At 40.5% G+C, this 60,948-nt stretch overlaps 1 long non-coding RNA gene across 1 annotated transcript; it reads left to right on the plus strand.

The window, feature by feature from the left end:
- The first annotated feature begins 43,338 nt into the window (after positions 1-43,338).
- On the plus strand, positions 43,339-43,747 carry LOC136004698 (uncharacterized). The gene is made up of 2 exons (XR_010608574.1): positions 43,339-43,391; positions 43,490-43,747. It is a non-coding gene; the product is annotated as an uncharacterized LOC136004698 (long non-coding RNA).
- The last annotated feature ends 17,201 nt before the right edge of the window (positions 43,748-60,948 follow it).

Genomic DNA, 60,948 nt, shown 5'->3' on the forward strand with positions numbered 1-60,948 from the left:
AAGCAAGATCTGAGCCAGCAACCAGCAATGAGACAGTTTTGACATCTAACCCTATGTAATTCTTTCTTCTAAGAATCTCACTCTGGGAATGGGGGAGGCAGAAGAAATTCCTTATCTTTCCCCCTCCTTTCTAGCCTACTGAACACAGTGGGTACCCAGGCTCCACTGAGACACCATTTCACTATGGCCCAGGAGGAGAGGCAGTTTAGAGAGCCTGGAAACCTCCTTGCATCTAGAAGACAATCAAAATTTTGCTATTTTTGAATAATCCTGGTTTGGTCTGCTTTTATGCAATTCAAGCTATTGCCAAGGATGTTGCCTATAGAGACCTGGGGTAAGCACAATAAAGCACAGTGTTTCTACCTTTGCAGCAGGGTTGTGTGACCCACAGCTAGTTCTTTGCCATTGGCAATGCCATCACCTGCTCAAACTCCAAAACCAGGACTGATCATAGCACTTGGAATAAACAGAGCGAAACACATGACCCCTACCCCACTAAGTTATTGTACCACTCCAACAGCTCCTGGAATGTGGTTTGCTGACCTCTGGTGGTTATCACAGCAAGAGATGGTTTGCCATTCAGACCTGGAAAGTTAAAAAGGAAAATTTATGAACTCTGAAAGCATGTGTAGCCATGGTGCTAGACAGTGGGAAAAGCTGGAGATTCAAATCCCGAAGTTCAAGAGCTACTGTTGTATGCTGCAGGCAGATTGAAGTGCAACACTTATTCATCTTTCACTTTAGCTTGGTATCATTTTACCCAGCAAAAAGATCTGAAGTGAAAGTGTAAAGCAGCAGATTCTGTATCACGTGCTATCACCTAAGATGTTTTCTTTACTCTTCCTGCCTGCATGGCTCATCACACCTACATGTTACATGGCCCCATGGTCCCAGAGAAATGTTTTGAGGTTCTCAGGTGCTGGCTTCAGAAGGGAAGTCTGCAGGGGCAGTTGCTCAAATCCATTGAGGCAAGGAGAACAGAGACAAGCCATGTCCTTTGCAGGCTTACAGAGAGTAACCTCTGGATAAGGATTAGAGTTCTCTCTTCTGGTTTGGTTCTAAGCCTCTGATTTGAGCTCTTATTTGAAATCAGTTCTAAGGTGAAACAGTCAGTGACAGTGTGTGCATGGTCTGGGGACTATCAAGCCCCCAGACCTGCATTCAGCGGGTGGAGATGCACTGCTTTCCCCACTGTCCATAATTGTCTTTCCCACCAAATGCTGTCCTGAAAGTCAGAAAGCAGCCCAGGACTGCACTAAATTCATCCTCTGAGAACAAAAAAAAAAAAAAAAAAAGGCAAGCCCTCCATCTCAGACATTATTAAAGTCTGCTATGAGTCATGTTTGTCCTTGGTTATATTCCTTCCAAGGAAGTTTTCCTCTGCCCATGGAGATGTACGCTAAATATAAACACAGCTTTCTCAGTGACATTTGACCAGTTTAATGACTATACCATCTTCAAGGACACTTTCTGATGTGATGTACTGAATTCAGATTGCTCCTATCTGCTTTTTCTGATAGAATAGTAGCTGAAACAAACTATTTGAGTCTGAAATAATTTCTGGTTACATAACTGCCTGAAGTTTTCCACTTAATAAGTGGCAAACATTCTCTCCTTTTTCTTGTTACCAGTCAACATATATTACTCTGTTCAAAGCTGTACTGTCTTACCTATTTCTCTTATTTTGTCACTGATCCACTGACTTCCATTCCTGCTAGCACTTGCCCTCACAGTTTGTGAAATTATATTGGATTTAATTGGTAAAGACTATAGAAAAAAAGATTCAAATGAATATCCTTTTAAGATCAAGTTTCTGTGAAAAACTTGCTCCAAGTGGCTTTTGCTAGTCCTGACTTAGTTAGGAGGGATGGACTTCCATGATAGAAAATAAGGTAACAGATGGTCAAGAGCACGTCTGGCTGGCATACTTATGGAAAAGGAAAAACCACATCCACACTAACCAAGCTACAAATGAGATTAAACTCAGGTTATGTTAAAGCAATGTAAAAACATTTTGTGAATATGGCTTTAGGGTGAGTGCCCTGACTTGCCTTAGACTATAGGGTCAGACAGAGTTTGTAAAGAATCAATAGAATACCACCCTTAGAGATGACTCTTGGGACAAAGGATCATCACAGTTAGCTCTCAATTTTCTTGTGTAAGCAGGTGTAGGCTGGCATTTCCAGTATCTGCTTGGTGAGACAATAGTTCATTTCTTTATTAAGGGCTAAAATTTGCCCTCTGATATGTGTGAATGGCTCCCGTTGGGGTAAATGAAAATATCAATTAATTATTCAGTTTAGTTACAGGGGTATAACTAGAGCAGTATTGAGAATAAACTAAAAGAAGAAAAATCTAGATTGGCTATCAGAAGAAAATCCTAGACAGTGAGACTATTTGTAACACTGGAACATACGTGTGATTTTAAACATGTGATTGATACTACTGTTTTTCTTAAGTTTTCCTACATGTTTGTTTCAGTTCTTGAACTAGATCTAGACTACACTTTGCCCATCATCATAACATTAGACAGTGGAGTAATTTCTCAAGGGAAAAGAACACTCGGGAACATTTAAATTAGATTGGAGAAACATCAGGAAATATAGCACAAAAATCAATTCCACATTAACAGGAAGATATAGTGGTTGATCTTTATCATCTCTACATTCCACATAGTGTTTATAATTTGGATCTTACAGCTTATTTCCAGCTCCAGGATATGGAGGTCTAAGGACGTGAAAGGAGGCATTTGTAATTAACTTCATTAGCCATGTGGGCCAGATATATGCCAGCAGGTAGATAAATACTCCTAGTCCTTACCACAATCAATAATTTCCTATACCAAAAGTGCCCAGAGCATACAGAACATAGTTTACCACATCTTTCTCAGCAATAAAAACAAGCAGGTTGACCAAGCTGGAGCAGTCTTATTGTACAACCTGGACTATTCCTCACATGCAGGATACACAGTGCTTACATCCACTGTTGGCAAAGTCCAATCCCGAATGAAGGTGGCTCTGTGTGTTTCCTTCCTGCGCTCATGGACGAAGGTAAGCATTGCCGTTGCAAAGTGAGTCTGCTGATCACTTGGATCATCACGAGATATTTAAATCAACAGCAAGACACACAGATAAATAGTACAGCAGTCCCACTGCTATGTAATCTAACTCTATAAATTTTGCAGTCTGCTTCCCTAAGATAGGAAAAGTGTGTACTCTGCTTCTGTAGCCTGGGAAACCAGAATACCATTCTAAATAGTGCTTCTGCTAACCTTATCTTCAGCAGATAATCTGTACATAATTTTTAGCATAGAATAAAACATGAAATCATATGTCCTTAGTAGAAGGAATGTGAAAATCACAGATGCAGACAGTAATATGTGAACTCTACAGTGTTCAGAACTGTTCTACAAATGCACTGGCACATGCATATTCTAAACCATGGCAGCAGAAATGATGCAAAGTCTTTATGTTTTCTGATAATACAGCTCTTTGAAAGACAGGATTGTCTCTCTCTACAGCATGTCACACAGAACAAGGAATGGAACAGGGCCTCTGTGCTTCTCAGTTCATAGACATGCCATAAAATATAGCAAACCAGCTTTATAAAGGTGTGCTGAATGAAGCTCTGTGCCTGCAAGGGAAATTTAATTGGATTTCTTTATAGGTTGCAACAATCCAATGAAAAATTATGTAAGAATGGCATGATTCAATTTCAGCATGCACTTGAATAATTTTTTTAAAAAAGAGAATTCTTCATGCACATGCAGAAAAAAAAAGTGAAGATGAAAACAACCTAAACCAGCAGTTTTCAACCCAAATAAGGCCCAACTTTATTCACAACAGCACAGACATTGTGTGTGTCATTGTCCCAAGTTAGGATATGAAAGCATAAATTATAAGCTATTTGATGTGAATATATTGGTTTTCACGGCTTCTGGCTTTGACTTCCTGGAAGAATAATGGTGTCTTTCATTCTGTCCCCATACTCGGAATCAAAGTGGCTGAGAAAAGAAAAGAAAATATTGCTTCATCCAGCTATCACATCCACCTCAATGAATAATGATGAGTTGCAGCATTACAAGTTTGAGAGGCTTGGGTGTGACTTAAATATTTCTGTGCTTTTCTTCATATTATACATATATTTTCACATTAAGTAGTAGCCAAATAAAACCAGACAGTCTTTGGGTTTCTTAAGGATACAGGCAAGGTGTTTGCAAAAGTGCATATGCATGTGTTTGCCTAGATATACGCCATACATGCCCAACAGTTGTACCTAAATACCAGGTATGAAGTGGCACCTAACTTCATGACTACCTGTTAATTTTTGTTAGCCTGTTGTTTTCTGTTACGTTCATATACAACAAATTATTATCCCTATGGTATCTTCAAACAAAGTTGTAAGGATAATTGTTGTTCTATTTAATGTGAAGATAAAGAATATGGCTCAAACTATAACCCTAGTGTTACATAATATTGTGTTAAGTTTTAACCTCTTTGTCTTAAGTTCTTGGCTTTCAGTGCACCACAGTGTTTTGGACTGGGACTGGAGAAATGCTCTGCATGATTTTCAGTGACTTTAGCATACAAGGAGTGGACAGAATAGACTTATGGTTCCAGAAAAGACCAGAAGAAAGTTTGAAACTGTAGAACAAGCATGTTAGGTTTATGCTTCGCATAAAATTATTAGCAATCAAAATGATATCTATGTTGATATTAAAGAATTATCATTATTTTGGGGTTTTTTTTTCAAGAAGGCTGACTTTCCTACATGACTTAGCTTTTGTTTCAGAAATTTCAGTTCAAAAGCTAATGACTTTGAAATAAAATGTTACATAGCAAGTGCACAATTTTGCAGCAAAAGGTAAATTTTGTGATCAAGTACATTAGATTGATTTGTGAAATACGCAGACCAGTCAGTATTAGAGCAGACATCCATATATGCTTCATCCATCTCTTATTAATAATCTTTATTTTTCAATTTCATTTAGTAAGATTATTTTTAATGCAAAGCTCTTATTATGAGAGTCTTAGTATTTGACCTGCTTCAGATTTGTGTCTGGTATGTTTGACTGCAGATCTGAGGGTTCAAGCCCAATGGGTGACTAAAACTGGCCTCATACAGTCGAGATTTTACCCACCTAATATGCAGTTTTGTGCCCCTTCTGAGCCCCTATGTTTTTGAGAAATTATGAGAAAATTAGTATTCTCAAAAAAAAAAATGAGGTTTCAGGAAAAAAAGCAAGATGGAGTTACAAACCAAATGGGTTACACTATCACATTCGCCATCCAAGCAGCTGAAAGGCTTCAAGTCTGGTGACTCAGCTGGTGAACCCAAAATGGACCTTCTACAGGTCATTTTGCATCTGGCAGTAAGCAGGTCTTTGAAGATGCAGAAAAAAAAAAACCTGTTGTTACAAATTCCTGCTGTCAAAAGGGGAATTTCTTAATTATTGTGGGGAAAAGTCTAACCTGAATGCAATTTAGACTTATGAAGGGGCTCAGATTGTTTCCTTGAAGAAAATAAATTACATGTACTCACTCTCTGTTAGGGGAGAGGAAAGGGGGTGAAGAAAAGACTTTGAAGATTTCACAAGAGAAAGAATGGCTATGCATGGATGAAAAGGGAGGAGGGGAGAGGGAGGAGCAGAGGTTGGAGGAAACTGTTGATTAATGGGAGTAGGAGTAACAGGATCACTGTGAGGAATGACAAAAGGAAGGGTGGCAAAAGATGAGTGCTAAGGTTTGGGGAATAGAGCAACTGCTGATGCAGAGGTATGTGCAGGATGGAAAGAAAGTGAGACATTGATTTGTGCAGGTAGCAGGTAGCAGAACTTCTTCTCCTGTCCCCTGCCTCCTCTGAATCAGGGAACCTTTTTCCACACAGGCAACTCTTGGAAAGCCCTCTAAGACCACAGTTTCATAGTACTGTTTTGACTGAAATGCCCATTTAACACATTCCTGCTGTGATTCCCATCACTGGTCACTTTTCCTGCAATTTTTACCACTCCTGGTGTTTTGTGGATCATATTCTATAGCGTGTCACTGAGCTGACCCAGGATTAGAAAGAGTCCTGGAAAGCAAAGATTTACTCTTAGTCTAGATCCATTCACCAGTGTTTCCTTAATGTAAGATGATGGCATTTGTCCCTGTGTGAAGTAATACCTGAGGATACCTTGTCACTTGTTCATGAAAAGAGCTACACAGGAGGCACATACTATGTGCACAAGGCCAGTGTGAGACCAGCATCAGAGAGCAGCTGCACTCCATGCATGTCACAGGCTCTCAGCCTTGCTATAGGGCAGGAGAATATGCTCCAACATGGATAAAGCAGTTTTTGCTTCTCTGACATGCTCCTTGATGGTGTTCCCATTCATCCAAGAAATTCAGACCAGGAAGGACAAGTTTCTTCAAATAAAACACATTTCTTCCAACTGCTTTAAAATCCACTGGCATTCTTGAATTCCTTTTACATTTGACAGGCTGGATGGTTCATGGTTGATGTTTTCGTTGGGGAATCAGTATTTCAGGGCATGAGTAGTTCCTGATAAGCCCATACACAGAGACCATCTTTTGTTGATAGAAGAAGGTGGGATATGCTCAGGGAATAGAATCCTTGCTGGATCAGAAAACAGAAGTTCTCAGTTACCCAGGTGCTGTGTAGTGCCTGGCAACCACTGCTGGAGTTAAGAGATACTGAAGTGTGATATTTAGCAAATATGGAGGGCAAATTTGAGGATTTTCTGTTGTTGCTCTTCTTCTGTTGATAGAATTTAAATCCTATTCTAAAAAATATTTATATGTTTAACATTTACGCATATTCCCCCAATGCAATTTGAATACCCTAGTTTCCTATTACAGGTCATAAGAAGACTTGGGTTTGGGTTAGAAGGGTCCCTAAAGCTCATCTGGTTCCATCTCTCTGCCATGGGCAGGGATACCTTTCACTAGACCAGGTTGCTCAAAGCCCCATCCCACCTGGCCTTGAACACTGCAAGGGATGGGACAGCCGCAGCTTCTCTGGGCAACCTGTACCAGTGGATCACTACTCTGTAATGTCATAAACATGGTCACATTTTTGAGAAAAAGTGTTTTGTATTTTGGTCTGCAAAGCCTGTAAAGCTCAACTAAGTGGGCTTGGGTTTTTTTTGTTTGGTTGGTTTTTGTTTTGGTTGATTAGTCGGTTTGGTTTTGGATTTGGTTTTGTGTTGTGGTTTTGAGTTGATTTTTTTTCTTTCTTCTAGGTGCAGAATAATTCACTGAAATACAAGGAGGTAAAGGACAGAGCCTTTAAAGGACAGAGCCTTTAAAGGCTCACTAGTGTCCCACAGATGTGGGTGAAACTGGGTCTTATGAAGTTCAGAGCTTTCTAGCCTGAAAGTCTAAGGGCTTTTAGTTTTGACTTCTTCTAACTTTGTGTTCAGCAAATGATGGACAAAGTCAAGTTCTTTCCTGATCTTATTCTGTCTTCAGGAACATTTATCTGCAAGCAGGGATCTCTGATGATATTAAAATCCATCTCCCCTAGCCTTCCATCCACAGTATCACTCTCAAAGTTGCTGTTTGTTACAAAGCACACGTTATCTTATTAATGTCAAAGAATAATTCACTTAAGCCCTTTCCCTCTGCTAGAAATGTAGAATATGGGTTTCCATTTGTCTTTGTTTGGCATTGCAGCCACAATCTGATTGGAGGGTAGATGTGTAGATTGATAATATAATTGTTTACTGTATAAATATTGTCATGAAAACAAAGTGTACAAGAGCAATAGTCTGTGTCTGATGACTGGACAGATCAAGTTTGTACAAATCAAGCATTTACAAATTAATTATACTTGTGAAAGATTTCTTCAACATCCTGACTTAAAAGCAGACTCATGCTATTGAAACTGTATTCCGTTTTGTGTTATTTTCATAGCATAGCCTTTGTTTTGCTAGTTAACATTGTATCAGTATTTCCAGTGTAACTAATCCTCATTCTTCAGATGTTTAAGACCACAATATATTAATTCAGAGGGAACTTGAACTGAATGGACAAATGAAAAAAACCCAAATAAAAACTCCCATGAAGTTCTTTGACATTTCTTGCAATCTATATAACAGAAGAAACAAGTAACAAATTGCTTTATAGATATCTTTTTGTCTACTTAAACAACTTACTTTTCTGTTATACGATTTTGAAGATAATTCTTTCTGTGAATTTAGAAATTCAGACCACAGAACCTTTACCAGCAGCCACTTCTTTATCTTTGTCAAAATATTGGTGTAACTGACTTTGTGTTAGGCAGATACACTTCACCTGACACGTACTTCAACCAGAACTAGCAATTGAAGACTAAAAAGCTTTTTTTTCTTTGTTGTCAACACAGATATCTTCCTAGGGTAATTGCTTTCTCTTCCTTAACACTTCTCCTTTTTCTTCCAGTAACAGAGGAAAACAAGTAGAATACGAGTAGGTTGAATGTGAGTAGGTTGGAGGTAAAGGGCTGAAAATTTCCAGCTCTTCCATTTTGACAGCTCCACTGGATGAAAAAAGCAGAAGTGGGAGTGGGAAGGCTATGTGGACCATCAGCTCCTGCAGGAGATAGAAGTGCACACCCAAGAAGTCAGACCATGCTCCCAGATCAGGCTGTTTTCAGTAAACTGCTCAGTGTTCAAGTCAAGGAATGATGGACCAAGGCAAACAGACAAATCTGTGACTTCGAAGAGAAAGCTGATAGAGACATGTGTGTTAAGCATCACTGTAAAGATGTCCAGTAACAGCAGCATCAAAAGCAACAGCAAGAAATCCTGAGAAAGAGCATCTGGTGAAATTTATTCAGATTAAGAGTATAGCCTATAATATATGAATAATTTTAGCAATGTTAAATTGTCTCTGAGGGCAACCAACATACATCCTGCTATGATCTCCTGACCTCTAAAAAAGAGCAGGTCAGCTTGTGCTAGCTCCTGAGTTCTCCCTGGGAACCACCTGAGAGAGCAATAATGGTTGCCATGAGCCACTGACCACACTGAAATAGTGAAACACTATTTCACCACCTTTAAGTGTTTCTAGGTGCTGTTAACTGGATTATGAAGATTTGCTAATAAAATTCACACCTCAAGGTAAGATAATTCCATGTCCCTAGAGGTGTCTGTTCAAATGACAATAATTCTGATATTTTCTCCCATATCATGTATGTGACAGTAGGTTTCACCTTCTCTAAAGGTAAGGGAAGCAGGCACCCTTGGCTTAACTATGAGTTTCTGAGTTTGCTCAAAACCAAAAGAGAAGTGTGTCAGAGACGGAAAAAAAATGATGAATACTCATTGAGAACTACAAGGGCATTGCCAAGGTATGCAGAGATGCAGCTGGGAAATGAAAACCTCAGCTCAAATTGAAATTGGCTAGAGATACCAAGAACTATAAGAAAAGGTTCTTCAGGTACATAACTAACAAGTATAGACGGAAGGAATGTGTTGGATCACTGTTAAGCAGTGTTGGAAAAGGCAAAGGTTCTCAATATTTCCTTCATCTCTGCCTTTACCTGCACTGTTTTGTCCCAGGCCTTGGGATCAAAAATTCAGGTTGATGCCAACACAGAGCCCCCATCAATGAAGGAGGAGTTCATATGTGAACTATTGCAGTAGATTGACCCCTACAAATTAATGGGCCTAACAATATTCCACCCAAGGCTGTTAAGAGAGCTGGCTGATGTGGTTGGAAAGCTGCTCTCCATAATCAGACAAACTTGATAGCCTTCTATTGACAAAGTAATCCACTTGGTTGATGTGAGACAAGTGGTGGATACTGTCTACCTAGATTTCTCCAAGCCTCTTTATAGTCTCCTACAGAGAATTCTCATAGAAAAATTGATGTGTTACAGTCTAGGCAAGTGGCCTGTGTGGTGGGGAACTGGCTCACACACTGCACCCAGAGGAAGGTGGTGAATAGCTCCTTTTCAAACTGGCAACCTGTTGTCTGTGGGATCCCCCAGGGATCGATATTGGGCCCAACACTATTTAATATCTTCATAAGTGATCTGGATGATGGGATCAAGCATACCCTGATGAAGTTTGCCAATGATACCAAACAGTGGGTAGGTGGACACTTTGCAAGGGAGAACTACCCCGCAGGATGACCTGGATAAGCTGGAAGAGTGGGCTAACATGAACCTTCTAAAGGTCAACAATGACAAATATCAGGTCTTGCACCTGGGAAAACATAATCCAAGAGTGCGCCACAGCCTGGGGAGCAGTTCTGTGAAAAGGGACCTAGGATGGAGAGAAAGCTGTACATGAGTGATCCCTGTGCTGCTGTTGCAAAGCAAGCCAACAGGATGCTGGGTTATATCAGCAAGGGCATCACCATCAGAGATGAAGATGTCATTATCCCACTCTATTCAGCACTTGTCAGGCCACACCTGGAATACCATGCTCAGTTTTGGTCCCCATTGTACAAAAAGATGTGGACAGGCTGGAGAGGGTCCAGAGAAGAGCCACAAAGATGATCACAGGACTGGGAAGTCTGCCACATGAGGAAAGGCTGAGAGACCTGGGTTTGTTCAGCCTTGAGAAAAGAAGGCTCAGGGCAGAGCTTATCACCATGTTCCAGTGTCTAAAGGCTGACTACAAAGAAGACAGAGATTCCTTTTTTACAAGGACTCACATGGAAAAGATGAGGAGTAACGGGTACAAGTTATTCCTGGGGAGATTCCAGTTGGACACAAGAAGAAAAGTTTTCACAATGAGAACAATCAGCCATTGGAGTAATATCCCCAGGGAGTGGTGGAATCCCCAGCATTGGACACTTTTAAGATTTGGCTGGACAGGGTGGTGGGCCATCTTGTCTAGACCATGTGTTTGCCAAAAAATGTTGGAGCAGATGATCCTTGAGGTCCCTTCCAACCTGGTATTCTATGATTCATATCCATGTGGGTACAGAGCTAGTTTGGGGAAACTTCTCCCATCTGGTTCATGATACTGCTCCAAGTAAAGCAATGGGGGAGAAATAATGGAACTTAGAGGGCACAGATTCAGATGGGATAAGCCAATCTATCATTTTGCTGTTGAGGAAAGGTAGGGCAGTTTTATCATTCCCTTCTACCTTTTTTCCTGTCAGCATCACACTTGAGCTGTGTACCATATGTCAGCTCAGTCACCCTCCCCTCCCTAGTGGGAGCTGGTACCCGCTGTGAGCTTGGAAGATGTGCAGAAGAGGTAGCGAATTAAGAAGACCTCATTTGAGCTATGTTACATGAGAAGTTTGGTGATGAAGCCGGACCTTAAGGATTCCCTCAGTCATAACATTAATAAATAAATCTTTTGGAAAAAAATGTGAAATAAATGCTGACCCAAGAAAATATTTCATCCATCACGTATCAGCCAGACAACACAGCAGTGATGATTTCAGCCAGTTATCCCTTTATTAACCACAGTGATTCAGTACTATTTCCATTGCTGCTTGCCCACCACAAGAGATGAAACTCAGCTGTATTGTATGTGGCACTTTGGAAAAAAAAAAGGGGAAAGACCAGTTATCTAAATTGCTGGGAACCATCACAAGCTTCGGTTGGGTTTTTTTGTTTTGTTTTGTTTTGTTTTATTTTGTTTTTTTCTGGTGGGTGCAACTGAGAAAGAGAGACATATAACTGTGGATTTCAGAACACCGGCAACTTGAGCTGCATCAGCTGAAGTCAGCTAATTGTGCTGGAATAAACAGATAAAACACAGCCAGAACCAGACCTCTTGGTAACAGAAGACTAGATTCATAGATAGTTTTGGTGAGTGTAAATCCAAGTGAACCAGTGCAACATTCCAACTTACACTAACTAAAAACCATCTAGAGCTAGCAGTCTCTAAATGTCTATTGGTCTGTTAAGACCAACTTTTCTGCTGTTTAGTTTAATCCTTGTGCCATTTTGCCGTCTCTCACAAGGCAAAATTCATTACACATTTTCTGCCTTTAGTTGCTCTGATTTTTCATACTTTCACAGCATGGATCTGGAAATTATTAGTAGAGAAATGCTGATCAGCTCAAAAGTGATTTACATGGAATAGATCCTGAAAGCTGTAAAATTAGTAGGATTTAGGGAAGGGAATCAGAATAGTTTGCAGGAACTGAGTGACCAGAAGCTAGACTTTTCTGAAGCAAAATGTGAGACCCAGGTGCCGACTTCCCATTAAACTTTTGCAAGATTTGGTCTCTGAAGGCCAGTTTCCTTAAGAAGACTCCATTCCCTTTCAGACTCTGAAGTTCTCTGTGGGATCTAGTAGTTACTAACTTCTAGAAATCTTTCTGCCACTTTAACATCTCTTTAAGAGAAATCCAAGTTGATTTTTCGGAAGTTACGGTTAGTAACCTTAGAATGCTATGACAAATGAGGTAACTGTTTCATAAACAATTATATAGGGTTTTGCCCGCCTAATCTGTTATGTTTTGGTTTTTTCTGGAAAGTAAAGGTGTTGGCATACTCTGTCCTCTCCAGCTCTCAAAATGACTGTTCTAAGCTTCCACCAAAAGAGTAAAGCCAATGGTCAGGAAGGGATTCACGTCCCCTGGCTTTCCAAGGGCTATACATGTTACTTTGAGCGAAGGAGTGAAGCTCTGTGCTCAGTACTCCTTTGTTTGACTCCAGGAGTTAACATCAGCAGCAAAGTGTCTTTCCAGACTGAAATGAAGATGGAGATCTTGTGCATGGTCACATGAATAGTTATTTCCTTAAATCAATCCATGAAACCCAGATTCCCATTCAAGATTGTAATGGAGAAATTTTTAATGTTTAATATTTAATACTAAACCCTCTTATAAGTCCTGTTGTTATAAAGCTAATTCATCCTCTGGTTTATCTCAAAGCTACATGGAGCCACTCTCTAAGTGATTCTTTTACAAGCAAATCCATCACCTTCTGAAAACAACTTTTAAAGGCACAGATCTTTCCAGCTGCTGACATGCTTTAAAACATGTACCTTTTCTTTAATGAGAAACACCCCAAGTATCATATGGTCTCCAGTGGAGAACAAAACCCTTTGCTATTTTCTTAGCTTTTGTGATGGCAAGGTATTTGCAAGGGACAGCACCCTTGATGCAGCAGTTGTGATTATTGGAAGTGTATAGGAAGCAAATAAGCATATGGGGGGGGGGGGCTGGGGAGGGGGAAGGTTTAGTGTACTGGAATAATGGAACAAAATGTGTAATCCAATGAGTCAAGTCCTTATATATTGTTGCACACTAATGCATAAGGGTCAGATAGCACTCAGTGGCTTGCTATGGTAACAGTGTGGCTGATAGCCAGAGAGTGCTCCAAGAGGCGTCACATCTGCAGCGAATAACCCATTCCTGGGCACTGTACGGCAGTGGGATTTTTGTGCAAGCATGGATCCTGGGGAGAAGCAGTGGTCTCCTTTCTCTATGATTGTCTGCTTCAACTGTCTAGTGAAACTGTAGAGCATGGTTTCTCATTCTCAGCTTCTGGCTTAGGTGTTCCCTCCCTGTGAAGGGAACATCAGTTACTGCAACATTCCCAGTTGTAAGCGTTCTCAGAGAAGCAACTTCATACTAATACCTGAATTCCTCAGAGGAATATACACAAAACCCATTTGTTTTCTCACAAAACCAAATAGAATTAACATGCATTGTGGAGCCACAATCCCTGGAAATCATCAACACTCTGACAGTTTCTTCCAGTCAACCACTCTGAACATAACAGTTTCTTCCAGTCATCTAATAAGAAATTAAGTGTCTACAAGCCAGAGCACAGAATCTCTTAATCTCATTTTGCAGAGCAATTGTGCATCAGAACATCAGCATTTAGACCAATATTGTCCTGAGATTTTTTCTAATCTATCCATTTCAAAATTATGACCTCGGGTAGGATAATAATAGTGTCTTTGGCAGTCACCATCAGCTGAAGGTCATTTCTAGTTTGTATTTCATTTTGTAGTTTGTATTTCATTTTCTTATACTACCAAAGGAGAAATATCATGCCTGTGTCTATCTATACAAAAATGTTATCAGCACGTGCTTGTCCGTTAAGTTAGGGGGGTTTCTTCATTATAATGCAATACTGTATTTTAACAAAAGAGTAAATATCCTTAACCATGTGTATGTGTACATGCACAATTAATATACAGGGGAATATGTCTTGAAGACAAAAAAGTAAAATAAATATAGTGTTTGCATTCTCTCAAAACAGCTTGATGCACTTTGGCACATCAGTGTCACTTCTACAGGTACAAAACAAAATGGGTGCATAAGAAGAAAGCACTTATGAAGAGTGTGGAAAAATTTAGTGGTACAGTTTGAGGTGGGAGCTCTTGTCTAAGAAAGTATGTGTCCCAGGAAAAAGCAAGAATTGAATTCTCTACAAAGTGGTTGTAAGGAATTGAGTAGTGCAGAAGAGAAGGAACAGATAACTGCTGTTTTCTTTAACTGCCTACAGAAAACATCCATAACTTAAAAAAACAAAAAAAAAAAAAAAAGAAAAAAGCTAAATTGTTTTCACCACCGTCAGCAGAAAAAAGTTTTCTGTTACAATTTCCCCTCAATAGGCATTTGAGGGATGAAAAAGATATACAACTGGGTCCCATGCTTTCAGAGCCACTGTTGTGAGGTCTATATATCCTTCTTCACAAAAAATGAAGATAATCTCAGAACTTGCAGGGTACTATAAATGTTCAAGTTGTAGATAGGTGTTCTTTTAAAATCTTACAGATCAATAATTAACTCTTAGTAGTATCCTATGGGTGCATTTTTCTGAACCATCCTGTGTATTTCTGCAGCTAGAGTATAACTTATTGCAGGATAGACACATGTGACTGGCTTTCTCTTAAGTTAGGAGGACACCTGGCAGATGGCAGAGTTACTTAGCCTAGCAGCAGTCATAGTCTGTAACAGCTGAGGCAGGAGTGGTTTCTTAATAAAAGAAAAAGAAAAAAAATTAAAAAGGGGGGGAAGAGAAAAAGATAATATGTTTTTTTAATTTTATTTTAAAGAATATGACTTGTGGTAGGACAAGGCAGGTAGTAGAGCAGTTTAATATTCTACGGTAAAACCTCTCTATTTTACGAGTGTTATCTCTCAAACATGTTTGTTCCAATTTTTTGGAATCCTGATGCTATCATAACAAAGTGTGTGTTTTCTCCATTTTGGGTTATTGTTGCAGCAGCAAATTCATGGTGTTACATTGCTACAGCTAATTTTTCTTCGTTGTACTAATGGGTGGTGACTGTTTTCTTAAGGAGTGGTTGTCACTGATAAAATTTCTGTTCAATAGCTATAGTTTGCTCTTTTGTTTGGTGCCTGTTGTCACTGCTTTCCTAAAAGAAACTGACTCTCTTAGTAGAATAAAATCAGAGGAAGGTTTTTACTTTCAATTAAAAAAAATTAAGGAGATGCAGATGATTAGTCCAAAAGAGCTTGGCGTGCGCTGAATGAGCTAGGGGCATCTATGGAGCTGTTTAACATCTTGGCTTACCCATGACTGAATAATTCTGTCTTGTCTTGACTCTTGAAATATTCTAAGTTTCAATAGGGGACTGTGAATGGAAGCAGGATAGATCTGTGAATATATCTGCATCTCCATGGGGAAGTTAGTGTGTGTGTGTGTGTATAAAACTTGGTTTGCTACATTTCAGACTCATTGTCTTACCAATAGAAAGAAACTAATAGTGAAATGACACGTATTATATACACTACAGTCAATGTTATAACTGTTAAGAACTACTAAAACTGTTCAAAGAAACAGAGGGTTTCCTTTCCCAAAGATTTTTAAGAACGAGAGAAACATCCACAGATAGGCTGCAGAGTGGATGTAGGGGTTAGAAAGTGGACATAGGCTTTTCGAGGAGGGACAGGAGGATTGGAGGAAAGTTAGGAATGTGAATTTGCTTTTCTACAGAAAATCCAAAATGTCTTTGTTGTGAGAAACAACACTAAACGTCACACTGTCATTTACTGATGAGCCATGCTGTAGAGGAGTCTGTCTTATTAAAATACTCCCTATGGATTCAGTGAACAGAAACATTTCCTTAAAGAAATATCTGTGGAAACATAGCCAGAACATCTTTCTATCGGTCCTCATTGGGAAAATTTAACAGCTCTGTAGAGACAGTTTGGAGCGTGAAAATTAGGAGCCTTTCAGTGTGCTTTACATACCTTTCTAACAGTTACTAAGTACTTAAAGAAACTTCTGCGAAATGCCTACAGAAACCTGGCTTATTATTTCTCAGCAGTTTCTGTCAGGTTGAAATGCTACTGATTACAAAATGATTCCAATGTAAGATCTAGTAGTTGGATGAAATATCCATCAAAACATCCCTTAATACAGATATATGAAGTGAAACCAAAAACCACATATCAAAAAAGAAAATATTGTTATCAGATCTGTCAAAGGAATTATCCCGTTTCAGTGAAAGACTTTTGCACTAGTTACTGTAATAAAGGATCTAAAGGATGACTCCAGGAAGAGATCAGCTTGTTAACAGAACACTGTGTATTGACTGTGTTCAAAAAGTCTGTATATTCAGCAAATCTCCATTGTAACATGCCCTCTGCTATTGTAAGAATAGTAGTTCCTGTGGTGAGTATTTGACTCCAGTCTGAACTGTATCTTTTGCACTACAAAACTTCAAAGTCATCCACTTCAGAGAAAAGAGATGGAAACGGTTTCCCTTTAACTCTGTGCTTAACTGTTTAATGAAGAGTTCTGTCTTTTAAAAGGTCAGTGAAGCTACAGCAGCAGAAAGTGAGTGTAACAGGATAGAGTCAGTACTTTAAATATTTAAGAGTACTTTATAAGTAAGCTTATTCTGGTGATATTACAAATATAATCCAATCTGTCCATAAATAAGACAGGCTCAAGCTTTTCATTGCTTGTGTCATTGTGAAATTTGAGCAACTTCACTGAAGACCATAATTATGTGGGACTGCTTGACACTAGATTTAAACCTGAGCTTCCAGCATCTGAAGAATTTTCCTAATAATAGAGAAGAATAATAGGTGCTTGGTGACAGCCAGCATGGCTTCTCTAAGGGGAAATCCTGCCTGACCAATTTGGTGGCCTTCTATGATGGGGCTACAGAATTGATGGGTAAGGGTAAGGCAGTTGATGTCATCTACCTGGACTTGTGCAAAGCATTTGACACTGTCCCACACAACATCCTTCTCTCTATATTGGAGAGACATCAATTTGATGGATGGACCACTCGGTGGATAAAGAAGTGGCTGGATGGCCGCACACAAAGTGTTGTGGTCAATGGCTCGATGTCCAGCTGGAGACCGGTAACGAGTGGTGTCCCTCAGGGATCGGTGTTGGGACCAGTCTTGTTTAACATCTTCGTCGCTGACATGGACAGTGGGATTGAGTGTGCCCTCAGCAAGTTTGCCGATGACACCAAGCTGTGTGTTCCGGTTGATGCGCTGGAGGGAAGGGATGCCATCCAGAGGGACCTTGACACGCTTGTGAGGTGGGCTGATGCCAACCTTATGAAGTTCAACCATGACAAGTGCAAGGTCCTACACCTGGGTCGGAGCAATCCCAGGCACAGCTACAGGTTGGGCAAAGAAGAGATTCAGAGCGGCCCTGCAGAGAAGGAATGGGGGGGCTGGTCAATGAGAAAATGAACATGAGCCGGCTTCAGTGTGCGCTCACAGCCCAGAAAGCCAACCGTATCCTGGGCTGCATCAAAAGGAGTGTGACCAGCAGGTCAAAGGAGGTGATCCTGCCCCTCTACTCTGCTCTTGTGAGACCTCACCTGGAGTATTGTGTGCAGTTCTGGTGTCCTCAACATAAAAAGGACATGGAACTGCTGGAACAAGTGCAGAGGAGGGCCACGAGGATGATCAGGGGACTGGAGCACCTCCCATATGAAGACAGGCTGAGGAAGTTGGGGCTGTTCAGCCTGGAGAAGAGAAGGCTGCGTGGGGACCTCATAGCAGCCTTCCAGTATCTGAAGGGGGCCTATAGGGATGCTGGGGAGGGACTCTTCATCAGGGACTGTAGTGACAGGACAAGGGGTAATGGGTTAAAACTTAAAGAGGGGAAGTTTAGATTGGATATAAGGAGGAAATTCTTTCCTGTTAGGGTGGTGAGACACTGGAATCGGTTGCCCAAGGGAGGTTGTGAGTGCTCCATCCCTGGCGGTGTTCAAGGCCAGGTTGGATGAAGCCTTGTGTGGGATGGTTTAGTGTGAGGTGTCCCTGCCCATGGCAGGGGGGTTGGAACTAGATGATCTAGAGGTCCTTTCCAACCCTAACTATTCTATGATTCTATGATTTGTTCCTTCATACCCTTGCCCCTCTCTACAATAGAAAGGATTGAGAATTAGATAAAGTTAGTTAGCTTTGGTTCAATAGTCAGCAATGGCGGGCATTTGCTGGGTACTTGACCTTTGCCTCATCACTTTCTAATAAATAATAAAGGAAACATAAGGAGGACATTTATATAGGAGCTGTAAACAGTAAGCTTGTGCTTTTTATGCATGCACTTAATGTTCTTGTTTTACAACCTTAACTCTCCCAGAAGAATTTATAACAGTTGCTAGGAACAAGCAGTTGATCTGTGCTGTTTGTGATGGTAACATGAAATCGGCTACAGTGAAATGTTCTGGGTAATAATGGGTGAAACACTAAGCTCTTTGTCAACAAACATGTCTGGAGGAAACTTGACAATTCTTTATACAAACCCAAAGATCTAAAATTAGAGGTATGGTAGACGAATCTGTCCTTACTTACGTTGCTTTTATGCTCCACTTAGGTAAGTGAAAAACTTTAGAGAAGGAGGATCAGTCTGAGAGCTGGTATTTATGTATGTTTATATATGTATGTGTACATATGTATAGATGTACATGTTCTGATTAGTATAAGATTCCTTGTTGTTCTTGGTCCCGATTGAACAAAGTTTTACAGTAACGGACAAAGTCACATCTTTATCAAGAACTGCATGCAAAAGAACCAGCACCTTTGGGGTTCGGGTGGTAATTCTTCAGGTTTACTTTCTTTCCAGCAAACAGGAACTAGTTACCACAAGTACACCAGTGTAACCAAATAGTGAGTACTACACCACTTACATAGAGCACAGGATGTAGGACATAGGACCTTGAAGTCGTAACCTCCCAGGTTGCCATACCTCTAATTTTAAATTTTTGGTTTTGTAAAAAAAAATTGTCAAGTTTGATCCAGACATGTTTGTTGGCAGAGAGCTTAGAGTTTCACCCATTATTAGCCAGAACATTTCACTGTCGCAGATTTCCCTGGAGCCAGTGCAAAGCCTTAGAAAAATCTCTTTGCCATGTAAATATGTATTTTTCTATAGATTTTAGAATGTCAAATAGTGAAACAATATCTACTGGGGATGGGGCGGGGGAAGGAACTGTTGAAATGCTCAGCTGCTATAAATCAGAATGGTTTAATTTCATTTAGCAGAGCTATGCTAATTGCCCCCCACTGGCAACCAAGAACCAATTCTTTTGCTTTTGAAGATCCAACTCAGTATGCACTTATCACTGAGAGCAAAAGGATTGGGCCAAATATATGAGTGCTGTAAAAGAAGATACCTGGGCTGATTTCAGTGGAGCTCTGCCAGTGTATGTCACCTAAGGGTTTGGTACAACAGTTTCAGGCAAGGTTACATTCCTTTCAGAAGATTAATTATGTTTTATATGCAGTTACTAGGTACTTTGGGGGTATGTTGGCTACATAATATAAAGCAAGTAATAAAAAGAAAAAAGCAACCTGAATTTGCAGGTGGTCCATTTTATTGGACTAAAAATAAAAGGCAAGCATTTGAGAATCACAGTGTCTTCCTTAAAAGCTAGAGAGGAGGGCAAGTTGGGGCAGCAGAAATGAGAGCCTAGTTCTGATTCAGGCTTCATAATTACGTTCAGAGACAGAGATCAAAGCAGGAGCTGAGCAGGAAATGGCAGAGAAAAAGTCAGGTGCAGATATCACACCCTACTCTGTCGCCGTCATCAGCCAAAATCTGGAAGCCAGTCCAGTGTGGTGAATGACTTTGTTTGTTTAAAATAATTGCCTTGACTGAAGCTCATTATTGGGGTTTTTTTCTGACTGCTTTAGGTGGGAACTACTGCCAGCCTCTTTCTGGTGGTACAGGTAGCCAGGGTAATTACATCTGCCATTACGAACACGTGAAAAATTCTGGGGTCTTTATTTGGCTTCTACTCAGTCTTTTCTAGGAAAAGTGCTGCTAAAACAGGGGAAAGTGGACCTGAAGTCAATGAAACTTTCCTCTTCCAGAATACTCTAGTGGAAAGAGAAAACACCATCCAGAGATTTCATCAGATTGACTCACAGTGAAGCAACAGCCTGTAGTACTCCAATGACTTTTTTTTTTCCTTCTTCTTTCTTTTTTTGCCTTAAAACAAGGCCCTGGGTTTTTTTAACCTCACTACTCCAACTTTGCACAGAATGTGAGATGAAGAGACATTTCTGGCAAGACAACTGTGAAATGGATAAGTCTGCATACTGTCCTGAGTTCTGCTCTAACAGTTGTTTTTTTCTTTTCTAGTAGCTGGTGCAGTGCTGTGTTTTGGCTTCAGTCTGAGAACAATGCTGGTAACACACAAATGTTTTAGTTGTTGCTCACTAGCACTTACTCTTGTCAAGCCAGGGGAAGAAGAGAGGAAGTGAGTGAGTGGCTGCTTGGTTCCGAGTTACTAGTGGGGCTTAAACCAAAACAATACCTGCAATTTTCTAATGCCTACAAAAGCTATCAAAAGCACATTCTGGTTGCAGGTACACACTCCAGACTCAACAAGTATCAGTGCAAAGTTTGCTAATTACTCTGGTCTTTATTTTATCCTATACTGTTTGTTCCATGGGGTATTTGCCCTACTAACTGCATCAGGTGAACATAGAATCATAGAATGGTTTGGGTTGGAAGGACCCTTAGAGATCATCTGGTTCCAACCCCCTGCCATTGCCAGGGACACCTTCCAGTAGACCAAGTTGCTCAAAATCCCATCCAACCTGGCCTTGAACATTGCCAAGAATGCAGCAGCCACAGCTTCCGTGGGCAACCTGTGCCAGAGCCTCAGTACTCTTGTAGTGAAGAATTCTTTCCTCCTGATTCTAATCCAAATCTCCCTTGTGTCCACTCAAGCAGTTCCATGTCTCTCTTGTGTTGTGGCCCCAGAGCTGAACACAGTACTGCAAGTGGGGTCTCATGAGAGCAGAGTAGAGGGGCAGGATCACCTCCTTCGACCTGCTGGTCACACTCCTTTTGATGCAGCCCAGGATACAGTTGGCTTTCTGGGCTGTGAGCACACACTGAAGCCAGCTCATGTTCATTTTCTTGTCAACCAGCACCCCGAAGTCCTTCTCCACAGGGTTGATCTGAACCTCTTTTCTGTGCAACCTGTAGCTGTGCCTGGGATTGCCCTGACACAGGTGAAGGACTTGGCTTGGTTGAATTTCATGAGGTTTGCACTGGCCATGAGGTTTGCACATGTCTACTTAAATGCACTGACTTTATGAAGGAAGATGAAATCGCAATTCTTACTTTCGTAGTTATTGGAAATACAACAAAATCTGTTGTAACTAGAGAAGCTTTATACTTGTCTAAACTATTTATATCCCATCCTTGTGTATATAGCCATGTTAAATATATCTATAAATTTTAGACATCCAAATCTGAACCTAGTTTTGCTTTCTTTGGTGTCACATGAATAAACTAATGTGAGGTTTGAGCTTGGGATCCCAATAAGTGGGTAAGTGATTTGCTGGGAAGGAGCAAATAGTTGGTCCTGCAGGTACTATCTGATCTCTATTTTGATGCTTTCCTGCCCTGGGGAAACTGCAGCTCAGGAGAGGGTTCTGCTGTACTAAGGGTTCTACTAGCTAAGTCTGTGCTCAGTTTCCCCCCATTAAGGTTTCCATCTTGAACACAGCCATCTTGAAACTCTTCCTAGAAGTACACAAAGGGTTCAGAGGAATCCCTAAGGACTGTGTACACAGTGCAAGTGTATTCCTTAAAGAACAAGTAGGGGCAGGAGCTGCTACATAGAAAACGGTATGATGTCTGTTAAAAAGAGAAAGCCCAGGAAAAGTGAGAGGAAGTCTGATAGTAGATACGAGAGAAGAATCTGAGATGTGGTATTTAGCTTACAGAAGAGGGATGGATGCTAAAACAGGTTTCATTCACATCTCACTTCTAGACACAGTCCATACAAAGCCATAGAGTTCAAACTCAATCCATCAAAGGAATCTGGTTACTCACTCAGTAATTAACAGAAATACAGAGAAACTTGGTCATATCTTCCTTGGCTTCCCTAAATCCAGAGTTGTTCTGAAATGCTGCTTTCCGCTCAGCCTGTTCTCCCTTTCCTTCTTCCACTCCAGACAACCAGTTCATAACCTTTACAAACACGACAAAGGAGTCATTTAGCTCATTAGGTCAAAAGGTACATTTCTAATCCATCCCTGGGAGCAACATCTACTGTCTCTGGAGAATAATGATAGACATGTGACTGCATAACAGTGCCGCAGAAAAAGTAGCAGGCAAGAGGCAGGTTACACCTCACTCAAAGCAAACTGGTGCTGACCCCTGTCAGGAATCAAACTTTTGGTATGATCTGGCAAATCTTCCTGACAGGAGAGTTACCTGAGAGCTGTATCAGTTTCCCTCTTCTTTCACTCTCTCCTATGTTGGAGTTATTTCCTGCTGGGGAGTCTCCAGAGAGGAACATGTGGTGTGCCTTGTATTCAGCTCACTCATGCTGTCTTTCTCTGTGGTGTGAAGATGTCAGAAATGGCAATAGAAATGGTTGCTTCAAGCTGTGTTAAACTGTATGTTCCACTTTTATTTAAACTGCACACTTTTTTGAATACAATGCTAGCTAGCTATCTACTCAGGTACAAGTGACCCAGAACTTCAGCATGCAAGCTATAGAACAACATATAAATTTCTTTACCTTCATTAACAAAACTATGTTGTCAGACTATCTGCTGACATAATGTTGAAAGTGAATGTATAAAACCTGATATGGCCTGATACCTCAAGATATTTCAAGGTCTATAGTCTTTCCAACTGACAAATTCCAGGCTTGTAGTTATCATTGATCAGCATGTGGTGAGCAATTTTATTGGGCATCACTTATTTTATTCCTCCCTCCTTTTCATTTTGCTTATAATTACAATTACTACTAGTAGTATTATTTTATTACTATTATTATTACTACTACTATTATTATTTTACTATTATTTACTTTATTTCAGTTAGTAAACTGTTCTTGTCACAAACCACAGTCTTTATCTTTTTTATGATTCTCCTCCCCATCTCACCAGGAGCTGGGACAGGGAGAGGGGGAAGTAGATGAGCAGTTGCATGGTACTTAGTTGCTGGCTGGGGTTAAACCACTACAGTAGTAAACTTTAAATTTCTTAATTCCTGTTGCTTTAGGAAAAGACTTGCTCATTTCTAGGACGCTGACTTTGTTCTGTTGGGGTTTTTACATACTGAAGAAAAATTCTTATACATTTCAGTTATCTAGACTTCAAAATCACTCCTGAATCTAAACAGTACTTATCTAAAGGAAATTCTTATCACATATGGCAGCATTACTTTCATCTTTTCTATGTGCACAGTGAATACAGTAATTTAAAGAACGACAGAGAAATATAATCCTGTAACATTCATAATCACAGTTATTGAAAGGCTCATTATGTATTACAAGACCACAATTTTCACAAGCTAGTAATTTCTATTACGCATCCTCACTAGAACTGATTCTTAAAATAAACTAATCAACATGTGTTTTCCAACATGTTTTCTGGGCAGGTACCAATATTTATTATGGATATTTTAATTAAATATTGCTTGAAATTAATCAGTGAAAACCAAGTGTAGGAGATATTTCTGGGGCACAGAGATTTCATGCAAGCCCAAGATCCAGCAGGTGAAGCTGTCAGTCTACTGCTGCTGTGGAGACTGTGTCAGGTATACATTTATTCTCAGAGATGGCACTCTGGCATTTTACTGCAAACATTCAGACTAGCCAGTCAGAGAGATCAGGCTGGAGTCTGGATTGCACTGTTCCCCGGCAAGTGAGGGGAAAGGGTGGCTGGCTCCTAGAAGCTATTCAGAAACTGGAGACCTACAGGGTAGACACGAATGCTTTAATTCCTAGTAGAAATTACTTCAGTTTTTGCTTCTAGAATTTCAGGATCAAGCTACCTTGAATTCAAATCACCTCAGGTATATCAATATCCCACATTCTTACCAATCAAATCTTAAGAATTTCACATAGCTCTAGCTTTTATCCCTGATCTCGCTTGGCTTTCACCTGATTCACTGTGCCTTTCTGCTCTTCACCTCATTCAAGTGTTTCCAAGGGGGTTTGTTTTATGTTTTGTTTTCACGTTCTTTTCCAAGTAGATCCCAGGGTTATGCCTTCTCTCTGAAAAATGATCCATTTGAACCTCCTAGCCAGAATTGCTTCTTTCCTTTTCAAGCTCATTGGCAATGGCAGAAGGGGACAATATGTCTTGTCTTCTTCTACTTTTGCAGATGTTTTCTTTTTGCCTCTGTGGTTTCAGTCCTTGTTTCTGTCACTAACCAAAATTCCCAAAGAGCCTTTTATTTTTGTCCTAAAAATACTGTTTCTCCTCACAATCTTTCAATCCTTCATCAGTACTAAATCATCCCAGCCACTGGATTAATTTAACAGTTGTACTAACAGCCAGAATATGGCAGAAATCCCTTCTTCTGCCACCTGGCTGTTGCTGCAATAACGAAAAAAAAAAGTTGTAGCAAATTCCTTTCCATGTAACAATGCGAATTAAAACCCATGATCGTTAACATCTCATTCATTTCATGTTCCCTTCCTCAGCAAGAACAAATGGTGAAGTGGTTGTAGCCACTTCATCCCTTCAGTGGAAATCTGGCAGCTGACAGGTAACGTGTTTCATCTTCTCACCTTCCCCAGAGCGAAAGTCCTCAATGTTTGTTCAGTGTTGATGTAGCCATCAAACCATCCATTGCTGACAATATTCTTATTTCTTCTTGCTTTATCATATAATCATCATAGAACCATAGAATGCTTTGGGTTGGAAGGCACCATCATAGACCACCTAGTTCCAACCCCTTGCCATGGGCATGGACACCTTACATTAGACCAGGTTGCTCAAAGAACCATCCAACCTGGCCCTGAACATTGCCAGGGATTGGGCAGCCACAACTTCTCTGGGCAACCTGTGCCAGTGTCTTAACATTCTCACAGTGAAGAACTTCTTCCTGATGTCTGATCTAAACCTGCCCTCTTTCAGTTTAAAGCCATTCACCCCCCTGTTCTATCACTACATGCCTTGTAAAATGTCCCTCTCCAAATTTCTTATAGTCCCTCCTTAGGTACTGGAAGGCTGCTCTAAGGTCTCCCCTGAGCCTTCTCCAGGCTGAATAAACCTCAGCCTGTCTTCATAGGAGAGGTGCTCCAGCCCTCTGAGCATCTTCATGACCTCCTCTGGACTCACTTGAGCCACTCTGTTGGGAGAACTATCAGAGAAATAGGAAGAGAAGAGGTAAGTGGGAAAGGCTGTCACAGAATATAGTAATGGGTACTACATTGATGAAAAGAGGCAGTTTCAAGTATCATATACATACCTGTGCTTTACCTGTGCTTGTTCACTTACATTAATGGATTTTTCTCTGATTTCCAAAGGAATATAGAATCATAGAATCATAGAATATCAATCATATCTGTCTGCATCACTGTTACCAATATGATTCACCTGATGCCTGATTTTTTCACATCACAAGTGAAAAAGACAATCACTGCCCCAAAGATTTTGCAACCTGCAGTCCCTACACCACAGGCATTTAGGACTAAATGTATGCCAAGGCCTGCAACTAACTTCATATAGGGTGAGTCATAAGGATTTCCTGGGAAAAAAGGGCTTCTCATTTGAAAAGTAGGTGAAGAAAACTGAGCTTACATGTCTTCAGGGGAAGCTCCTGACTCATTGAGCATGGCCCACTGCATACAAACAAGGCAGGGTTCACCCTGAAAAGCCCTCAAACATCCACTCCACATACAAGCAGCAAAATACCATAACACATTGCAGCAAATTCACAAGCTCCCAAATGGACCAAAAGCCATATTGCTCCCCAGGAATCAGAGGCATGTCAAAGCCTTGGCAATAGTGGACAATTAACTGAACAAAAACCCCAGGTGTTTTTAGGCTGTGGGCTACACTTGCCCTCTCCAGAGATCCATGGTGGAGAGGGGAAGAAGTAACTCTCAGTTTGATATGGGAAATAAAAATCACCTTTGATTCTAAACCTCTTAGGGGATGCACCTGACAAGTCCAGAAATGCATTTTCCTGGGAGACTGTGATGCCACTGGAAGCAGAAGCACAACTTAGAATCAAAAGCAGAAATAGTATCTTAGGTTTTGTTTCAGCTTCATAGTGAGGTTTACTTTTGATTTTATTTTATAGATTTACTTCATGCAAACGACATTGAGACATGTTGTTTCAGTTACTCAGTAATTTTCATGATATGTTAATTAATGAAAACTCCAAATACAAAGCTAAATACATACTGCTGCTTAGAAAGTCTTTTGGATTTCGTGGTCATGAAATAAAATAAACTTTATATATATATTTTTTTATAAAATAACCCTTCATGTATGTATGGTCACCTTTCTGCTAGCCATGTTCACCTTCTAAAAGTGACAGCCACTGCTGTGAATACAAAACTTTCTACAGATTGTAGAAGGAAAAGTTTAATCTACCTCCTTATTCCTGCTGAATTTTCTTCAAACCCACCCCTACAGAAAAGTTAAGTATTCACATAACTTCTCTGCACACATGCTTAAAATAGTACAAAATTGGCCACTGTTCAGATGAGTTAGAATAAATGATAGAGCCAGCAATAAAATAATATTAATATGTCTAAACAGTGACTTTCCCCAAGTTCTGCAACCTGTGAGATCTGTCCAGCAGACCACCACCCACCTCCGTGCTGCACGATATGCTCAGATCAAACTCTTCACTGCAACGCTTGAAAAGCTCCTGATCCCTAAGGAAAATAATAGATGGTCAGGAAACTGTGTGCTAAGTTCAGAAACTATTTCAGATGTAGAATACTGTGTCTGAAAAGAAAGCAAACTTATTACTCACAGCTGTATTGCAACAAATTCAGAGATGAAGCCATTGAGGCCCCCTTTGTATTTTCTTTGGCCTCCACACAAATTGTTGACATCATTTTAGTCTTCACTATTCTTCTACTGCTGTTCTGAGTTTAAGGCTGTATTTCAAAGATGGGAGAAGTTCTGGTCAATCAGTGGGGGGATTCCTCTGGGAACTCCTGCATCTTTTGCCTGAGGCAACTGACGAACAATGACATCCAGTGCCATGCAAACCTTTAAAATTTTCACTCAGTGAATTTAGGACTCTCAAAATTTGAATAAATTAATAAACAAATAAATAAATAAATTCCTAAGTAGAAAAAGAATTACACAATAGCTGCAAAAATATTTATGCTCACAGAGTGGCTGAGGTTGGAATGGGCCTCCATGTGGAGACTCCACAACCTCCTTCAGCAACCTTTGCCAGTGCTCAGTCACCCTCCCAGTGAAAAAGTGTTTCCTGATGTTCACACGGCCTGTCCTGTGTTTCAGTTTGTGCTCATAGCACCAACTTGGGTTTCTTATATTTGGGCTATTGAAAATGCATAGGTGGAATTCTGGGTAAGTTAAAACACAACTACTCACCCCGATAGCGCACCATGCAGAGACAATGAGAAGTCAGGGAGGGCAGCAATCACACGGGGACAAAACTTCTGTAGTGACAGGACAAGGGGTAACAGGTTCAAACTTAAACAGGGGAAGTTTAGATTGGATATAAGGAGGAAATTCTTTCCTGTTAGGGTGGTGAGACACTGGAATCGGTTGCCCAGGGAGGTTGTGAGTGCTCCATCCCTGGCGGTGTTCAAGGCCAGGTTGGATGAAGCCTTGTGTAGGATGGTTTAGTGTGAGGTGTCCCTGTCCATGGCAGGGGGGTTGGAACTAGATGATCTTGAGGTCCTTTCCAACCCTAACTATTCTATGATTCTATGATTCTGAATTAATGGCTCTAAGATTGATTTACACAAATTATTTTCAGCAAACTGTTGCGTAACCACTTTACAGAGAACACGGGACTCGGATTTAAGTGGTCTAACATAAGGCATGGTCTAACATACAGGAGCTTGCTCACCTGTGGCTGTGAATTAAGTGCTGAAAGGTTGCTGAAAGCTTTGGTTTAGTTGGTTAAGTTGCTATTTAGTTTAAATTGCAGCATGACAGTAACTCCATACACTACTGTAGGTCAGGTGGCTACTGGATCCCCTCTGGGCAGTGTGGAATTTCACTGTTTGGGGGTGAAGTTGCCTTTGGTGTGGAGGACTGGGACACAACTCACCCAGCAGAGCTGGACAGCACTCTGCTGCATCCTGCCTTGGGATCAGCTTTGGTAGGAGGGTGACCATGCTCTGCATGGGATTTGTAAGTCCAGACTCAAAGGAGTCTGAGTTTGAGAGGTGGGCCACAAGTCTACAATCATAGGTTTCAGTCACCGTGAAACAGCAGCAGGAATACAGCTCCTGGCTCAGGCATTGTCATTTCCAGAGGTACGCTTGAAAATCTTTTCCCTTTTCCCTTTTGGCCAGACAAATTTTCTGAGGTGCCACTTTCTGCAAAATCTCTTTTTCATTGAAATATACCCTTTTTCTAGTAGATGCATGGTGTATGTTTGCAGTAATTACAGAAGATGTTGTCCTTTTCATTTATGCCTGTGCAATCCAGTTTGACATCATGTCATAAAAGTTTATGTGCTGTGTTCTCTGAGCTCCTTACTAATATCTCTGGCATTCTCCCTGGCTATCCAAAATCAATACCATTGCTCCTCTCTTAATAAAAAATGGAGCATTGAACAGGGTCCAAATGTGCACACTGACAATTTGCAGCAATTAGATGTTGTGCTAACAAATGACCATCCCAAGGGTGATAAAGCAGGACCAGGATGATCACCGATGTCTTTCACAGCGGAGCCTGTGAATAACTGGGACTTTTAAGAAGTGGATTCACTCTCTGTCCCTGTCTCTCTCGTCGGACAGTCATAGAAATGGTAAAATCAGGACAGAGAGGCATTCAAATTAGGAACCTTGGGGATCAATTTTTACTTGCAGCTGATGGATTGTAATCGATGTTAATTAACCAGACTCCTTTTCAGACCAGGATACACTGATAAAGCCACTGTGTGCATTTTTGACCAAGAAAACTGATTTTGCTAGAAAGTAAAATGGGGATACTTTAAGTCCTTTAGGTAAGTATGCCTTCAGGGACAGAGGAAAGAGCAGCAAATATCTCAGTTACAGAACTGGCAATAGGATGGTGGGGTGCTGGCCTTTTGGCTCATACTTCAAATTTAAAACCTGGTTGTGGAGACCAAACAGTATAACATTTTTTTCAGTGAACTATGTAAAACATACATTTGTTCTCAGGTCAAGTTCAGAAGGAAAAGTGTTGAATCAGAAGTGGTGCCTACAGTATTACAGACTACACAGATTTCTCTTGTGCATTTGAAGCTATTCATAAAATCCTGTTTCTTTTAAAATTGCAATTAGGAGAGCACTTTAAATTTCTGTATTAAAAAAATAGTTTTTATTTTCATTGCTGCAAAAAGATTGAAAATAAGGCTAAAATACACACCAAAAGTGTGGAAACCAGAAGAGTATTTGAAGCATATTCCATTTTTTATTTTTAAAAAAGAGTGGGAGAATTGTAGGGGAAGGGCTGCATCTTGGTGTTTGGACCCAGGTTTGGCAACTCTGCGCTTCTGGAAAGGTAGCCAAAGACTGAGCAAACATACAGACTGAGTTGTCTTTTTTCTAGAAATACTTGCTTCCAGATGGGTGGACACAGTCAGAGAAAGCTGATACGGGTCCTGCATGGGCTGTACTTGTTCTTCAGATAAACAAAGGAGTTCATTTTCCAGTGCTGTCAGACTATCACCTCTTCCTGACGCTAGACTCTCTGAAAATTCACAGTGCAAGAGAAGGAAAATATACTGCAAGCAGGATTTATATACTTGCCTATATGCAAATCTTGCAGCATTGATCTGTGAATTTAGTGAATAAAGCTGTCTTTCTAGGGATCTTTGACTGGAATAAAAATTGAGGCTTTCAACGAACTCTGAGTGGCATGAGAATGAACTCTAGATAGCACCAGAATATATTGTTATTCCTCAGGCTTAGCAGGGGGCTTGATTGCAAACTCACTGTGACAGGGACCTTTTCTGTTCTGTGTTTGTTCTCTGAAAGCCAGCAGGACACGGTTTCCAATTAGTTCTTCTAAGCATAGCAGTGGTACGTAGGCATTAATGCAAAATTAGTATGAACGAATTGGTCTAAGGTAAAACCACTGTGTGCTCTGTTATACGGATGGTAGCAGGTCATAATTATCACAGGCAAATCACTTAATGACTGTTGCTCAGTTCTCTCTGTGTATAGTTGGAATATTTCCTTTCCTTTCTCTTGTAACTTAAGATGTAATCTTGCAGAATAGGATACTTTCTTTTATGGATTTGCATAGCATCTACCACAATCAGGACTGAGAGGGTACAGGGAAAGATGCGTCTTGACTCTGCAGAGATTTACTTGGATTGCTTACTTAGCATATGAAATTATCTATTAACTGGAATACAAAAAAAAATATGTTGACTGGTCTATGAAGTTTTATAAAACAGAATATCTTTCTCATGTTTCAAATATTTTTGGGTAATTTTTCTTCTAGGAAATGTAAGGGAATATGGAGACCATATGCCAGGAGTGTAATTTAGCCCAGTTTTATTACTGACATGCCCTACCACTAGCAGGAGAAAAAGGTAATTTCTGCCTAATGTTACTGCTACAGGAGGGAGCAGAGGCACCCCTTGTGCTTTATGCAGTATGTCAACCCAAAATCACAGTGGAGTGTTCCAGTGCAGAACTCAGAGCTACAGGAGCAACAGTAAATGCAGACTTCTGATCAAGGATCTGGAAGCTATTAAGGAAGGAAACAAAAACAAAAAAAAAAAAAACAGGGACCTAATTTTCGAAGCACTTACTTGCTGAACGACAAGTATCAAATTTGCCATTCCAGGTATTCCTATAATAGTCTAGATATAGAAAGCAAGCCTTCTTTTCTCTTTCTTTCTTTCTTTAAAATGAGCTGGATTCTAGCTTTCCATGAAGCAGAAGCTTCAGTCCTAACTGATCATGTGGATCATAAGCTGTGGTGAAATCTGTGTAACAGTCATATACAGAGCTTGTACTACACAAGAAACTGATCTGCCAGAGGGATAACTTGTGATTTACAATACACAACAAAAAAGTTTTCATGTAATATAATACTGTAAAAGCCTTGGGTGTCATCAACCCTCATTCAGTCCTGAACTGTAAACATCAGGCTTCTAATAGGCATTACTATGTTTATCACAGAATATTTTCAGTACGCTACTTTCAGTGTAGGAGAAGTTTCACTGGTTTTGTACATGGCTTGCTACTTTTGGAGAGTTTTAGTAAACAACTAAACTATACTCTTGGAAACACATCAGACGAAACTGCATCAACTAGTAGTTACTGTCAGCGTTACCATAAAGACTTCTCAAGTCACAAGTTGTTTGTGAAGTGCACAAGATAAAAGGCAACTTGCCATTTAGGCTGGTGACAGAATTGAATGTCCTAGTGTATGGAAAAGGTCTTCTGCCTGATAAATAAAGCAATAATATCATGGTTGTTAGGACACTGAGCAAAAATGTACTGACCATAACATTTTAAAAGAGGGTCTGGTTTGTTCCAGGCTCAACAGTGAAATTATACTCATCTGTAAAGTCTGCATTTTGATCTATTTCTAAGCAAATTTAAAACAGCTTCTACATCTAATATGAGATTCAAGAACAGATCCTTCAGTCAGAATTTGCTGAGATTTTTAATACATTTGAAAACAGCAGTAGTTAGAGAATGCCAAACTCCAGCAGTTCTGGATTAAGTGTTTTCAAGGAAGGGCAGTTTCAGGTGAAGTGAGCCATCCAAAATTGTGTGACTGCAAGAGACAAATCAGCAGAAAAGTGGGGGAGAAACACCATAAATTTTCTTCAATGCAACTGAGATCTGTCCCATGCAGGTTCACCAAGGTAAATCAAATACTTTTTCACCTTTTTCTTGCCAGAAAAGAAAAAAAAAGATACTTTCACTGGACATCTTTTATCTTTCTGAACCAAAAAATTATTTCATGCCTGATCAATATCTGTAGATGACTTGTCAAGTGGTTCCATCATAATAACAATCTTGTGTTGAATTCATTTCGCATGTCTCTTGATCATACAGAAGTTTAATTTCTAGAAGCTCACAGGTGTTAAGATTTAACATTTCAAGACAGAGAATGTTATATGCACTCCTAGATATTTCAGATTCCCAATTTCAGCATTCCCAGTTTCAGACTTCCCCTGAATCTTCAGAGTACCTCAGCAGTACAGGGGTTCTCATTTCTGCAGTCACCCTGCCCAAGAGAGTTTTTGCTGTTGGAACATTTTTCTGAACTAACTTGGGAAAGTACACACATACACCTGCACAGGCACACACACACACTAGCACCCCATTACTGCTAGCACAGCTGAAACCTATACTCAAATATTAACAAAGGATTAACAGTGAAACTTGCATTCAGAGAAGTCCTGGAACATGTCAAGTGTTTAAGAGACACTTGCAAAATATCCTCATTTCTTATTCACCAAAGCACTTACCAGTATAGAGGCCTTTCAGTGGGCAACCTTCTACTACTCCATAGGCATCAATTTATAGCATCCCCGATGATTCAACCCATACTGAAGACTACCTTGTCTAAGCAACTGATGTATTTCCTGCTCCCTTGAGTTGTTCTTTAAGATATTTGTGTAAAGGGATCATTTTATCCATCACTAAAATACAGGCACACCTGTGGTATAACTCAGCAACTACTTAATGGCACAGAGCAAAGCTGTATGAGAGGTTTAAAATGGAAAGTCAAGGCTATGAGAAAACAGCCCTCCTGCAGCAAGTGGCTTAGATACTATCCTGCTTGTTCTAGAAAGCATCCATTTGAAATGTAGTATAACTGAATACAGTGGTAGGTCAGACACCATGGCCTTGCTGATTTAGTTAATACTAAAACATGGGGAGTAGCTGAGGATTGCCTATATACATTTACTCTCTAGTATTTATATTTCCTATTTTGGGGGCATAAAATGTTTCTTGAGTTTGTCACACAGTATATGCACCATGCTAAAGAGCAAAGTAAAAATGGCTCTGATGAAAGCTGTATTACTTAGTAAAAAGCTGGGGACAGTTTTCAGAAGAGGATCCCAACAGGTAAATGGAGCTTTTGATTTTTTTCACCCATAAAAGTGGTCTGTTCAATTTTCCTTTCATCTTGCTAATAATTTTCTAATGCCTTCACCAGCAACGCTCTTGTGGGCACAAATGCCTGTTAGGTTTGCCATTGGATGAGTTCATTGTCATGGATGTGTCCAAGCAGAATTCAAGTGATATTTTCTTGAAGCAATGCAAGTGAGTTTTACTTTTACCTTGCTCACATGGTATTTTATGTTAACTGCAGGTTTTGTGGAAGAAGAAACTTATTTAAATGTAAAAAATGCAATCAATTTTGATTGCATGAGAATTCTTTGTTAGGGCTCACATGACAATGAGAGATAATAACAAGCCAGTTTTCTTTCAGCATACTCATTTAATGTTGGCTGGAAGAAAATGGCATGTCAATGCCAGATATTTTCTTCCACCTTCTTTCTTTTCATAGTTCCTTCTTCATGTGTCTTGGTGTTTGAACACTACTGATAACCAGAGCAAGAGATCTGGACCCCATTATCAACCATTTAACTTCTAGAGAATTCAGAAAAATCGGGAAATGTATCTTAAACTGGTGAACAGAACTGGGCATTTTTAAAGGGCCACTGAGACCTGACAGAGGCTCAGCTATCCTTCCACTGTCTAGAGGAGAGCCAATCTGTATAGACACTTCTATAGAAGTGTCTGAAATTGGCTAGCATGACCAAAAGGCCAAGATGTAGGTTACCATTTCAGAGCATGGTTTGGCTTTCAGAAGTTAGCTCTTTAGCATTCATTTGAAAAAAAAAAATCATATTACCAATCACTGTAAAGCAATCAGATCCCCAACATGACCAACAGCTCATTAGAGAGTGTATATTATTGCTATTGTATTATGCTACGTGTATAAAGCAGTCGGAGCAGACAAAGAAACTTATTCAGACATAGTTTCATCCACAAGACATAAGTGATGGCAGGACTGTCTGCATCGAGAGATAGAAGCACTAAAGGAGCTGTCAAAGGGAAAAAAACTCTGCCCCGGCCTGCCATTCCACAAGCTGTCTGGAAGAAAACATACAATAAGACCAAGAGAGTCTGTAAAAATCTTGGATGCAGATTTGAGGGGGAGAATAATGGAAATTGAATTTTTCTGGAACATGCTAAAGAAAAAAGGGTGAGTGGAGCCTGGCTGCAACACAGGGTTTGCAGGGAGGTGACAAAAACAAGAGCAAAAAGACAAACAAAACCACACAGTGACAGAAAATGTATTTGTAGAGAGAAGCTAAAGGTAAAATATAGCCAAGAAAAGTAACCCTATAAAATCCTCTACCGTGAGCATTCTGAGGTTGAAATTCTATTTTTCCTTTATTTTACAAGCAGCAAACCGGTCTTTCAGTTAGAAAACACATCTATTAAATAATTTCTCTCTAAAAAGATTCATTCCCGTATTAAAACTGCAGTAGGTTTCACAGTTTCTCCAAGCAGTTCTGTGGGTTTTGTACTCTAGCTTTCAAATAAGGGCTAAATTCTGTGACCTCTTAATCACAAAGCAGATCCTGGCATATGCAAGGTAATCAGAGATTGTGCTGCTCACTGTATCTAAAATTTAAAATGCAGCTGTTGAGAAATTGATATAAACTAACTACAGTAGCCGGGAGTTAAATATTTATATTAGTAAAAACTGGCCTAGCTCTTGAGTTCCTAGAAGATCAGAGTTAACTTTCAGCTTGTGACTCAATTGTGAAACAATGCCATTTTCTCTTTTCAAGCCAACAGACAGCCCAAAACAACACCCCTGGGAAGACATGATTCTTTAAATGAGAGATTTTCTTCACTGAGTCGTAAGTCTGAAGTTTTCAGATAATTCTATGTAAGGTTTTGTTATTAACTATTCACCAATGAAAAAAAAATAGGTTAGAAGGAATAGGTACAACTTGTACTAAACATCACTGCATACTGGACAAAGCATATGTAAGATCTGTTGGTCTAATTTTTTGCCTGGTTTGTGGGAAAGGGCTACTGCTGGTAGAGGTTTTCCTGTGCTTCTCCCCCTCTTACCAGGGATTAAAAAAAAAGGCAAAACAGGGGATTAAAAAAATAGGCAAAACACCTTAACAAGGCCAAGGAACATATGAGACAATATAAAGAACAGAGAAAACACTCAAAACCAAAGTGTCAAAGCAGATATGGATGTCTGCCCCACATTCAAGTAACATCTAGTTGATGATATTGCTGTAATTTTTTTTTTTTTTTAATCAAAAGCAGCCATATACTTGTGAAATTAAAGTATTATTTTATTGAGAAAATCTGAATTTTGTGCAACTTAGCTGATGCTGGACAAGAGTCAGTATCAGGAGTAGATGCAGTAGAATGCAAGTGGACATTGCAAAGTTTGATACAAAAGCCTCTCTTATTTACACTTTCATGGATGACCTAGAAAAATATCTGAACCCTTTTATTAATAGAAAATACATGTCACTGAACTGTGCTGAAAATAGAGCAAAAATTCAAAGCCGTTTCAACTTTGAACCACATGACCAGAAATGACTGTTGGAAGATGTTAGAAATAGATTGCAAATATCACAAGGAAACTCAGTTTGAAACAAGTTTAGCCAACAAAACTCGAGAAAAATAATTCCACGTCAAAAGGGGGTGGGTTTGGCACAAATCGCTGGTGCTGGTTAAGGGCTAGTTTGGAAACCACAGTTTCTGGGTACAGAAAACAGCTGCAAATGCTGCTGTTTGTGTTCAGTGTTCATTGGTTCATTTAAGGATAATGCATCCTCAAAATTTTCTTCTGTTTTCAAAGTTTTAGAGTTCAGGAGCTATTTTCAAACCGGAGTTGTTTGGTTTTTTTGGATAAGGTCTACTTCTGGATAAATACTGATTTTAAAGGATATTCATAGAGGTTTGGGGTGTATGTATTTTATTATTTTAGGGGTGAAACATAGAGCAGAAAATAGCGAAAGGATAGTTTTAAGTTTTGCAAACCACAAACACCAGCTTCTTCTATTTATTTCTTATTCACAAAAAACTAGTTGCATCCAAAAGGCTTCTCGAGGCACATTTTTTGGGAAACACTTATGATGGGTTTGCCATTGAATGACCTCACCCCCAGCAATATGTTTGTAATGAGTAATACTAACAATGAAGATGTCATCAAGCACTAAAATCCTCCAGAGAACTGGACCCTGTTCTCAGCTCACAGTGTATGTAAACACTGGAAATACATGAGTGTTGGAATATCAGATAGTCCTTATCCTCCTATAACAGGATAACTTCTTTCTCCATACACAGCCACATGAAATTGTCAGAAGATAACTGTGTTTGAAATTCTGCTATACTTCTTATTCTGCTGCACTGGAAATACTAGGCTAACATCTAATCCTCAAAGTTATAGCCAGTGTCCCTTGCCCATTTCAACAGCAGGACATTCTCTCTTCAAAAGTATCTGTGGAGGGTTCAAGCCAAAGTCACTGATGAAAGCCAAGGCTCCTGTCTGTCCTGTTTGTTAAGCAGTCTTGCTCTCTTTCATCTGTCTTTCTGTAGGGTTTACAGTTGCTGCAAGGGAAGAGATTGTGAATTTTCATTTTTCCTCAGCTTAAATTTCACAGCATATGTGCTCTCTGCATACAGACCTGGCTACAGGGGCTCTAGAAACAAATTCCTGAAACACTCGCAACATCTAACTGTCAAAACAACATTCCTTCCAGAACCGCATTATCATCAAACTTGCCCAAGATAGCTATTGTCTAACGGATGTTTGTGAGGGGCAACAGGACCAGGGAAAACTCCTGTGCTCTCTTTCCCATGTCACTAGTAGCAGCAGTTTCACAAATTCTTGAGAAGTGGTCCAAACTAGTCTAATAGACTGTGAGCTCATGGAGACCACGGAGCTTGAGAGCAGTAAGGTGCTAAGATAAAAAAGCCTATTCATGCGTTTATTCCTGCCAAAGACAGGAGCAGCTGCTCTGGGTGGGAATGCAGTCCTGGTTTAGGAATGCATGCTCCTGGCACCATCACCCATGAATGTCTCAAAAAACTTGACATCCTACAGAAAGGAGGAAAATAGCACTGAAGCTTCCAACTCTGAAGATATCTCCAGGAAGAGCAGTAAAGTATTTTGGATAATAAACTTAGCTACACTGAGCTCCTAGCAGAGAAAATCAGGCAGGAGGAATACAACCTTCTGCTCATCAGATGTCTGTGACCATCCTTGCCCACGGTGCCCAGTGCCCCAAGCACCTGGAGGGCTGAGCTCACCACAGCCAACAGCCATGGAGATAACCAGGCAGGGCTGATGGGCATCAAGAGTCCTCAGAAGTTTCCATGCTGGCTGGAAGGTGGGATTTTTCCCTCCTCATATTACCACCCTTGTGGGTGCTTTGTTTACATCCTTACATAGTAAGTATGGTCATAGAGATAGTCATAGATATCTCTTTAAAAACGAATATCTTGAAGGGACAGCCCAGAGCCTGATTGTGTGGCCTGGGATTGCCCCTTCTTTTTGTTTGTTCTATTTCGGTGAACACAGTCTGGTGTTACTGGGGTAGACTTTGTTTTTTAGATGCCCACAGAGGTCAAAACAGTGTAAGTTTACATTCCCTATAATATGCCCTAGGCCATACCCTATCTGCATTAGTCTGCATGAATCTGAGGCACTCCAGCTGGATCCATCAAAGGCAGGGAGGCATTGTGTCGTGTGTGAGAATCCCAGAAGAATCACACCTAATCTCACCTGACCTCATGAAGAAGGATTGACCTCTAGGTACATGTTCTCTCTTGTTTTGGACTGCTGCTCTTTACATTCTGAAATCTCCCAAACAAGCAAGCAATCCTGGGGTGCCATTAAGTGTGTCACATTTTGGGACTTAGCCTTACCAGGAGACTCTTCCTGTCACACCAGTGCTGTGTGTATTATGCACTTGAACACAGAAACTGTATGTGTGCTGGACACTAATAAAGTGGGTTTGCACCTTAGTTTTACATGTGTCTGCTCTCTCTACCCAGTGCTCCCTGGAGATGCCATGAGGTCCAGTGCTCCCTCTTGCCTTCTTATTTTCCTTGATCCGTAGGTGCAAACAGCACTCTGCTGTGCTGTGTTACACAGGGGGGTGGGACTGTTTCAGATTTGAGGCTGTAAGGGGAAGACCATCCCAGGAGGAAGTGCTTCTGAGCCACATTCTGGAGGGAAGAAAATGGTGGGATATGGTCTTGGATACAGATGTAAGTTTAAGAAGTGAAAGAGTTACAAGCCTTCCAGTATCTGAAGGGGGCCTATAGGGATGCTGGGGTGGGACTCTTCATCAGGGACTGTAGTGACAGGACAAGGGGTAATGGGTTAAAGCTTAAACAGGGGAAGTTTAGATTGGATATAAGGAGGAAATTCTTTCCTGTTAGGGTGGTGAGGCACTGGAATCGGTTGCCCAGGGAGGTTGTGAGTGCTCCATCCCTGGCAGTGTTCAAGGCCAGGTTGGATGAAGCCTTGTGTGGGATGGTTTAGTGTGAGGTGTCCCTGCCCATGGCAGGGGGGTTGGAACTAGATGATCTTGAGGTCCTTTCCAACCCTAACTATTCTATGATTCTATGAACTTCCAGACTGGTCTTGGGGAGGGTTTTCAGTAGGGAGGGAGGCAGATTAAGCTTAAGATCATCTCTGAATCCTTCATGCTGCTCAAGAGCTTCTGTATGGAGAAAGTAGCCCTTTCAAAAGTGGGTGTGACACCCTTTCCCGTGCTAGGGTCTGCTGCTGATACAAAGCTGACAAGGTACGCATACTCTTCTCCAGGTTACCAGTCACTCCACAACTGTGGAAAGAAAAGGTCAGTGATGCCAGCAAGGTGTTGAGAGCCAGAGAACCTGGCAGTGGGGAAGCCGTGACTTCCAGCGGCCTGCATCTCTGCTGCTTGCTTAGCAGAGTGCCACACAGTATTCATGCAGGCTCATGATGGTCTCCCTTTGTCGTGGTTTAAACAAAAGTCATCCATAAATTACACAGTCGCTCTCTCACTCCCCCCTTCTTGCCCTCCCCTTAGAGCCCAGACCACAGAGTGCAGCAGCATCTCTCTCCCTGGTGTGAGAGGATCACTTCCCTCCTTGTCTGGAATCATTTGCTCCTTCTTTGGGTGTTCCCTAGCCAGGAAGACCATAGTTTCTTGTATGTGGCTATACAACAAAGCAATGTCAGTCCCCTGGGGTAGCAAGGGACTTTATGGAGGACAAAAGGGAGGACCGTTCAGGGGTACCGGAAGGGTTTCATCTTAGTGTGCCGTGCAGTCAAAACCAAGGTTCTTGGGAACTGTGGTTGGACCCTTGACAGCAGAACCTGTGGGCAGCATTGCTATTTACAGGCAATTAGGAATAGGGAAAGGAAAGGGCTTTTTTTCACTATGAGGCCGGAATTCAGTAAAGTAACCCCCAGAGCCTGTAAAGTGGCTCAATGAAGGTGCATGAAGTGGGAACACAGATTATGGCCCAGAGATCCCCCATGAGATGCCAAGGTAACTCGCACTCAGGCTCTGCCCCATGGTGCCCTGGGGACCATCCAACATGCCCCCAGACAGCCCCAGGGCTGTGGATGGCCGTGGAAGCACCAGCTGGCTCCCCTCACCAGAAGGTACCTCTGAGACTCCCAGGACCACACCATTGCCCATGATGTTAGGGAGGATTTTGTCAAGTCTTCCTATCTAGGAACAAGAAACAGCAATCTTTAAAAAGTTACGAATACAGTACTCCCATCAGAACTTCAACGATTAAAGAGTTTATTTCATCACTGTTTTGTTTTTCAGCTTCATTAAAAGATCCATTTGGTTTTCTTGGTTTTGGTAGAGTTTTTTTTTTTTTTGCAGGGGGATGGGTGGATTTTTTCAAGAAAAGCTCAAATAGAAGCAGACAATTTACTTTCTCCATTTCTTGCCTTAAAGATTTTGCTTGTGTTTTACTTTGTAGCCTCTGCCATGACCTTCTGCTTCTCTTCACAATGCAATCTTTGTTTTTGTGCAAGTTGGCAGGTGCTACCCACACACTCTGCAGATACGGTGCTGATCACATGGAACTGCTTTAATTCCTTGCTTCCAGCTACTTAGTCATGTTAAACAGCAAAAGGTACATTTCTGAATGCTCATTGCCTATGTAAGCAAATACTGTAGCTGTGGCAAGGATCTCACCAGCTCAAGAAGAGAAAAGAAGCCAATAAATAAAATATGCTAAACAAAATACGCCTTTTTGGGTTTTTGGGGTTTTTTTGAGTCGTTCAACCTATTATATGAAATAAAAGAGCAAGTGAAAAAGAAAACCTAAAAGAATGCTTATTTTTGTTTCCATTAAATGTTTACTAATCTGGGTAAGGCTTTTTAAGGTTTTTCATTATTTATTTGCTGTGAAGTTATTTGGAATATCTTCTACAGTATTGTAGAGCCATGATATCAAAATAGGAAGACTAATGAAATATTTCGAGATCATGTATGCCTTGATTGCCGTCTCACCATAAAAAATTCTTAAGGCCATCAAATTCATGACAGTGGTCCCACATGCTGCTGTTTTTCGACCTCCTGTTGAAACTCAGGCTGCAGGGTAAGGACCTTAACGTTACATGGAGGATGGCAAGATACTACAAGCTGACTTTTTGAAGAGACAAATGTTATTGATCCGAGGAGAAAAAAAAAAAGTCTATTTCTACTTTTTTGGGCAGCATCTCAAAGAGTTAATATAGCATTTCCAGTACAATGAAATCAGCCTAGGAGCAATGATTTTTCATTGGAGCTGGGACTCCTTAAATATTGTAGGTCCATAATCTCAGGGTTCCTTTGTCTTAAAAATGTCTTGCAGGCTACCTATGTGTTCTTAGCTTACCAAGAACAAGAACAACCTCATAAAAGCTGTTTGCATCTCCAATTCTGAATTCAGTCCAACTATCATCAGATAAAATGGCATAATGTTTGCTTTTTCTGTTCATAATTTGTTAACCCTGACACCTTTTTTTTGTTTTGCATTATTCCATGCTACACTGCTCTAAAACTGGTTTTAATTTTGGTACATACTATATATTTTACTGCCACATTCTGGGAACAATCAATGACCTCTCTTAATAATGTATCACTTTATTGAATGTTACACATAATTAAAAAAAATGAACACATGCTATATTTATATTTGGTAGTAAAAATTCCTTCTTGAATGATACTGCTATCAACACAATCATATAGACAGCCATTGCTATTAATGGTAAAGCATGAACAAAACCACAAATTACAAGATTTAGAGGAACTGACCTCTCAGTAGTGTAATCATAACAACATGCACTTTCTTTTCTAGTTGATAGACTCCTCCTTGCAATATTTTCCACTGCGTTAGACTGAAACTTCCCCTGGATCCTATTGCTTTTTTGACACAATTTTAGCATTTGTAAAGATATTCTGTCTCATATTAACCAATGCAGCTAATCATCAGTCATTCCTAAAGGTTATTGATTGACCCATTTTCCCTAAATCCACATGCAGAAGCACATTAGAGAAATCCATGAAAACTGGTCAGTCATTTCCTCCATTTCTAAGAGGTCCTCAGGTAAGTTTGCAGCTATCTCCACAATTCGCTGTTGTAGAGCTTCCTATTAATAAACAAGATTCCCATGAACCCAAGCCCCCTGGTTCACGTCACAGCACATGCAGTCAGCTAGCTCACCTGTGACTTGGCTGGGGACGGAGTTTGTTGCTGGCACCTTCCACAGGGAGCACAGGGTTAGGGAGCATACTCTTCCTCTGTTGCAACATAGCCTAGCTGTTTTTACTCTTTCACTAGAGGATGGGGACAGCTGATCTTGAATGGTTTACTATTTGCTGTTTTATTCGAAATTTGTGTATATATTAATGTCTTAAAGCACTTGGCATATTAGACTGCCATTATATATATTGCAATACAGTAAAATGTTTAAGGAAAGGAGGCAATACATACTATCTTCGCCTTTACAGGTTTGGTTTCCTTTTTATGATTATTATAATGTTAAAATATTTTTTTTAAAGTGGACTTTTTCCTTCATTGTTTATTAGCCATGTGCAGCTGTAATATGACTTGAGCCTTCAAACTTCAGCACACACTAATGCTACAAGCAGTGTTTGTTTTCTTACTATATGTGTTCCATTTTTGACAGTGATGCCAAAGTTTGCATTTTAGATGCTGCAAGCTGCCTTCTCTACTTAGTGTAGCAAGGGCCCCATGATGTCCCTGAAGTAAAGTGAATGAAGGAAATAGTCTGGTCTTTGAAACAGGTAGCCTCAGTTTTTCTGCAGTTCTTTTCCACTGTTTATGCCAGGTTACAAAACAAGCAGGAATCTAAGTTTTGTGCAGTAAGAAACAGTCAGTGCAACGTGTCCCTGCCGTATCAGCTTGGATAAATGCAGGCTCCTGCCTTTGCCAGAAGGGCTCAGAGTTCCCAGACATCTTACAGGGTCACTTGGACACATGCAGGTTGTTACACCTAGCAGCAACGCCCACTCTGTTGTGACACGTAACGTGCACATAGGGATGTCCTATGCTGCCAGAACATGCAATCTGGACAGAAGCCCCAGATGTCTTCTAAAGCTTACCAGCTCTCTAGGTCTGCTGCCTCTTTTTAATTCTGTTGCAAGTACATCACACTTAATTGCAGGCTCTTGCCTCTGAATCGTATTTTCTCAGGGTGGTAAACAGTGCATACAGTGCAAAGAAAATTAAGGAATTGTGTGAGTAGGGATAAACTCAGACTATTCCTGGAGAAAGGACAGCATCTAGAACTACTTATCTGTATTTTTTTGTTGTTACTGTTCAACATTTGTTTTGTTGTTTGGGGGTTATTTTCTAAACAAACACCAGCTTGCAGTAACAGTACCTTGCAATTAAATAATTTACTGTCTGATATTGCTGACACTGTCTTTGAAGCCACAACTATTCAGTGTGTACTGTGCAACACTGAGAGTGGTGACAGGGCTCAAAACCTAATAAATGATAATAAGAGGTTTTCTCGGTCCCTTTCAGACCAGAAGAATAAGCTCAAGCTGATCTGGGAGTGCATTATAGCTGACTTGTGAGTGCATTATTTCATCTTCCCTTCTATTTGGATTTTTTATTTTTCTTACTTGTGGGAGTGATCCATTGACTCTAAAATCAAGCTGCCCTTTGCAGTTGACTTCCCGCTGACATGAGGAGCAGGCAGTGATTTTGCTTCCAGATGAAACCTGAGGAGAACAAACATCTGTGAAGAATGGAGAATGGTGGCAGCCCAGTAAAATGCCTGAAAGCAAAGTGTTCAACATGCTCACTAATAAGTGTCAGCTTGATTTGAATCACTCACTAAAGTGCAGTCCAGCTGAAGCCAAAAGAACATACCTTTCCACAATGAAATGGAATCCCAAGACATAAATAAAAGATTTCACCTGAAAAGAGTGATTTATTGTCTCCATCTCAAGAAAGATGCCTGTGATTTACCACACCTCCTTGCTTTAAAGCAGAAGCAAAAACAACCCCTTCCCCCAAAATAACTCCTAAACAGCAGCCACCAGCACTCTCTCCATTAGTTGGAAGAGAAGTCTGAGATGCGTTTATACCAATGATTTAGTTGAACATGCCCTTCCCCCAAAATAACTCCTAAACAGCAACCACCAGCACTATCTCCGTTAGTTGGAAGAGAAGTCTGAGATGCATTTATACCAATGATTTAGTTGAAGTCAACAGTCATAACAGACAGAACAGAAGGAGTGAGAGACAAACTGGGTCTGTGGTTCCAGAAATCATGAGAAATTCACTGATAATCATCGGAAAAAAAGAGAGAGAGAGAGAGATTATCGCAGTGGGCTTCTGTCCAATCAAAAACTCTGATCATGTATCTCACTGAAAGGAGCCAGCTAATTCATTCTTGACCATATGGATGTTGTAAAGCTGTAGAGATCAAAACCCTCCCTGACAGAACCTTGGATCAATGAAAGAAAACAATTCTGTTCCCTCCTGAGTAGCCATTTCGGGTTTTACGGGGAGCCTGATCTGTGTTGGGACAATGGTTTGAACAGCTTAGTCAATGCTAAAGAACGTTCACATAGCAGACACAATCGATAAAGCTTATAATTTATTTACTTCATTCCTGAGTCTGAGGGGGTTGATTTAAGGAGCTGACATGGGATGTCAAAGAGAGGAGGGGCTTTCTGTGGTGATCGGCAGGTTTTAAATACTCTCTAGGTCTTAGGTAGATTCTCCATTGCCTCCTGCTCAGGACTGCATTGAAAACAAGACACTTGGTAGACATCTTCAGCAAATCACCACACCATATCTGCTGCTAGCTGTTGCCATAAATTAACATATACAAAATTCAAAACCACTGGACAGTGACAACTGGAGCCCTCTTTGATTCTGCTCACTCATGAAGCCTAAGTTTCTGTGTGTTGTGGGAGATGCAGGCATGATAAATGATAATTACATACATGAATACATGCATACATATATCCTAACTCCATCTTTTTTTCCTCTATTGCTTGAAGTTAGGAAAAGATAGAATAGCAGGAATCTGAGTTGGTTGCAATTCAGGAATAACTGAGGGTACTTGTTTCTTTGTTCAGCCAAGTATCCTCACTTTTTCCCAACCTGAAAATTTCAAGGAAAACCCAAAGTAAATGACTATCAGGGTTAGCCAGCAAACTGTATACTTCTCTTGAGCAGGCAAGTTTACTCAGTTTCCCTACAACTTTACCTTTCTTTCCAGTAAATTATCTGGGGTGCTTACAATGCTGCTTGGAGTGCAAAGTACTTGCTGAGACGGTAAAATATTTTCAGGTGAAACAGTCCTTTACTAGAAAGCCTGTGATTTAATTTACTCAAGCTTTAAGACAAAAATAGGAAGCCACTTCTACCACAGGAACTGCTTAGTGTCTTTTTCTTTTCAGTCCTCAGCAAAGCGTCAGCCAGATTTAGAACAAACTGATCACCGATAAGGACAGCTCTGAATGCATGACCAGCCTTGAAAATTCTTATGTGTCAATAATTACATGGAAGTCACTGCATGAAAAGATCATTGAGTGACTTGCCCCTTGTTCTCTCCTTCAAGGATTTTATGATCTCTAATAAAGGTGAAAATGTGATGTGTGCATAACGTGCTTATATATTTTTATTTATAAGGTCAAATCTATTGACTAAATCTCTAGTCTGATTTACATCACAAACCATAAATAACATAAATCCAGGGAAATACAAAACTTAGAGCTTTTGCATTTGCTGTGTTTAATTTAATATCTTGGAATTCCTTCCTAATGGGAGGATATCAACACAGGACTGGTAACATCCCTTAGTCCAGAAACAGAGTACCAGGTACTTTGTACAGAGCAATGCCCTCAGCCTGATGGTTACATCCTCACAGATCAGAGCACACTGCTGGTACTCAGCCAGAGGGAGCCTGCACATAGAAGCTAGAGCAGAAAGACATGCAAAAAGTGCATCAGTCTATGTCACCCCTGTTTTCTGTACTAGAGCAAGAGCTACACCACAGCACAGTAAGTAGTTGGAGCTGAGATTTCTCTGACATCATCTTAGAATGTTCTGAAACAATCATAGCAGGTTTTGCTGTGTCTAGACAGAGCTCAGTACCCTGTGCAGCATTTCTGTTCCTCCATGTGCTGCACAGCAAGGGCCATTACTGGTAGTCACGAAGGCACTAGAGAAATGGTTTATTATGAGCATTCATTGGCCTTCCAAATACAAGCCTTGAAGTTCCCTCAGCAGCTCTTCTACATTTCTCACATCCTGCAAGAACTCAACACAGAATATTTGCCTCCTCAATATGAATTCCTCCAGGTGGAATTTTCTTCTTAAGGATCTTGGAAAGCACAGTGTCCACCCTAAGTGCATGGCAAGTACTGTACATTAAAGGTACATCAAAATCACAAGCAACTTTTGCACTCAGAAAGAAATGTTAGTATTGGCTGTTGTACAAAAGGAGCTATAAAACAACAGTGAGAAGCAGAGACCATTTGGGATATTCCCAAATGGCAGAAAATACAAATGGCAGGAATAAGGTAGATAAAAGATTCATGAGTCAGACAAGGAAAAAATTAAAAATAATAAAAAAAAACTGTTCACAAAATTATACTTAAAAGGTATGCTTTGTGGTTTACAACTCAAGCTCACATTGATAAAACTGTCATCTCTCAGCCGTCTCTTTATCTAAAACGTGCTCTTTGGTCCTGCCCGAGTGAGATGAAGAATGATTCATTTGTCAGTCAGGGAGTGCTCTGGAAAAGAAATTTTGCCCTTCTACTTTTTTTCCTACAGAACTAGAAAATTTTAAAAATTACCTTCCGGCTGATGTACCAGCATACGGCATGGTCACAAGTCATTGCCACCTGTTCCGGTATTCAGCATCAGAGATGCGGGAATTTCTAAAGGAACTGGAAAAATGTGGTGAATTTCCAATATCTAGTACCAATATAGCAGGAATAAAAATACTACCATTCTGCATGACCACCTGCTGATGCTATCTGGAAGTACTGTCATTGGCTTTAACAACAAATCTTCCTTTTTCTGAATAGCTATACTTTGTGAGAATGTCTCTGTCTGCTTATGGAGTCTAAATAGAATGAATGATATTTGGTGAGTGAGTGAGATATATTTCATCCTTGGCAAGAAGTCACCAGTCTATTTGGAGAGAGTTAAGCTTCTGTTTACAGAAAAACATCTACTCTCTTTTGTGTCCAGATATGGAGTTTTTAGAACTATTTTGCATTGGAGAAAAGTTCTGGAAATCCTACCACCATGTAATCTGACATAACAATATAATGCAGGTCTGCTTTTTTTTACTCATTGTGTTGCCTGTCTGTTACCTTATTGCTGGATTGTTTCCAAAAATCATCATTATAATAACAAAAGAACTTGTTCAGAAGATGTTTGTCCAAATATCTGAACAGTTTTTTGAAGATCAAATCCATCCTGAGCAGAGATATCATTTGCAGCAATAATGTCTGGAAGAAAAGAAAAATGAAAAGTGTCAGTCAAAGTAAACAGATTCTATATTGCAGCCCCCAGGAGGCCATACTAGGGTGTATAATATATTCAGTTGTTCACACCTAGCCCTATTTTCAAAGTCATAAACTGGGGTGGATTTGTCAGAGTTTCAACAATATAATTGTTTAGCTGTAAATTTTCCTGCTGGCAAGTTCCAGAGTTTTCAGATAATCCCAGTCAGGGATTCAAGCTTGCAGTCACATACACAATAGATAGTTCATAGGTAACATGTGGAGCACGCAAACGGTGATGCCACAGAGGTTTTCAGGGGATCATGAGCTCCCTCAAGCACACAATGTAATTTGAATATATGATACACAGATACTTCCATCATGGTGCACAAAGAGAGTGACATTGTTGTGGATTGTGTATGATTAACAGTGGAAGTGCAGAGTAGATTTAGAAGTGTGTAAATCACTCAAATTTTTTAGCATCTTGAACAATAAGATGTATTCCCACTTGAAGCAAAGTGGAGAGGGCTTGGCTCAGGCCTCATTTCAAAATAGTCAGGGGAAACACTTGTGTCTCTGTTCGCGTGAGGCATGGCCCATGGCTTCTTACTTTGGCTATTTTTCTCCTGACTACACAGCTCATGTCCTGGCAGCAAGGTCTCCTGAGGTTTTTTGTTTCATTTAAATGCTTATTTAGCTTCCTTCTAAGTTATACAACAGGGCTTCAGGTGTTTACAGAAAAGGCTAAAAAGACAGCAGTCATACTGAAACCACTTCTTCGCTGGTAAACATGATGAGAGAAGATGTACATAAACTAATGAAGAGGAAGGCAGAGAGATCATTTCCATTTCTCACTGGATTAGGAAGTCAAAGACTATTTCTCTAATTGAGATGGATTTTTCTCTCCCAAAGCACCATATGCAGAGGCATTTATTTATCCTTAGATGGAAGCAAAGCAATGCTGGAAGACTCCAGAGCATGGTGCCATGTCCCATGTCTCACGTAGCCTTTCCTCTCTGCTGTTTGAAGGGTAGCTCAAATCCTGTCAATATAGACTCTCCTCCCCTGAAATTCACCCATTAATTCTTAAAACCCTCAGAACCTATTGCAATCGCTATAACCTTCTGAGTCCCTAAAATTGCCTTATAGTGTGAGAGCAAGAGAGTGAAACTAAGACCCTTCCTTCATTCCTTTCTTTGACCTACTGCTGATCCATCAGAAAGGACCTCCTAACCTACTCACTTACAATGTCTGCGAAAGCTGCTGCAGATGGTGTCATGGGATTTATCTATGCGGCTTGAAGGTCTATATGGTTTTGGCCTCACTGCGCTGTGGCACATGACCTGCTCCTTTACCTTCGTGATCCCTCCCTTCTTAGCTGTTCCAGCTCACTAGAGTTCAAAGAGACATAACTGACAGGAGGTTATCCAGAACATCATGGTGAGTGCCTCTTTCTGAAATCACTAAGACTGTGCCCACCTCAGTGTTAAAAAAAAATACCAAAAAACAATACCCCAAACCATAAATAAAAAGCATTTTCACAGTGTTTTGAAGAGGAAAGCTGCGTCAGCCAATATTCCCTTCACCCTCGAAAATTTGTCACATGGCATTATGCAGAACTCACAAAGAGACTGGGTCATTCGAAGGGCCAACACAGACCCAGAGTAAAACAAAACAGCTGAGTCTGAATCAAGGTTGCAAGTGATCCTCAGGTGGCCCAGCATTTCCACAGCACGCTGCAGCACAAGCCTTGACACTGACCTCAGTGGTGCATGGAGATGAAGCAGGACAGACCACAGACACCCAGGGCCCATGGTGAAGTTTATCTGATCCTTCGCAGATTCTGCTTTGTTTATAAGAAGAGGGAAGTTTGCAAACACCTAACACAGTGATGCAGTTCAACCTTTGTGATTTGGTGGAGGGGATGAACACAATACTAAATGCACTTCATTTTCTTTTTTTGCTAAGCTGCCCATGGCTGTGGGTTTGGAACTAGATGACCTTAAGGTCTTTTCCAATACTAATCATTCTATGATGCTATGATTCTTTCCTGAGAACTTGCATACTTCAAAAATAATTGGAAGTAGAGCACAACTCTGGGGCATCATACTGAGAGCCGGAGAGAGAAACAGCTATAAGTATTTACTGACACTTTTTCCTGTCTTATTTGAAAACTCACAGAAAGATCTGCCTTATCTCCATCTTCCTTGAATACCCCTGAAGATCAAGAGGCTGATAGTCAAAGGTATTATAAATTCCTCTGTAATGCAGTTCTCTAGCTGGTATCCGAAGCTCTGTGCTTGCCTCAAGCCTTATCCAATAATTAATCAGATTGCCTTGGTCACACATACTTGGACTGTAAAATGCCTCTGCAAGAGACACTCACAACTAGAACTGACTCCACACACACAAGGCTCTGATTTATTCATCAATTTGGCCCAACTAGAAGCAAAGCTATTGTTTTTCACCTGGGGTGTGATCCAGGGCTCATCGATGTCAAAGGCAGTGCTCCCATTGACTTCCATGGGATGCGGGATCAAGGCGTTCGCCCACCAGCAACTGAGAGTAATTCATGTTGGTAGGGAGGGCAAGACTCCCAAAGGCAATTTAGAGTGCAACAAATCTACCATTGTGTGCTAGGCTACAGGAGATGCTCCTTAAAATCAAACTATCTAGCCTTAGTATTTAGGTACCTGTGCTGAACAGTTGTGCTACACTGGCTAAGCTCCCAGACCTCTGTTTCAGGCTCAGTTAAATTCAGTGTAAAACTCTGAGGAAACTTCCATCTTTTCCTTCCTCTTCTTTTCATTCCTCTTCTTTTCATTCCTCTTCTTTTCCCTCCTTTGTTCCTTCCTTCCTTGCCTCTTTCCTCCTTCCCTCCTCCCTTCCTCCCTCCTTCCCTTCCTCCCTTCCTCCCTTTCTTCCTTCCTGCCTCACTGCCTCCCACCCTCCCTCCCTCCTTCCCTCCCTCCCTCCTTCCTTCCCTCCCTCCCTCCCTCCTTCCTTTGTTTCTCTTTACTTTCTCTCTTTTCTTTCTTTCTTTCTTTCTTTCTTTCTTTCTTTCTTTCTTTCTTTCTTTCTTTCTTTCTTTCTTTCTTTCTTTCTTTCTTTCTTTCTTTTTCTTTCTTTCTTTTCTTTCTTTCTTTCTTTCCTTCCTTCCTTCCTTCCTTCCTTCCTTCCTTCCTTCCTTCCTTCTTTCGTTCTTTTCTTTCTTTCTTTCTCTCTTTTCTTTACCTCTTTCTTATTTTCTCTTTATCTCTTTCTTATTTTCTCTTTCTCTCTTTCCTTCTTTCTTTCCTTCACTCTTTCTTTCGGTCTTTCTTTCTCTCTTTCTCTTTCTTTAGCTCTTCAACTCTATTTCTCTTTCTTCCTTCCTCTTCCTCACTTCTCTTTTCTTTTTCTCTCTTCCTCTGCCATTCTTCTCCCCACACTCCACTTTCTCTCTCCCTTTCTCCTTTCTTTCCTCATTTCTTTCATCACCAACTTGTTCTTCTAAGTTTTCCTTCAAAATGCAAAATAGCAATTTAAAAGACATGTGTCCACATCTTCAGATGGCATCCAGACTTGTTTGGTTACTCTTTCTATAACAGCTGACAAAAATGTGTTTATATAGCATGACAGAACATACAGATCATGAACCTCACATGTGCGGCAGCTGCGCCTTTCACTCCCAATTCCCTTGCTGCAGCTTCCTGCTCTCCAAAGTGTGCAGGTGACAGTAGCGTAGAGAGAGGCAATCTGCCAGGCACGTGGGCACTTTTCTTGGTATTATACACTGGTTCAGCTTCATAAGATAAACTTTTTCAGTTAGCATTGGTGGTGTTTAGGACTTACGGTCACCCATTTTAGAGTAAAATTAGCCCTTGTATATGAAGATAGCATTTGCTTATCCCAGTTACTATAAAACTGGTGTTCTGTCCTTGAATGTTAGTCAAATACCTTTTCTGTAACAAAAATGTGATATTGTTTCTTCCATGCATTCGTTAGGGCCAACTATTCCTATGGTTTATTTCTGCTTTTCCCTCTCTTTGCTTGGCCCAAAATACGCTAAAATATCCCATCTCCCATCATTTGAAGGTTAGGGGTGACTGGTTTATCTAGAGTTCACTTCTGTTATATTGACACACACATGCTGCAACTGGCATTCTTGGGCCTCCAGGCTCTGGCTCTGAAAGCCATTTCCAGATTGTAAGAGGAAGGGATGTAGGCTGTGACCCATCAGTAGGCTGTCTATACACTAAAATAATGGAGAATGTGATAAACTGTCACCAGAATACAGTCTCAGGTCCTCGACTCTTAATGGTAGAATAACACAATAGGGTCAAACTAAAAAGGTTTCCTTATGAAAATTTTATCAGCAACTTTGGTAAATTGCTGTGGGAAAGGTGCTTTGCTCTCAGGCAGACCTGGAACCTGTTTTTACAAGGTACAGCTTGCATGCATTGCCTCACTCCCGCAAGATATTAAGGGCACTCAAACTGAATTAACACCAAATCAGGCCGGTGCACTTAACAATACAAATGCACTTAAGGGATGCCTCAGAATGATTTGTGACTAAAGAAAGCAAAGAAGAAATCGGCCTTGAAGACCACAGGGGTGGTGTTGTGTGTCATATACAGGAAAAGCCATAAGCAGAACTTAGAATACCGGAAAACCATGAACTTCAAGGCTCTCAGATACCTTAGACCCAGCTGTAAAGTAGATGGTCTCTTTTGTGGTATGTAGAAACAATTGATAAATAAATTACAGCCAATTTTCTTAGTGGCATGGTCTCCATTACCTCTGACAGCAGTGTAACTGCTGTGCTAAAATGATAAGAGGTGAATAATGGCATATCAGGTAGCAGCAAAGGAAATTCTCTGAGTTGCCTGTTCTCTCTGTGAGAACAACGACACAATGCAAAAGTGAATGAGATGTGATGTGGCAGCTGAGAGGGAGCTCCATGTGGACTGCTGCTAAGGCCAAAGCAGCCAAACTTAGCAAAAGGGTAGAAGCAATAGGGTTTAGTTTTTCTGTTAAATTGTCAGACTCATCCTTTTCAGAAAGCCACCTCTGTTTGTTACCGGTTTTCATCAAGTTACTCAATTGTTTCCCTCTCTGGGCCTGCAGGCTGTATTTTCACATGGTTTACAGGACATACCCTCCAAAGTTTAGACCACAACCAGACATAAATCATGAAAGAGCAGCAAGAGCATTCTGCACCTCAGGATGCACCTCAGGCAATATTAGTCTTCTTTTTTTGATAGTGCAAAAAGGTGGAGTTGGGGTCTTATGGAACTGGAATTTAAAGTAGAAAGGAAAGTGATAAACTCCAGACATGTTTCCAAGTCCAGGATCTCTTTGTTAGACTATAACAAAGTAGTTGTGGTGGGATTTCTGCCTATCAATGCCACAGTTGCTGTTTTGCTGCTGTAACAAACAACAGCCAATTCAACAAGATCTTCTGATTTGATATACAGGAATTTCCTTGACTTATAAGAAGGCTTCATACCAACCATTGAAATAAGAAAATTGTAAAGTCATGACAGTGTTGTGGAAAAACACGATGAAGTTTGTCTTGGTGCCTATGGAGAACATGTCAGGAAGCTTTGAAACACTGGGGAATTTCTACAAGCTGCACCATGACTGTTGAGCAATGTGCATAGATACTGCAGCATTCACTGTCAAAGAAAAGATGATGTAGGGGCATTTATCTGAGCCCACAGTGGCAGAACAGCTCACAGGCTGTGGCTTGTACACCTGTCTTTCAGCTGAGTTCTAAGACATAGGAAAGAAATAACCCATATACCTGCAAATTCTGGTGAGGGTGCTAGCAGCCTGTTGGCAGAAGAAGATATAAAACCACTGCTATGAGCAGTAGAAGTTGGGGGGTGGCTTAGGGATGGAGAGAAGTGTCCTCACATATACTACCAGTACAGGCAGTCCACAGTACACTCCATCCCTACAGGAAAGGGCCAGCCCAGCACAACAGGGAGTCAGCCAGGGAGCAGGCATAGCCCATTCTTTGTCTCCTTTCTATGCGCCCTGAAAACCGAGTCCCACTGAGGAGCCAGCTGCAGACATTCAGGGCAGAATTACGCCTTTTCTGCTTTTGCGCATCCCAGAGTAGAGCAGAGTAGCCAATTCACAGGCTGACAACCTCATGAAGCTGAACTCCTATCTTGGGAGAGCAGCTTTTGACAATGGCAAGAAAGAGACTTTCTCCTTCTCTAGATATTCACCCAGGCCTTAGCCTGGTCAGCTGAAGATTTTTCTGATTCTGCTCATTTTCATGTGGGATGAGTGTGGGTTAAAGGATTTTCTCTTTGTACTGTTACTACCCGAGGAACACCTATGTAAAGCAAACTACTTGTGAGGAAACTGAAACAATGTCACCCAAAACACTCTCAACAGAGAAGAGTTTGCATGTTAGAAAATACGTTTGGAGGCAAACTTTGACCCCATAATGGTAGAGCTGGGGGAGAGGAAAGAGGTGTGCTGGGCAGCAGTTCAGCCTCCACACTATGCCTTTTGTCCTTCCACCCTTCTACTCCTCAACCTGGTAGGAAGTCAATACAAATAACTGTGCTGTGGCTGCTGAACCGGATGACCCACTAGATGTCCTTCTTAACAAATATTTTTATGAAGTTAGCAGAAGGACTGTGCAGCAGCTTCCCACTAATGCAGGCCCAGCTTCAGCTGGTTCTCATGATATGCTTGTTAACACGTCCTCCTGGAATACTAATCAAACATAACTACATTTTTGCTCAGAAGCAAGGAATATTCCTTTTGTAATCTAAAGAAAAAGGATCAAACCCCAGGCTTTTACTCAAGTTTTTGTGCCTGGAGAAAAGTCTTGAATTCCCTTAAAAAGCTGTCCTCCTGAACAGTTTCCAGGGCGGTTGGAATTAGGTAATCTTTAAGGTTCCTTCCAACCCAAACCATTCTATGATTCTGTGATAATCTGTTTTACAAATTAATGGACTGAAATATATTTGTACACACAACAAATATTTGCATGAGTCAAACTAAATCAGGCCTACACATCTTCATATAGAAAGACTGAGGCACAAAAAACAGTAATTGAAACTCAGCCTTTTCATACATGTCAGATTCTGACGATCTGCATTGATTTTAGTTTCTTTATTCTCATTGGAGGCAAAATTTTATATCGAGTTTCCCTGTAAAAACAGTGACTAGGAAGATACTAAATGATTAATAACAATAAATGATTAATAACAATAAATGATTAATAGATGTTGCAATAAATAATCACAAGTTTCAAAATCCAGACAGTCAATAGGTTGCTGACCATTATTAAAACCCATGCACAACACCTCCCTTTCACATGCTTATAACTTTCCATATCACTTGTTACTACAAAGCTTACACCTCTTTTTCACCTCTAGTAAGATTTTATTAACCGTTTATAAACTAGGAATGAAACCATATTGTAGAATGCAAAAGGAATACCTTGTGATCAGAAGTCCACCACAAAGACAGAATACCAGGCCCAAAGCAATTGATCTTTCTTATGAAGACAGAAATGATTTGAAGGCAATTGAACTAGATTTTCTATTGTGCAAGAAATAAATAATAATCCAGGAATCTCACGTGTGTGGCAGAATCACAGAATGATTGGGGTTCGAAGGGGATTCTGGAGGTCATCTGGTCCAATCCTCCTGCCTCCTAAACCCCAGCACTATGTCCAGATAGCTTTTAAATGTCTCTGAGAATGGAGAATCCAAAACCTCTCTGGACAACCTGTGCCAGTGCTCAGTAACCCTTACAGTTAAAAAGTGTTTCCTGATGCTCAGAGGGACCCTCCCGTGTTTCAGTTTGTGTCCATTGCCTCTCATCCTGTCACTGGACACCACTGAAAACAGCATGGCTGCATCTTCTTCACAGCCTTCCTTCAAGTATTTATGCAAAAGGATAAGATCCTCCTGTGCCTGTTCTCTAGTCCCAGCTCTCAGCCTTTCTTTGTAGGGGAGATCCTCTCTTAATCACTATTATGGCCCTTTGCCAGACTCTCTCCAGTATCTCCATGTCTTATTTGTACTGGGGAGGCCAGAACTGTACACAAGACTCCAGCCGTGCCCTCACAAATGCAGAGAAGAGGGAAAGTATCACCTCTCTTGACCTGCTGGCATCATTCCCTGCTAACACAGCCCAAGATAATATTATTCACCTTTGCAGTAAAGGCATGTTGGTTTTTTATGTTTAGCTTGCTGTTCACAGGATAACCAGGTCCTTTCCTGCAAAGCTGAACAACAGACTTTTTTTTTTCAAACACATGACCCAATTTCCATGAAATACAACCTCTTCTTCGGTACATTTTAGATCAACTTGAATTAACAATAGAAAAGCATCCACTAAACTCAGAAAGATCAACATTTGATCAAGAGAAAATGAATGAGAACTTTGAGAATCTACGTGCCCCCTTGGAACTCTCCTTTAAGAGAGCTGCTTAACTTTACGTCTAAACACATCTTCATTAGTTAAGTATTCAGCTGGCCATTAGAATATGATAATAGATCCCAGCAACTTTCTCATCCAGAACCAATTTAAATAAACATAGCTGAGCAAGGAGATATATGTCTTGATCATCCTAAGAGTTAGCAAGTTAATAATACTAAAAGTTAATAATTTCCAAACAAGGAGACAAACTGTTGTTTGGTTTGGAGTCAATCTGCTCACATATCCCCTGACACTTAAATGAGTTCATTGTATTTTATGAGCATTAAAGCTTCCCCCTCTATCAGTCAACTCATTCTCTTAGTTTAATTTTAATACATGCTGTGAAGTTATATCACTTGAAATCATTGCCTTGTCTGAAGGTCCCCAGACACTCCCTCCTCAGTTTTCCCAGTCCTACTCGCTCTTCTCCACACACCTCTTATGGGTTTACTCAGCTGGTTCTAGCCCACACAAACATATCAGTCACAACAGGAGAGTTTTCTCTCTCACAGATTCATACTCATAGCAGGAGTATATAGAATAAATTTCCTCTACTAACACATATACGTATATATATGCACCTGACCTACACACTTCAGTGACTGTAAATACCTAACTTAGGATTTCCAGTGGACCATGAGGTGAGGTTTGACTCTTTTTTTTTTTATTGCCCCTAGGTGCTCACTCTGGCCAAGAAGCACGGAATGCAGCTTCACCCCATCCCTGACCACAAAGCTGGGCAAGAATTTCCCATTACATTTATCACATTAAGTGTGGACCTAGGTTTCCCATTACACCCATAATGTGATCAGCAACTGGGCAAACTTGCAGAGACTGACACACTCTCATAAAGCCCAGTAATACTAATGCCACTGGAAATTTTTGTGGTTGCAATGGTCTGCATGAGAGGGTTCAACCATGGTGTTAAGCAGATCAGTCAAAATCCTATTGTGACAAGAGAAAAGACACATCCATCTTTCTGTCATACGCAGAGTTTCTGACAGCATGTCCTAATAGGGTGTGCTGGCTTAAATCTGGTTACCTAGTTTTCATGTCAAAAGGACAGGAATGCCTAAATGTGGCACATCTGTACAGAACTGTGGGAACAATTCAACTTCCACTCCCTTTCAGACAAGAAAGCATTTGAATATTTTTGTGTTTTCAGGCTTTTTACAGGGAGGAAAAAAAAAGAATAAAATATCCATGGGAAAAGCAGAGTTTCATTGACTAAGCCAGTGCTAAAGTTGCATTTTTTTCAGTTATTGTTCCTTAGAGAGTCAAGGAGTTCATGTTTTTCAGAAAATTATCCATGACTGATGACATTTCGGGAGGACTTTGCATGTGGGTGGGTGGATGCAATGTTAACTGGTTGAATCCATTTCAGAGAAAGCTTTGCTGCTGTCAAGTCCCAGTCTGCAATGGAACATGACAAAGAGCAGGAACCAAGCAATGCCACCACAATGGCAAACTGGCCAGGAGCAGTGAACTGTCCCCAAGACTGCCTGGAGCAACGAGGTTTCTCCCTCCAATAAAGAAAACAAAAGGGTGGTTTTTTTCCTTCTTCCTGCCCCCCACCTTTCCCATATTTAGAACTGTAGCTTGATGAGTCAAAGGTTAGTTCTGGCACAGTGACCAATTGGGTCTCCGTATGGTATTTATTTACCTATTCTTTGCCTCAGGTGCTTTTGGCACAACATATTTACATGAGTTAGATGGTGTTTATAGAAAACCTGAATACTTGATTTCACAGAAAAGGTCATTGGCTCATTCTTTCTCTTATTTTAGTGGAATTTCCCTCTTTGTTTCTGCTGCTACTCATTGTATTTCTTTATAGATATTGATTTCTTTTAGGGACTTGGGGCTGGCTTTTTGTTTGCTTGGGTTTTGTTGTTATTGTTGTTGCTGTGGTTGGTGGTTTTTTCAGCTTGACCACATGTGAGTTGTCTGTAAAAGCTTCAGAGAGTCTTGTTGAAATGAAAGAGTGTGGTCTTGTCTACAGACTTGTCACTTGGAACTAGTGCTCATTCCTCCTCGGCTTACAAGGCTCCCCTTCAGTCTCTCTGAAAGACAAAATATGATTCAGCTTGAGTTTTCTTACGAGGCACAGCATCATCAGAGGCTGCATATCCCATTCACTGCCTTTAACACTCCACCTTTAGCAAACAACAGTGCCAAAACTGCTCTCATTTTATCTACTTGAGTATTTGTGGAAAACAAATGGGAAACCTCACTTAACACATCCTCCAGTCAACAGAGGGCTATGGCAAAGCTCCAGTTCAGAAAAAGCTTTAGCTCCCTGTTTCCTCCTCAAGTGACTCAGACTATGTTCAGTTTTGTAAGCATCCTCTCCCCATACCCACTTCAAAACACCACCAAATGGCTCTGAGGTTTTATTGCTCATTGTGGTTGTATCTTCTCAGTCTTCATGAGAAGAAAAATATTTTTTACTGGTCATCATTTAGGTCATCTTCAAACATTAAGATTCAGATCAAGAAATTATGTTCCACATAGGCTACTTTGACTCTTTATGTAAATAAATACATATGTATGATATTATATATATCTTATACCAATTTATGTCATTGTTGGTTAATGTCAGATGACAATTTCCTCCAGTTATGCAAACTAAAATTTTCCTGAATCCAATTTTGATGGAGCACAGCTGCTTTCAAAGGCTTCGGATTTACCCCAAGGCCTCAATTGCATGAAGACAAGTTCTAAGATCAAGGCAAACATTGATATGCTGAATGGCAGAATTGGTTGTAACCCTTGTAACATTTGTCTTATTGCATCTTTATTTCTAGCTGGATTCCTTTCCGGTAATGAAAAGCTTGTTGAGATCAATATGGCCACCTTGACTGGCTGAAGGGAAAACCCTGTGGTGCTTCTTCCTAACCCGAGTGCTTTGCACTGATGACAATACCATCCATTGGCTTCTTGTGTCTGATCTTAACTGACAGCAACATCTTTCAAGTTTTATATTATATAATGTAGAGATAATCCACCTCATGAAGGAAAACACTGGTTTTGCTTTGTAGCAGCTATTCCAGCTCACTGGCTGTGAAGCATCACCAGCAGTATCAGAGGTCACACAATAAAATTGAGGGACTGGCGAAAGCACATCTTCAACCCATGTGGAAATATTCTGTGACTAAAAGGGAAACTTTCACAGGTTTCTAGCAACAGGCTTGTTACATCTGCCCCTGAGCAATACAGTACTTTACTAGGTACCTAACTTTATGCATGTGCCCAAATTGAAGAGCTTTCTAGAATCTAATTTCTTAATGCCACTCTGATGCAAGTCAATTTAAAAGACAAAGCTGGTATGGTTAATAAGCAGAGCTAATATCCAAAATGCAAACTAATATGACACAGCTGATATAGACTCCTAAAGTCCAAATTGCAACTATTTGCCAGCCTGGCTAAATTTTGCCTTATTTCCTGCTAATGTAAAGAATGCAGCTCATCATGGAGACTTTCAGAATGTAACAGTGGGCAATATGGTTGATAAAATCACTAAATGTCTCTGAACTTGTTTTTCAATAAATCATGAATTGGATTGTCAGAGGATTACATGTACCTACCACCACAGTATGTATCACTTGCAGAGAATATCTCCTGTAGCTTGCATAAGAAAAAAATACCTATTAAACATCAGTACATATTCATTCTTTCTATTTCATTATGGTATTAAACAAGTACTGTTTAATACCTTCATCAACAACATAGACAGTGGGATTGAGTGTGCCATCAGCAAGTTTCCATATGACACAAAGATGAGTGGTGCTGTTGAAACACTGGAGGGAAGGGATGCCATCCAAAGGAACCTGGACAAGCTCAAGAAGTGGGCCTATGGGAACAACATGAGGTTCCAAAAGGCCAAGTACAGGGTCCTGCACCTGGGTCAGGACAACCACCAGAATCAATACAGTCTGGGAGATTCCCTGAGAAGGACTTGGGGGTACTGATGGAGAAAAGACTGAATATGAGCCACACTTGCAGCAAGAAGGCCAGTTGTATCATCAGCAGCAGCATGGGCTGTATGTAAAGAAGTGTGGCAGCAGCTCAAGGGAGGTGATTCTGCCTCTTTACTCTGCTCTGGTGAGACTGCCCCTGGAGTGCTGTGTCCAGCTCTGGAGTCCTTAGCACAGGAAAGACATGGACCTGTTGGAAAGGGTGCAGAGGAAGGTTACAAAAATTATCAGAAGGATGGAACACCTCTCCTATGAGGAAAGCTGAGAGAGTTAGGGCTGTTCAGCCTGGAGAAGACTCCATGGGGATGTTATTGTGGCCTTCCAGCACTTGAAAGGGGCTTAAGAAAGATGGTAGAGACTTTCCAGCAGGGTCTGTTGCAATAGGACAAGGGGTGACGGTTTTAAATTAAAAGACGGGAGATTCAGGCTGCATGTGAGGAAGAAATCGTTTACAGTGGATATACTGGAACAGTATTGTTAGAGAGGTGGTGGATGCACCATCCCTGGAGATAGTCCATTCAAGTTCAAGCTGGATGTGGTTCTGGGCAACATGATCGAGTTGAAGATGTCCCTCCTCATTGCAGGGACAACTTAGACTAGATGACCTCTGAAGGTCCCTTCCAACCCAAACTATTCTATGATTCTGGATTCAAATTTTCTGTGGTTTTTTCACCACTTCTGTCATGCCATTAGAAAGGAACTGTAAATGTCAGAGCAGCAAATTAAAAAACAACAACCAAGCGTACATTGTTTGGAAAGATCCCCTGCTGAAACAGATGACGTAAAGCTTCCCTTGTATATATATTGTATTTTAAATAAGACATATTTTGCAATTTTACATTAAAAATTGCTGCTGTGCTGGAATCAAACTAGAGATTGAAGCAGTTTGCCTATTCCAGTGAAATTAGTGCAGTACCTGGGTCATTTAACAACAGCATTCAGAAAATATAATGTGATTAAACCAGAAGTCCACTCAGTGAGCACCAAGTCTGCTCTTTACAGAAGTGCGTACAAGACAGGCGTATGAATATTCTTAATTACTTGCATAGTCCTGTTGACTTCAGTAGGAAGACTTGCAGGCACAGGTTTCTGCAGGACTGCCATTCATACATCTGCTCCTGGAGTAGGCTCATTACTAATTTCAACAACATCTGAGGATACCTGGCATGGTACAACAGCCACAGATCACCTTGTGATAGTTGAGACAGAAATACGAGCAGTCTCTCTTCCTTAACTG

Source organism: Lathamus discolor, chromosome Z (genome assembly GCF_037157495.1).
Source record: "Lathamus discolor isolate bLatDis1 chromosome Z, bLatDis1.hap1, whole genome shotgun sequence".
NCBI classification, from domain to species: Eukaryota; Metazoa; Chordata; class Aves; order Psittaciformes; family Psittacidae; genus Lathamus; species Lathamus discolor.